Raw genomic sequence first — 72,089 nt, 5'->3', positions numbered from 1 at the left:
TTCCTGCGCAATTACTGGTTGCCTTGATGGTCTTTTAACGGCAGGGACCGACCCAGGAGTCTCGTGGTGGTCGGCATCATGCCGGGATGACCCTCCCCCTCCTCTCATTTCCCATCATTCCCTGTGGCGCACCTGACGGGGGTGGGGGTTAAATGAGGCAACACCTGAGAGATACTGTGGGTAGAGGCAGCGATAGTTGGGAGAAGCATTATCCAACAGCACAAGTTATCTTCATCTTGAGTTATTATCTATACGCTTTTACCCTATAGAAAGTAATTGTTGACCTGGGCCTATAATGGTCGCGTCTACAGGGTAGCCAAGTCAAGATAACTGCAGTCCAATACACATTGTCAGTCAATTGTAAAATTGCCCAATATTGACCTGAGGATTCTGACAGATCCTGATCTCACAACAAAAGACCTATTCTGCTTCTGTGGTCATGTGGTAAACATGAATGCTCTGTACTTACGTGCAGCTAATCTAATATGCAACTGGACAAACGTGATGCCAGTTAGCGATGGGCAGAGGTCATGGATCATTTGATCATGTCCATCAAGGGCCTCCAAGATTAATAATTCCTTCACCCAATCAGATGTTTCCTTGTAAATATGTCAGCGGCAGGCGGAATTACCCCGTGTCTGTTTATTGACAGTGATACAATCTGAAAAGCGCCACTGAGCATAATTACATACTTGTCAGAGCCATAAAAATTAGCTTTATTATCAATGGAACGGTTCGGTTACAACTTCATTTGTGCTCGGTGCCTTCCAGATGGTGCTGCTTTACTCAGTTGAAGAGTCTTTTATGAAGATCGTTGGGCTGCCCCCCTATACCCCCCCCCCACACACACACACACCATATCAGGGTGCTCGGCTCAGTGGAGGGGAATGAGTGGATGGGAACTGAAGGGCTGAAGAGCTTGGTTCAGCTAAATGCCGGGTTAGATGCGAGCCTGTGTTAAATGCCGAGTTCTTGGCCTGCCCTGAATATTGCATTAGCTCTGGGACTGCGTTGAATGCTGCACTGGTTCCCCTGGCTGCGCTGAAAGCCTGGTAGGGCTCGAGAACTGTGCCTCATGCCATGTCATGGCTACATCTGTGCTGAGAACTGTCTGAGGTTTTGTTGGCCGATAAAGTGGTGATTAATTGTGTTGCGAACTGAATATTTTCTGCAACCACACAGAATGCTTCTTTGGCTCTGAACTTGTAAAATATGTCCCGCTGGCTCTCTGCAGCGACTCAGCCTTTAGCTTGCTGTCAATTGCTGTGATGGCTTTGACGAGCTTTAGGCTGCTTCTAGTAGAGAACCTGGGCTGTAGTTGCTTTGTTTTACAGAGAAAAAAAAGGTATTTCACCTACCTCTGCTCCTCCTCACTCCCTCTTGTGGTGGCACCAGGTGCTTTCATTGTGTACATGTTGCCTAGGTGACTTGGTCGTCTGTCTGGGGAGAGGGCCACACCTGTGCCTACCCTCTGGCTCTTTCTTTAGGGCAGGAGCATTGAGGCTTATGTGTGTCTCCAGGCAAGTCTCTCTTGGGGGGTTGGGGGGCTCATGTTATTGTATTTGTTGACATTCTCCCTTTTGTATGATGTGGAGTCTTCTTTGTGATTGAATTCACCTCAGTGTTCTGTTCCCTGCTAGTGGATTTGTGAGGTTTCCTCATGGATAATTTCAAGTAGGGTGTGTGAGCTTTGAAATGAAGGGGAACTGAACGAACACACACACACACACACACACACACATCCACATGGAGCCTATGTGCAGCCTTAGGATGTTGTACTGCAACACAATTTCTAACATAATAGACTCCAGCAATTGTAATACTCCCTGTCTTGCTATGGAGGAGGAAAGAATTCATCCTGTTTTTTCTGTTTAAATGTAGGTCTCTGCACCATGCACAGCCCCATACAGATTAACAGAACATCAGCTAAATGCAAGAGATCTGAAAATATCCTCTTCAGGGGGAGTCGCATGACACATACACTCTCCATGTGTGTCAGGTCCTCTTACTGACAGTTTTAGTGCCATCATTTATTTATGCCTTAATTATTATTTGTTGCTGTTGTTCTACTTACCCTACAAACTCCATTATCATATCAATTATCATCTCTGTCGTGTCAAATTTTCACTCCAATCACATTTGCATCAAGTCGATAATGCATCACCATCTCACTGAATTATTAAGCTAACAACTTCCAGCTGAGGGGAGTTTGATTCATATTTAAAGCAGATACCTATGCCTAATGGCAGCCCTGACTTCGTCCTCCTACGGGAGGAGAGGGAGGAACGGGACAACCAAGAGTTTTCCTACAGCGTTCGGCTGAAGTGAGCTTGCTCTGTCAGAGATGCATAAATTGCAGACTCTTGGCAGTTACCGTGACATGGATAGTGTGCCCCTAACTTTGAAATGTTTAAATTTGGTCTGTGTAAGGAATGTCAAAGGCTGCAGTTGTTTAAATATGACTTGTGTATGCCACAGTATACCAAGATTTGTTGAATTTACTGCTCAGATGTGGTTTAGCGAATATGAGGCAATGGTTTAGTCAATTGTCTCTATTTCCATAACGCTAAACCTGATAATAGTTTTTCAGAGCAAAACATCAACAGTAATGCAGATTCCTACTGAAGACATTTATTGACTCTAGGTTGGTGCCAAGTGCACTTTCAAAAAACAAATCAGCAGTCATTTCAGGGTAATTAGGCCTCAACAGTGCATTGTCAAGCTATAGGAAAAATTGGGAAAAGTTTACTTGTAGGCTTGTGTTGGAACACGAACACAGCACAGCATTTAGGTGATGGATTTTATTGTCAGTAGAAATTGAAATCAGGTGAAGATGGAAACACAACAACAAGAGATCTGAGTTTTTTCAATGCTGTCTCTTGCCTGCCCTTCATTCTCTCTAGTCTGCAGGAAGATTAGGATCCTCCAATCTGCATCTATTGATTCAGGGAGAAGAGTGTGGTTATTATAGTAGTCATTTCTGGTTGTCATTCTTGGGGGTGCACCAGTGCCGGCCCGAGCCTTTTGGGGGCCCTAAGCAAAATTTGATTTGGGGGCCCCCTCCCACAACGCGGAGTCACCTGTGCTTGGCAATAATTGACAACTTCACACTATAATGTCATATTATAAATTAATACAGTGAGGTTATGTATTAATACAGTGACTGATTATGAACTACTGTCCCCCTGGACACAGATGCATAAGGACTCGGTAGGCTCATTCAGTAATCCATCCTTGCTCACATGCCAAAAATGTTTTGGGGCTCCGCTCTAGACTTCTGGCCTCATGTGCTTGGTAAACCAATGTATTAGTTGTTATTTACACCAACCCTGTCACCATTTAATCTTAGAGGGTACTAAAATCACAGATTTATTTGAAACATTCATATTCAAAGTGAAGCACTAAGGGTGGATTACTGAAGTTGAATTGACAAATAACAAAATACAGCATTTGTATTTGTTGTAAACAAGTACATCCGTTTAATGACCTGTTTTTTCAACAGATTTGCAGAACAAATCCGCAAATGTGCATTAAATGAGCAATCTTCAACTACAAAATAAAACCAAAATAGACAAACATTAATAATCAAAAATAAAATGTCCCAAAAAAATAGATACTTATTCCTACTTCGTTCCTGGCTTTCAGGTATACAAGGATACAAGGATACAAGGAAGTTTATTGTCACATGCATATAGTTACTGGAAGTGAAATGCATGAATGTCTGGTGTCAATGATTAAATAAAATGCATAAAGGGGTTTAGTAGATTAAGTGGCAAGGGCTGCATAAAAAAGGTGGGGGAGGATTGGGATTGGGTGGGGGGCACCAACAAGGAGCACCCAAGAGCAATCTATCTAAAAGTATCTGCAACTCTGCAGTGGATGAACCTGCAATGATTAAATAAATACATAAATAAATAAAACAAAAACTATGTTAAATGTGTCATGTCATATTAACAGGCTATGTAACCATTTGCCATCAAGAAAACCTCACCTTCTGTGTCATGTCAGCCATGGAGGCAGACACTTGATGTAGAGTTAGGTAGTTGTAGAGATGTGCTCCAAAGTACTTCAACAGTGTCTCTGAAAAAAAAAATATATTGCATAAGTGCATAGTTGATCGAGCAGAATGAGTTTATTTTGCTATCATTACTTACACTCATCAACAAGCAATTCCACATGTAACAATTCATATTCTGTTGGCAAATGAGGCAAAATCAAAAGTGTACTTAATTGCAGTGGTGAACGTTTAACATGGTGATCTACTGCAGCCTAAATATTAGGGTAGCACCGCTACATCACTTGCCACTATCTTAATCAAATGTAAGTTTATTTCCATCACAGAAGTCTCCCCACCCAACATGGTATATTTTCTCAAACACTACCATCTCTCTCCAAAGATCTTAGAGCAGAGCGCACGTACTGTTCCATCTTTGCCTATGAAGATGGAACGTTACCGATGCCCAGAGTCGCGCTAGTCAGTGGGTTGGGACTGGGAGCCTGGGCTTAGCCTGCTGTTGCTATCAGACTTACCACTATGTCACATATTATAGAACAGTAATAAACTATCAACACTTTCAGGTGCGAAATCAGAAACAATCCCTCTGTGGTAAATTTGCCTTCAGCTACGTTTTCATGTAGCTACTGTAGTGCTAATGTCCACTTCAGTCAGCTAGCTAACTTTAATTTACAACATAAGCCCACCAATGGCTAGGGTACATGCTTGATTGAACATCCAAAACAATCCCAATATCCTTGACATCTGAAATACACCTAGATAAATATATATTAATGGGAGACATTTCTCTGTTGATGGCGAGGATTTAGCTCTGGTGATGGCTTATATTAGATCATGACAGCTAGCTAGCTACCTCAAGCACAAAACATACTGTAAATAATCATGCAAACATACCTGTATCTTGCTCGTTTTTCTCCTCCTCTGTCATTTTCTTCTATCTGTTTTCAGCACCAGAGCGATACGTCCTTTTTTGTGACTTTTCTTAACATTACCGTCTCTTCCGATTTTTGAACTTGATAGAGTGTCTGCACGAATTGTCTATGCACCCGAGGTGTCTAGTTTATGCGCGTGACTCAAAGGCTGGCAGACACAGTAGAGGTAGGCAGGCATATTGATCATGAAATCAGAATTTCCTTGTTTTGAATTATTAATTGTTTCATTTATTCATTCATTGATGTCACAATTGTTTTAGTTATTTTTATGTAAAAAAAAAGAAACTCGATTAGGGGCCCTCAAAGGCTGGCTTATGCCTTCACAGTGGTAATGTGCTCTAGAGGTGGGGCAGGCGAACTATTGTTCGGGTCTTTAAAATCGACCTGAAAGCCTTTCCAGTTCTTGTTACCGTTTTTGAATTATCGCTGAATTGACCTACTGTAGTTCTGTGAATTATATTCATTCAATTGATGCTGTTGTCTGTATTATTTTTCTAAAGCGTTCTCATCGAATTAGCCAATGAGGGGCATTATTATAGCAACCGTTTCCATGAAAAAAAAAAAAAAGAAATGGGCTAGTGAGACTAGTGGGAGAGCATCCGATAATGGTTTACATTAACAATTCCATTTTGCATTTCAATATTGGCATTTACATTTAAATATCTGTCTAATGGTAAATGCATGCTGTCTTTGTATTTTCTGTGTCATGCCAGGTTAATAAATATCTCTTCAATCTGTCTAGTTCGTTCGTTCGTTCTCACGCCAAGACCCCCCACCTGTTTCGCTTCGGTCTGTCGTTCTCGTTAAGTCAGTCACTCGTTCTTGGTTAGAAGCAGAGTGATTAGGCCTATGGCTCTGTAGCCTAGGCAAAATGGGGACTTGAAACCTTTTCATCAATATAATCTTTCTGCCAAGCCTTTAAACATGTTTGTCGGCATAGCCTACTGGGTCTTTGTTCCTTTATGAATGAACACATTTTTAAAAAAGAAATTAGCTGATCTAGCCATAGTCTACTCTATTTACCTTCAATATGTCAATTTAATGTCAAGGTGAATGAACACATTAGCTACTGCTGTTTTGTCTAAAGTACACATAATCATGAAGTTGCAGCTATATATTTGCCGCTACTATTACAGTGTTGTGTTGACCATTTGCCCAAACGAGGAGCTGAGAACCTGCATTCCATGATTCACCGCTGAACTATGTTGTAGGCTACCGGAAATGCAACTGAACGAACAAACGAACGATTCAGAACGAATCATCTTGGCGAACTGAACAACGCAAACTGTGTCATGAGAACGAACAACAAAATCCACCTCCAATGTGCTCTTTCACCAGTGTCCACTGACGATATGTGGACAGTCATACCCAGCTTATTTTCCAGTTTTAACAAGCAAAACATAAATATACACATATTTTATCTCATCCAACAGACTATCTATGCACAGTAGTTGTTTACCGGTAGCTTCTTTTGACTGTATTAGCTAAAAAAAAACACTCATTAGTTATCCACTTTTTTAAACTGTGCCCAAACTATAGCCCAAATTGGTCCAGTCTAAACTTGAAAGCCTTTCTGTAAGGAGGACATTTTTCCTCTTCACTTTGAAAGTGACAGTGACTGTCCATATTCAATTTCGAACAATTATTTTATAAGTTCAGGCGTCCCAAGTGAGTAATTTCCTATTTGTCTGTCTATGCCTTGGCAAGAAATTATATCACTGTCAAGAAAATCCCTCTTATCAAAGCTTAGTGGCTTTAAGTATAAATAAAAATGATTATGGCTGTTTGATGTTCTTCAGGCAAACTGCTAAGCAAGTTTGAAACGCCCTCGTCAGTGGACGGCACCCTCATCAGCACAACCCCCTCTCATTAGATGACTCCGTACTGAAGGACAGAGGGAAATTAATTTTATCACTTCGTTCTTTGTCATCGAGCCTCACGCTAGCCCATCTGCATCAACACACTCCAGCATTTTGAGTTTCATTTTTCAAGAAAATTAATTGACGGAGTGTGCAGATTTATCAACGTATCACTCGATCGGGCAGCAAACCGCAACAACGAGGAAATCAATTTAGTGGGGCCCCGGCAGCTGCTTGATTCCCCCTGTACTGGGGGCTGTGTTGGTGGGGCCCCGCTGTGAGAGGGACTGGGCGACTCCTGTCTCCACCGTGATTCATTCATTTCGGAGGCAACAGAACATTAATCACAATGGGTTACAAATGACTCCTCGGAGTTTGCTGCAGGCCCCCATGAACGCACACACACACACACACACACATACACACAGAGAGAGAGAGAGAGAGAGAGAGAGACCCAGACAACATAGCACAAGCTCATGCATGGGAATTGACCCATGAAGATACACACACATACACACACATACATCCACACACACACACACACACACACACACACACACACACACACACACACACACGTACCTATGAAAAAACAAACACCAATACTAATGAGAACTTGACACAACCCAGTGGCAGGGAGGTGCAGGATAAACGCATCCAGATTGAGTTCCTGGCATGAGCAACAAAGGAAAACCTCTCAGCACGAGCTTGGTGCTTTGGCAGAAGACGAGCAATGATGACAAGGGAAGAGGTCACTTTTGGAAAGAGATAATATTGGGAAGTTATGCAGGGTAAGGATCAAAGCATCTTTACATAGGAAACATTTTGAAGACTTTTTGAAGATAATAAAAAGTTATATAACATTATAAGCAATTCTGCATTTATGTGGCACATTAAAAATGCTGTATTACCCCAATAATTCCCTCAAATGGAGGTTAAGTTCAACTTTAGGGATTAGGCGACAAAATGCAAAATAGCAAAAATAATTTGTACATCTAAACATTTGAAATTGTACATCTATACATCCAATTTCATGAATCACACTTTGACCATCATGGACCACATTTGAATTTGTGCTTGAGAGCTGTAAAAAAAAACTCAATTTACAGTGACACTTTTGTGGTATGAAAATTAGAACAGCGAGCAGATTATTGGAACACCATAGGAATGCTGAGGACCTATTGGTTCAAACCTCTCATATCATGCCCATCTGTTCATGAAACCTCATTGTATTTCTCATAGCGCAGGTTAGATCAGCACGTATTGCACTTGTATTGCACACTTAAGTTGTTGTGAAAATGTATGCATTTTGCTTAAAATATGCTACAATGTTATGCTAGAATGAAGGCATGTTGTTTTCTGAATGCCCTACAACGGGGGTTTGTTCGTAGCATAGCAGTGCACTTAGCTAAAGACATAAATAGAAAAGGAAGTATCTGTCAGTGTCATCCTCAGGGAAAAGTCAACAAAGAAGGAAATAACATCTCATTCGCTGAGGAAGCAATGGAGCCTTCCATTCATAGACAATAGTTAATTAAAGCACCAGTGTACTTCAGGATTGATAATACACTTGCTCACTCATTCTGGGTAGAAATAAAATCGTGATTTAGGTGTATAGAGTAGTCTACTACCTGAACAAAGAGGGTAAACTCCGATTTCCTTAATGCTCCGATGATTCAACTGACACATCATCAATCACTTCATCTCTCCCTACTGCCATAGTAGTACCCAACACCTTACAATTCACAGCCAGCCTGGGCCTCAACAGATTAATATGTAACCTCCAGAGAGTCTGGCCAGGTCAGAACTTCTCTCTTGACATGACCCTGAAGATTGCAGTGCCTGAGAAATGTGTAATCAGCCCTCCTCTTCCACACCCAGGCCATGATTGTGTCCCTGCCCCCAGCACACAATACGGCAGTGGCTGGATTAATGACAAATAACATTGAGTCAGCACCAAGGAGGCATGAGAGCAGAACCTGACGGAATGGAGAGCAACCTGAGCTTCTACACCTAATGGATGAAAGAACTGATTGCAGACACCAGGAGATCCAGCAGTCATGAACACTTTTCACTCATTTTGGCAATATAGTAGGACTCTCCAGAATCTCAAATGCTCCCATATCAGGAGATCATTGTTCATCCATTTTGCATAACTGCTTGTGGAAACTAGCATTTATTCCATATCAAGTGCCACCATCAAGAGTTCTGCATATGTGTGGATTTGGTGGATACATGGAAAATACTTTTGAGAGGAAACATGTATTCAATGCTACCAGCAGCACCACTGCAAGTCCACGCCACACAAAGTCTTGACTCTTGAAAACAGAATGGGGGGCAAGACAAAGAGAAGAATCACCTCCTGCTCCTTCCCTTGGACAGACCAGCAATTTCAACCATGGAGAACGACAGGAAGAGAGAGGGATTGAAGAAAAAAACAGCAGTGGAATAGTTTTGAAGATAGAGCAGTGAATTGCAAGAGCTCCGGGACTGTCACATCTGTATAAACAGGCATTGATTTTTCTGTCCAGGCTTGGCACCTTGGCCATTCATTTTCGTCTTTGTGGCCAGGCCCAAAGGGGATGGGGGGTCTAGAAATTCTGTTACCGTCCACTCACCCCCAGAGGCACATGTGAGAATAGAGCTCACCTGTAAGGGAGTCTGTGTGCTGAATGTGTGCGTGTGTTTGTGGAGTGTGTGGGGGCATCAAAGAGCTGACCTCACACAGCCAAGGTTAAACCAGTGCACTGGTGTGGGGGCGTGTGATGACTGAGGTGGCTCTAGCTGTTGGTGTTGAGATAAATAAAGTTGTTTTTTTAACAGAGGGATTCAATCTGATCCAGTTGACACAACGTCAGATTGTTTACAGTCCATAAAGGATGAGCTGCTAAAACAATCCAGCAACCTAACACAAAAATCCAAACAATGACCATATGATGGTTCAGGCATTTAAACTAAACATACAGCAAGTTTACAAATATGAGGTAATTCCATCAAATTCATTTTTAGATGGCTCTAACAAGATTAGATTGAGAGAGTACAAACTTGCAGAAAAGTTCTTCTTGTTCAACAAATGCCATTTATTGAGACTGGCATGATGATGGTTTCTTTATGTCTTTAATTAGCCAACCTATGCCTTGCCCATTATGCACACTTTATGCCAATTATGGCATAACTCAAAACAGTATTCACACTTGTTATTCAAACTTTTCCACGACACGTGCCTGAGCAAAGTTTAGCCGCTCATTGTCAAAGTAAGAATGACATATCTGTAGGACGTCGTCGAGGTCTTACGCTCCTCCTTTCTCTCTCGCTGCAACTTCTGTCCTTTTCCCCTCTCCTCTCCTCTCCTCTGCTCTCCACCTCGACCGCTCGCAAAGGAGGTGACAGCACATCACTGGTGTGCTGCTCCAAGCATGAAGATGTCCCAGGGCCTGTTGGGACTCTTGCTGTGTGTCTGATGTGAAAAGACAGTGTGTCTCTCCTCTTTGTCTCTTTCTCTCAAACTCCTCCGTTTCAATGACTTACAACTAATGCCTTTGGCCCTTTATGCATATTTCATGCAACACTGCAAAAGTGTGAATCGGAGAAGAAAAAAATAATAACTCAGAGGAAGCAGGGGTTTTAAAGTAGCGGTTCTTTATTTTTCTAATTGATTTCTGCGTATTTAAAGCCATGTTGGCACTCATTAAGTAAACTGAGCAACAAAGGGCCAGGTGATAAAAATCACATCTTCACACTACTCCACCATCCTTTTGTGCGTCACACTTCTGTCGTTGCCTTGTCAGGTTCTGTTATCCCCCTCAGACGGGATTCTCAACTCACTGCTGTTCCTTAGGCGTATGCCGAGAGGCTGCTTCTCATGACGAGGGACACAAAGAAAAATCTATCGCACAAGACATTATCTTGTATTGTAAACATCCAATATGGCAGCGTTCTTAGGTACACACGACTGTCGCTTGCAAAATTTTTAGGGACACCACCACGACTCTCTCCTTGACGTAATTCAGATTGTTGTCTGCACACAGATGAATATGCGGTGTGTTGAAAGCCTGTGGTTTCTAAAAGGTTTTAATGAGATCAGATAGTGGTCTTTGATCCTCCTGTGGAACATCTGATATCGCTTATCTGACAGGCTCAAGCATAGATAAGCATAGAGGGAGCTGAGACTCGGAGAGTGAGTACGGAAGCAAAGGAATAGAGGGAGGGAGAAAAAGAGGAAGATGTAGAGAAAGAGAGATATTTTGTCTGCTTTTACCTTCTTTCACGGTTAACACATGTTATATATAAAGTATTTTCCCTTAGACTGTTCAATATGAAATTGGCGTTGATGAAATGCATCCAACAGGCTATAACATACCACATATTTCATATAAATGTGATTCATTTTATCAAAGACAGACAGATTTTGACTGTGTTTCGTTTATGTTCATCATTTTTGTCTTTGTTTGTTAGTCCATTACAGCAGAAAGATTGCTACAAATTACTGTGACAAAAATTAAGACTGGTTTATTGTAACAATATACTGTATAGTTATAAATTACATTTTGTCTGGGGTGTTTTGTGCAGTTTAACATCACTTGCTAGTCACATATTGTAAACAAACATACTTAATTAATTAATTAGTTAGTTAGTATAATATTTCTTGTTTATAATCATGTAGGTCCCAAAGACAATATTTCCAGGGAAACTACTCGTCTCTTTGATTGTCATTTATGATTGTACCTTGAAATAAAACACAGCCCCCACGAACCTCTCCTCCAATTTTTCATCTTCCCTCTAACTCAAGGCTTTTGTGTGCCCAGAATGTTTATAATGAGAAGTCATTTATCCAAATCGCCTGGCCAGTAGAACAATATAAATCACAAATTTCACCAAATATAACAATATTTGTATTGCAGTCTTGAAATTAATGACCACAGCTGCACTAATTAAAAGCCATCTGAGATCCATTAATCTTGGCCGGTGTAAGGAGTTGTTTTTTCAGGGCGAACCCACCTTTTTGCCTTTTCCTTCCATATCCACTTTGCTTGGGCTCATTTGTCAGGTGACTCTTTTTTTAAGCCACGGTTAGTTTATAGGAGCTGCTTAAGTCACAATTAATGGGCAGGGACTGGTGTTGACTTGTTCTCCCTCCGACTCTTTTAAAAATGAACTTGGCCATCATTGTATGCCTCCACTTTAAGAGAAGGAAGTGGGTCTGAACAGTGATCATTATAGTTGTTTTCAGCCAAACGAACCGTCACGATGCATATCACAAGTCACCTTACAGTGCTACCACTGGCACTAGATTAATTATAATCATTGTCTTATTGTTACATGACTATGGCTTATCGTAAATTACTGTTCCATACATACTTTACGTAGGTCCTCAATTATTTTCTTGACTGCATCCTTGTTGGTTGCAATGAGTGTTATGGTATATAATAAAAGCTTCGTCAAGATTAGGCCATATTTTGTTTGAAGGTAAAGATCACTTTTAACCCAACCAACAGGTTTATTGCAAACAATTAAAAAAAAATTTTTTATATATTATTGCCATGATCATAAATGGACACAAGTGACCTAGGTGTGGGTACATGGACTAGTCACAGGCAAGATTGATCATCAAATCTAACTGTCATCATTGCAAACTGGGCTGAGGTCGAGTGATTCAGGAGGGGCAACACATGCTTATCATCAGCTAGATTGGTCTTGACATTGTGAGTTGTGATGAGGAGAAATGTCCACAAGTGATAGATGAAAGACCTTCCTCGTGTGCAATGCTGGTCTTTCTATTGTTTTTGAGTTGTTTTTTGCCAGTAATGTGACTGATGGATCTTGTGCTTTCATGTACTTTCAGTATAAAAATCACAAGATGGGAGTTGAGATATAGAAAAGTGCACATAGCACGAAACTTTCGACTCAAAAGATGGCTGCTGAACTAAACTAAAAATTGTAGTCGCTTTGTATGGATAGTTTTGTTATTCACCGCTAAACACAAGATCTTCACATGATGCTACTTTCTAGATTTCACCAAAGTGCCTTTTGTTTTCATTCTTTGTTCTCCTTCTCAAGCTTATGTTTTGAGAATGACATAAAACAGTGTTGAGTAACGACACAGGCTGAACAATAAAAACATTAATGTGAGTAATCAATTTTTTACAGTCAGCAATAGCTTTACACAAACAACTTTTAATTACCATTTGATTTCAGCTGCAAAGTTTCCGCAGTTATTCCCTTTGAGTCTACCCATTACATATTTAAGAAAATAACAACAAATCATCTTAATACTCTTAGGCACATGTCAAAAAAGTGAGATGTAAGAACAGAAAGCAGGGCAGACTATATGTGTAGCTTAGAAGACAAATTGTTCTTAATTCATGCCAGGGACCATGACGTTACCATTACCCAAAGTGCAACACATCACTGATCTCTGATTTTCTTTTTCCTTTCATTTTCTAAAAATCAGCATTGTTTGATATTGGTGCTAAGCCTAAGCGTTCATAAATTATTTTTAACTAACATCTTGACAAAAAAATATTTTGTACAGGGGATCTTTGCAGTATTGCAATGGCACTAGAAAAAAAAAAAAAAAAAAAAAACGTTTTTGTCCAGATTATGCGTATTTAGTCAGTGGCTATTAAATATTGGACACATGTCTGATGTGATGTACGACTTTGGTCTCAACAACAGAGAAAGTAAAGAAAATGTTGCACTATTTATTACACATGAAATGATCCCAAAGTTAATCAAAACTGTGCAGATCCTCTAAATTTGTTCTTTACTGAAAGCTTGTTTTGCTTTCTTAGAATAGAAGATAAACTGGTGAGTGTCTGAGACAGCAAGAGCCTCAAACAGACTGGTCATGTAGGGACAAATTAGCATCAACTGACTAGTATTTCCTAATTGCCTGTTATGTGAAGTATTTTAAGGTGACTCCTCCCTACATGCCCTTTGGTTTTGTCTGGAAACTATTAATTCACACTGTTTTAATAATGCATAATAACCAGAATGTTGCACTATAACACATTATACTAGTAGTTACTAGTAGTTCATTGACATAGTCAATAACATGAAAAATACATATAAAAAAAAATTAATTAGGAGTTTTCACAACGATGATCAAATAAATTTAGATATATACTAAATCTCTTGTCATGGTGAGTCATTATGTCGCCATATGCCAGCTGATGGTTAAGGTGTGTATTAGTTCAAGCTGCTTATTATTCTTTTAAGAAAATTGAATTAATGGTGCCACCATCTTCTGACAGTTACTTAAGAAAACAAGCTCTGAGTCTCGTCATGTGCTTTTGGCTTTGTTGGCTGTGCTTAAAGGCCCTGGTGTAAATTACCCCAATTATCCTCCATTGGGACAAGGCCAGTGCTGTCACTCCCCAAAGCAAACTTGTTTCTCGTTTTTTCCTCTCCCAGTATGTGTTTGTGTGTGTGAGCATGTGTGTGTGTGTCTGTGTGTGTGTGTGTGTGTGTGTGTGTGTGTGTGTGTGTGTGTGTGTGTGTGTGTGTGTGTGTTTGCGTTTGTGTATGTGTGTGTGTATGTGTGTTTTCCTTCTCTCTGCTCCTCACATTCACTCAGTGTTGCTGTCTTAAAGTAGTGCGCGTACCAGACTACTAGTCAGTTTGCTGTTGTGATATTTCCTCCTCCTGTCACCATGCCAATAACCTGTCACCTCCGATCACTGACCAATCAGCTGAGCAGGCAGTCCCTGTTCTAAAATGCACCTCTGCTAGCCAGAGGTCAATGCGTCATACCAGCTCGCCACTGTTTCTGAGAATGTTCTAGAGGCTAACTAAGAAAAAAAAGCTACAGTGGTGGATCAAAGCAGTTTATGATTCAGGGACGAGCCAAATCCTGCTCTGCCTGTTTCTCTAAAGCTATGGTAATGCTGTGAAGTGTTAAGAGATTGGTGTCACCCAGTGGAGCGGTGGCAGATTATTAAAAGAAAAACATCTCCCAAGTCTTAGGAGGCACCTCAATCTCCAGCCGAGTCAAATTATCACCAACACCTCTGTTCCACCAGGAGCTATCATTTTCTCCTTTTCAGAGGTACTTTTTTCCCCAGACAAACCATGTCAGTGTGTGAAATGATCACATGTGAGTCGCAGAGAAGAGAAGCAAGTCAGAAAAAGGGGTAGCCAGCTGTGTCATCCAGAGGTTTTTAATTCAGTATCTGCTGGGTACTCTTAGCCAGCATGCTAAATTCAGCACACGTCTATCTTGTTGTTTTGTTCACCTGGCATGTTAAGCAGGTTCAGTTGTCAATCAGTGTGACAGGTGTGCATCATACACACACAGACACAGAGAGAGAGAGAGAGGCACGCACACACACACACACACACACACACACACACACACACACACACACACACACACACACACACACACACACACACACACACACAGACAGAGAGAGACACAGACACACACACGCACATACACACTTCCGATATCCCTGAACATCTCACCAAATTTGTTCCAGTTAATAAGACCTCCCCAATGACCTTGCGCTAATTAACTGCTGCCTTGTAAGAAATACGATGTGTTAATTAATGATGAGAACGATTCTGTCTCTGAGAGTGTTAGAAAATGATGAGGCCATCTTTGCATGTTAAAATAGAACTACAGTAAAGAGGCATGGAAAGCACTTACAAATGACAGGCCTTTCAATCTGTTGAATAGATTCATTAAATTATGTATCAGTGCAGAAACGCAACCGAATGATGTGACCACATGATGTTTGAAATAGTTGTACTTTAGGTGGGCAAACCGTTACAGAAACAACCTATAAGTTCCAGTATTGCAATCTGTTCCACTCTAAATTTGTACAGTCATTGCGGCCATTGTAGAACCTGCATGCATTATGGCACGTCAGATATTTTATGAGATCCCAGTGTATTAGATTAGTGTAATACAACCTATAGGCAATACACTAGAGCATGATGTAATATCCATAAGAATATATATGAAGTATGACTTGGCAAAGGCAGGAATGGTGTAGTGATGGTAAAAAGTTCAATAGTGACACTCATTTCTCAAGGTATGCTGATTAGCGCTACAAAAGTGCATTGAAAAATCATGCACTGTTCGCCTCCCATTTAGTATACTTAGCACTCTAGTGGGAGTAAATCAAGGAAAATTCACAGACTGTGTGATACTATTATTATTATTATTATTATTATCATTTTTGCAAGCTGTTGTATTCCATTAGCCTGGCTGACACCAGACTAATTTTCAGAAGAGTGAAGTCAAATGAGAATGGGCCTGGAGACCCATGATTCACTTCTGATTTCCAAGGGACATAACCAGCAGTGAAATTAAACTTAAATTGGTACATTCAACTCTTATCCGATCTTATCGGTAGTACAGCAAACATCTTTTTTGTAAACAACGGTTTTGAATGCAGTTGCTTACTCAGTTCCAAAGAAGATACATGTCTATGTCGTGTAATACTGATGCCATCGGTGCAGCCATTGGTTGTGTTCAACAGCGCACATAACTGTATCCTCTGTCTGTCATCATATAAAGCCCGCCCCATGCCAGAAAAAACGGTTGTAATTGGTTCCTGGATTTTTGGTCATTTTGGAAATTGGACAGTCAGCAAACAGATCTGCAGAGCAAATTCAAATGCACTACAGATTTGTCACCTAGGGGAGCATTCCATCTACAGCCTATGTCTCCCTACTATCACCTTTGTATACGCAGTGTGGACACATATTGGAAGTACCAAATGATTTATGAGAAATCCTGAAGGAACTAAACTGAATTCTGACTCGTCAGACAAACACAAAGAAACCATCCAGTGAAATAAATGCTGCCATCAACCCCTTTTCTGTCAGTAATCATGTCTTGACCAGAGAGTGAGTACCGTGCCTGTGAAGCTACTCTGGCTTGAAATTGCTCACTGTTACTTTCTACTGTGACAGGCACAAAACAAAATCCTTATTTTCTTTTACTTCACTCGCAACACTTTGATCAAAGCCCAACATCAAGTAATTTCCCTTTTGTCTAACAAATGGTAATTAATAGCAGACACAACATACCGTGTTAATAATGTATGGGACATATGGTAGATGTTATTAATAATCCAAGTCAATTGTTATGTGAAGCCTGACATGGATTTGAAACTACCCATGGGGAGCGATGCATCGGAGAGGAAAATCTCAGTTGGGTCTCTTATCGTGTTTTGATTGCAGATTTTTAAGATTTCGTTCCAACTGTTTGCAGGTGTCATGAACAAGTTTAGATCATGTCTAGACTTCTTTGCAGAAGAGGCTGACAGAAGACTAAAGTTTTTTGAGAGACAGGGGTAAATGTGGGTGAATGTTCCTTTGTTTCTCTCTCCTTCTACATTGCTTTCTCCTTTTCTCTCTCTTTCACTTTCTCACTCGATACACAATAAGAGAAAGGAAGGACATTTCTTGCCTGGTTGCTACTCTGTTAAAGGGTTGAGAGAACATGTCACCAAGCTATCAGTCATGTTGTGCCATTTTCCCCACCGAGCAGCCCTGGCAGTTGTCAGTCAGCAGCGAATGAAGACTGCTGAAGATGCTGAAAAGGAATGGTGGCAAACAGGTGCCCATGGTAACCCATGTGAAGGCGGGGGTGAGAAGAGAGATGGAGGATGAGAGGAGGGGTTGGCGTAGCAGATGTCAGTCAGTGGAGAATGAGCACAGAACATGGAGAAAAGATGAAAGGTGAAGAACAACTTGGTGATAGATCAGAGGAGATCAAAGAGAAAGTGAGTTATTTATAGGCTTTTAGGAAAATAATGATTTATGGTCATCTTATTTATATCCATTTTCACCCTTTGTAAACCAATCATTATGGCATGTGAAAAATATGTAGGTGTAAGAGAGAGAGCGAGAGAGAGAGAGAAAATCACATGACACCATCCATAACAATGAGGTTTATTGGGAGGAGAGTACAACTAAATCAGTACACTGAGAGGCAGCTACAGTTGCATTTGTATGTTCATTAGCTTGCCTCCCTCTCTGCCACGATTTAGGGTACATACAAAATAGGTTGATAGATTTAGTTTCCTTCTTTAAAGGGTCTTTACTGTCAGGCACAGTAAATGTCGGAGCGCTCTTGATAGATATTTCCATATGTCTCCAAAGCAGCACATAGTGGATGCCCCCCAAAAGTTCCACTCAGGAACCCACAAAGTGGATTCATCAGTCTCCATGATGGTTTCTTTCCCACTCACGTGATCATAAACAAAGACGTCTCATTACTCTTTTTTAAACTGACAGAGACTTGCTTAAGCTCATGCTCAGAGTATTTTATTTCCCTGACAGGCACGCCATGAGAACGCTTCCACTGTCAGGAAATGACTTTATTAGGCATGAGAAGGAAAGAGACGAGAATAACACAAATGCACTATTTGCTTTTTGTTTTTTGTTTTGCTTTTTATTTTATTATTTCATTGAGGCTTCAGTGCCGTTTAATACTGAGTTATTACATCAGCAGCTTCAACATTTAGCAAAGTTTCCTCTCTGTCTCGGCCATTTAAATATGCATTAAGGCATTAAGGATTCTGCATCTACTGTTTACATCCCAACTGGTGATTACGACTGAAAATAAAACATCAAGCAAAAAAAACAACAACCACCAAAAAAATGTTTCAACATTTCAACATTTATGGTAACAGTGTTCCCCCAACTTGTCTCTAAACGCTGCGTATCCGTTTAAATTTGAAAAAAGTTTGTTCTAACCATCCCTTTGAAGTGCATGTGTTCTCTCTCTCTTTCCCTCTCTCCCTCCCTCTCTCTCTCTCTTCCCTCTCTCGTTCTCTCACTTTTCCTTTAATGTTTTTTTTTCATCTGACCGTGATGGAAACTAGTCTGACACCTTCTTTTGGTTCATCAAGTTTCTCCGGCACAATTACATGAATTTACTTTCAATAAATTACCATCTTTGCATACATCAGTCAAATCACCACACTCAGGCATTCACAAACAATATGCATTATTAATTTAATTGTCAGACTTTATTTGGTTAAATCATAACCGACTTGGACAGCCTCTGCCTTGATGAGCCATTTAAAAGCATCAACACTGAGTTTGGAAGAAAAAAAAACTGCATGACACATCTTACTTCTGTTACTCAACCGTATGTAGTCTGGATTGTGGTGGATGATCCGCCATAGCTGTCTAGAGTAATGTGACTGATGTATGTTATGATCTAATACAGCCTTTTCTGCTAAGTCTTGCTCTACTGGACTCAGTGTCAGTGGATAAAATAAGTTCTTTCTGTCTGGCCCTCTAAGAGATGTACCTCCTAGTGAAGCAAGCAACTCAGAAGTTTATATTGTCAGTATAGTGTGCAGTATCTAGGCCAGCCTATATACCCCACACACACACACACACAAAAACACACACACACACACATACCATAAGAAAATTTTAAGCAGTCACAAACTCTTCCCTAAACACTTCCAAAGGGGCTGGCCTGGGAATTTCTGTTCTTGACGGTTTTCCATTTGACACCACTTCACAAGTGATGGCAGTGCAAAATTAGTTTCCTCCAAGTCCTGAGCTAAAAAAAATACCTTTTACTGTACCAACCCATACAGTGATCCTAAGAGCACCTCCAACACTCCACTCCCAACATGCAACCCTCCCACCCCCATCCCTTAACTCCATCTCATCTCCATCTCATCTCCATCAGCCAGTAACTGTCACTAACACACCCAGACAAGCCTATAAATATTCACTGCTTTTTCACTCAACCCCCCCACCCCAACTCCCTGCCTTTGTTTGCACCCTAAAGCTCTGCTGTGGTTGGTGGTAAGCAGACAGTGACAAGAGAGGTGAGAGAGACTGAGAAAGAGAGGGAGGGGGGGAGAGAGAGAGAGAGAGAGAGAGAGAGGGAAGAGGTCTTCCACTTCACTGGAAGAGCCTGATGAGCTCAAACACGTTGAGTTATCCCAAGGCTTTGAGGGGACCTGGGGCTGTGAGTGTCACCACTGTTCACGCACACTGACAAACACACACACAACACACACACACACACACACAGATACACTCTATTCTCTGGAGCACCATTACAGAAAGGGAAGAGACATTGTGAGACAGGCAGAGAGAGAGGCTTGCAAACATTTCTGTTAATTATGTATTACAGCTGTCCTTCATAAACCTAATTATGATTCGCTGAGAGGCAAAGCTGGCCCATTTGCATATGTACATGAAAGAGACATGGCATATGCAAAAATACGATTTTAATTAGCATCCTTTGATACGACAGCGCACAAATTAAACTGGCATGTTGCATGGGCTCTTTGCTCGTGGAGTCGTATTCATTCAGACATGCAGCGAAAGTGCCCCTGCTCAGAGATAAATAAAATACAACAAACACAACAAATAAATAAATAAATAAATAAATGTAAAGTGGCTCTCGGAAATAAATAAATATGGCGGTACAAGGAGGCTTAAGAATAACGGTGAAACGGATGAAATGCCGCACATTTGCTTCCCTGCTATCTGCTCGTTTCTCCCATTCTGATGTCTTGGGCTTGGCGGCAAACTGTCACGTTATCAAAGTGGATCTCTTCTTCTGCCAACTCCGCCTAAGGGGGCGGAACAACATCATTTAGCTCCTTCTTTTAATGATTGTGTCTTGATTATTATTATAAAAGGATATTACGAGACGCCATTCACTCGATCATCCCCTCAAATAAATTTAACTAATGCGTCTCTTTCTCTCACTCTCTCTCTCCCCTTCACTCCTACATCCCCTGGAGGTTGGAATCATAATATCTCAGATTAAAAAGATGGCGGTGTGAAATTGCACATTATCTCCATCAGCTAACCACATGCTCTACCTTGTTGCATGCCTGACATAAATGAGGAACAATCCATAAATAGCGAGCCTGCAGAAAAATCTGCAGTGACACTATTGATAATTCTGCACCCCACCCCACCCCATCCCCCAGCTCCCCCTCCCTCGTCCCTGCTCAACTGAATGGCATAATGTTTAATCAAGACTCGGCTTGTGCTATGCAAATCCTCCCTTACGTGGACCGAAACAAGATGTCATTGTTATTCTAAACTGAGATGCATACAGGCCCCTTAATGAAGCCAGCACATCAGTTGAATGTATTGTGAGACTGAGTAATGCATTGCATTGGATCTTGATGATGGTCTGCAATATTGCTGCAGTTTGCGCAATATAGCCTCCAGTGTTGGGTGTACAAAGTAACATATTACTAATATCCAATTCCATTTGTCTGTAATACAGTAATGTAATGTATTTCTGTTCCAAATTCAGTAATCACATTACAGTTATACTGTACTTAAAGTAACTGTACACATTGCAGATATTGCAGTGTTCTTTGGGCTGGTTTTCACCAACTTTGTTGTCAGCTTTGTAATAGGAGTTATGCCCATATAGTGTGTATAAATAAGGTCATGCTGTACACTTTTCAATTATTTTCCAACATTCCCTGAGATACATTTGTAAAGACTGCAAGTTTTTCCATTGATGTTCTAGAATGCTCTGAAACCCCTGCAGAATAAAAGTGTGCTTTATCTTGATATAAAAATGTACATACAGTACACAATTGGCTTTAATCTGATTGGCCAACATCTTTAGGCATCTTCCAGGTGCATTGAGATTGCTGATTCCTATGGCTCCATCTTATTGATTCAGATTGCTGTGGGCGGTCCATTGTTACAGTAACAGGGGAGGGAGAAAGCATAATAAATGAAAACAGATCTGATGTAGAAACCATGTGCTTTTTCTAATTGGCCAGTGATCATTTACCATTTTCTTTCTATGCCCATTACAGGCAGGGAAGAACTCATCCACTTTGAAAACCCCTGTATGCCCCTAGTAACATTGATAGTGAACATTGAACTTTGAACATACCTTATTTCAAAGCCAGCAAGAAAAAAATGGTGTCCTGCGGTATGATTCCTTTAAGGAAAGGACATGTATTAACCTCCTGAGGCCCATAGCGTCCTCAAATGAGAACATTACAATTAGGCTTTTCTGACATTTTTGTGCCCCTTAGTAGTAAAGCTGCAAAGCATTTTTCAGTGAAAAAACAAGATGGAGTCCATATCCACCTTCTTGTTTTACCGATGGGCATGTGACAACAATCGTCACGGTACTATACCACCAAATTTATGGGACTTACACCTGTTTATTTGTTTACTCATATGATGACATTAGGATTTAGATACCAACGATGACTCTATGATGATAGAGTCCACTATTTATCAGTTTGTTTAACTGGTAACTAATGCTGCTTTCGAAGTTCATTTTATCCACTATACGGTGCATTAACCTGATTGTTCAACTTACAATAAAATCCAGTTGGGCTTCCACAAATGTCACAGTGTGTGAAACAGATTGAAACACATTCTGCTGAATTGTGTGCTCGTTTTACTTGTTTTCTACTATTTAGTTAAATGAGTGCACAATTTAGTAAAACGAGCCCACAATTTAGTAAAATCAGTGTAATGTAATGTATTGAAATAAGTAAAGAAATGTATTCGTTTTGAGTAGCGTGTAATACATTATTTGAGCAACGACTCCATCATTGATAAGCACATAAGCAGGCTTAACAGGGGTCAAAGATGACCCCCTACCAAGGCCAAGGTGGAGCCCAATGCAAATTTCTATATTCTCCTGATGGTGCTGGATTGTGTGTGGATAAGGGGAGACATTTGGCAAATGTCCAGGCTTATGGACTGGCCTGCTGATAAGGTGAAAAGTTTTTACCTCCAGACAAAAGTAATGTAAATTCAAGTCTATGTGTTGCAAGATATATGAGTTGAATCTGATTTTCCCCGCAGAGTGGGAGACAGGTAAAACTAGGCACATAAGTAGGACAAGTCACACCTGGAGCTAAGCCACACCTGCAAACAGCAGACACACATACAAACACATCTGCAGCAGGTGGAGATTTTAAAGAAGCTCTGAGCAAAAAGTTCTCACTAATGAGCAAAGTGTCGTCTGACATATTTTAGTAATCAGCAAACGCAATGCTCAAAATAACATTACACACTTTTCTGGGAAGAGGAATAAACAACCCAGAATGTCCAGCTGAAATTGGGAAAGGTATAAATGGCACATTAACTGTGTGTGTGTGACGTGTTTAGGTCTCCTTGTGCCACATGAACAAGAAGGGTGTGTTCTGGAGCTCATCATCATCATCATCATCATCATCAGCTTATTCCATCCCAACAGTGTGACATACATACACTCTTAAAACAAACTGTGTTGTCCCTATCTGGACACAGAGATGTGTTAAAAACAACGCAAGTGAGTGCACTCAAGTGTCAGAGTCAGGTATCAGACATCAGGTGGAAAGACATTAGGTCTCAGGAAAACAATGCACAATCATATCTCAGACATCAGCCTAAAAATGGTGTCAGGAACCATCTGAGGATGTCCTAATATGTACACCGTACAACAGCCATTTAAGAAAAAAAATCTGATCTGCATGTTACTCCCAGCCACCATACCCCTTCCTGTCATCCTTCCTCTGTCATACCCACCTACTGTACTGGTCCTGCCATTCATCTTGGAAGAGTGCATCTCATGGCTCTATGCCCCAGCCCTGCTGGTGCTCTCTGTGTCTCTCTTTCTCTCTCTCTCCCTCTCTCTCTCTCTCTCTCTCTGTCATTCTCCTCTGTTCCTCTCCTTCTCTCTGTGGCTCATTACCCTGATGGTCAGCATCCTTCCAGACCCCATCAAAAAGATATGTGCCCTCTCCTGTGGAACAGGAAGTCATGGGGTCACACAGGGTGGGATAAGCATCAGTATCTTAAGATGGAGGACTCTCAGTGTTAGATAGGGCCATCTCTGTCAAATAACTGTAGCAAGCTGACGAAATGCTCAGACCATGGAGAAAAGGCACATTGGGTTGTGTGTGTGTGTGTGTGTGTGTGTGTGTGTGTGTGTGTGTGTGTGTGTGTGTGTGTGTGTGTGTGTGTGTGTGAGAGAGTGTCTGTGTATGTGTGTGTGTGTTGTGTTTGGCCATTATCTCAATAGCCAAAATAACTTGGTCTATGTCAGACAAATCAGTCACTGTAAGACTTCATGGAAAAGAAAATGTACCAGTGCTTAGCATGGTGTCATCCCCATGCTGTGATTCAAGAGTGATGAGTCGCTCACATTGAGATCAGGCAGAACACATCATCCACCCTGCCAGCCAAAAAAGGAATCCCCGCTGGAGTGTTTCACACAGGTGTTTGTGGAGCCCATTCTGCGACATGATGAGCTGAAATTAGACAAGAAATTGTGATTTGAAATCACTAAGGAAAGAAAAAAAAATACACTGTACTAGTTCGGTGACAAGAAAAAAGTGATGGCAACTGGCTGGTTTGCACTGGAGACTGTCAGCGTCGGCAAGGCCTGTGGGAAAGAAGTTGACTTGACAACATGTCAATACCGTTTTGAGGGTGTCTGCGCGCAAGAGAGAAACTCAGTGGGGAAATATCAGTTGTTCTTTTCTTTCTGGGAGCCATACATGCATATAAAGGGACAGAATGAAGGGGAAGGCAGAGATGTAGAGTGAGATAATAGGGAAAAATAAAGAAAGCAGGTCTTACAGTGTAACAGCAATTCCATGCAAAATGACGAGACAACTGATACCAAGAAGTTTCAATGTGTATCTCTGTGTATCTCTGGCATCATATACTCCAAACCAGACCCCCCTTAACGGCTGTTTACTGCTGACAGCTGCCTTACTAAATGACATGAAAAACAAATGTGATTTGTTGCAGTACAGACATGATTTTCGTGAGATCTTCTTGGCGGATTTAACCTCACTTGGCCCCCATCTCTCCTGGCTGTCACTCACTGTCCTTGCTGAGTGATTGAACACAAAGACTGATTTTTACTGACATAGTCATTGGTGGCTGCTCAGCCAGCCAGAGGAAGCTCACATAGCTTTATCGGAAGGCAGAAGATGTGGAGAGGTGTTTCTTTAGTGCAAAGACTGTTCAGAATCTGGTGTGAGAATACAAACCTTCATGGTGTGACCTGTAGGCTGGAACATGATTGGTGCCATCTAAACTGGGTTGTCACTGGGATAACTGCTGCAAATGGAGATCTAGACGAGTGGATAATGCCTACTTTAATAGATTAGCTGGATAATGTTTTAAACTTTGACTGAAAATGTCACCCACACCATATATTGAAGGTCCCACTTCATTCGCATTCATGAATGTGACTGTCATAGAGGAAGAAGAGTAGTAGGATTTAGCAGGACTCCTCTGTTGTCTTGAGCTCTCAGAGTCATTGTGTAGAATTTCTCATCTGCTCTCTATGTCTTCTTGTCAAGAGCCTTATCCAGGATTCGGATACGCCTCCAGATACAATTTGTGTCCATTTTTGTAAAAAAATTCCACTGGACTTCACTGAATGAACTGTGTGTGTGTGTGTGTGTGTGTGTGTGTGTGTGTGTGTGTGTGTGTGTGTGTTTGTGTGAGAGAGAGAGACGTCAGAAATTTGTCAATTTGTCAATAATTAGTGATGGTGTAAATCAAAGGCTGTGTAACCTCTGAAGTCCTCCCAGAAAACCCAACTGACCAGCCAAGACAGCAGCTTTCTGGTGGTTCTCCCATCATTCTTACATTCATAACTATTCCATTTGATTCATTTTATTCCTGTCTGGAAAGCCACACCTGGTGACTGATCACCTGGTCTCGGCTAGAATAAATATTATGGGAGGCATATTAAGACATGAGACACCACTACATCAGTGACAGGTTGCTATTTGGTGTTGTGAGGATGAATTATTTGTAACTTGTTTTATTGATGAAGCTTTTACAGGTGCCAACTTATAGGCCCAAGTGTAGGCCCAAAAGTGTTCTTCATATCTTTAACATTAATTTAGTCATTAAACCACCAACCATCACACATTATGACACTTTTTGCTTGATGAGAAATATTCTACTAAAACTAAACAAAAAAAAAAAAAAAACATTATTCTACTAAACTACTAGAAATCCAAAAACCAAATAGGCTAGAAGATAAAAGACAATCAATGATGCATACTATGCATAATTCCATCCATATCACAAGGCACCAAAGCCGTAATGATATTCAGCTGATGTACATAGACATCTCAATCACAGACAGACTCTGATCTGCCAAATGGCAGGGACTGACAACATTTATTACCAGTTAGGCATCGTAAATATGATCAAACTGTATATATACAGTGAATGTAGATTCAGAAGTGAAGCATTTAAAGTAATGAAACTTTCTGAGCTTCACTGCAAAACATGTAACTTTCACAGCCATCTGTAATTTTATTTGTTGACGCTGTATTTTAAACCTCTGCAGTTTGTATATATTCGTCCTGTCAGCAGAGCAGACTACAAGTTAAAAGAGTCCTGGGCAGGGCTGACATATGGACCCTGGCGGCTCGCCGTTCACAAGCAGTGACTCTGGCAGCTCAGCCGAGATAACACCTCTGTCAGATGTAATGAACTGATTAAAGAGGACGTTTAAAAAAAAAAACACACACACAAACAGGTTCTCTTTCAGACTGGACTTTCAGAGTCCTCTGAGACACAACTGTAATAAATCATTTCATCAGAAAAGAAAGAAATACATGATTTATTTACCATGTTTACTGCTTACAGTTCCCTGGCGAGACCTTTGAGGGCAAATTAATATTTTAATAAATTTCTCTCCACAAAGTACAAACAGTCAGGCAAGACCCCGGAGACTGGCCTCTCCGAAACAATCAGCCGCTTTGATTTCATTCACCTTTATGAATGACAAGCTGGATTTGTGTTGTGATGGCTTATGAGCATTTCACACACTGAATGCCACAGTTTAGCCGATGCTTTTAGAGGATAATGTTGGCTGTGGAGATAGATGATTTAAGGCAGTTTGGCGATTTTTGAGATACTCAAATTGAGTTTGTTTTGTGCAGAAAACTACTTAAACACTGACTTCCACTCAAAGAAGTTTATTTCTTAACACGTCTTATTAAAAAGTACTAAACTTTTCTCAACAATACAAACAATTTTAATGCATAGTATACATTTCCCTCAAAAGATTCTAAACATTTTCGTTATGCACCCTGTCCCATGTCAACATTGCATGTTGTATCATGTGGACCATCGATCGTGGACCACATAATGAAAATGAAATACTGCAGTTTTTTACAGACTAGTTTAGGAGCGCATCAACAAACTATTCACTGAAATGTACAGATTTAAATTCATATGGTAAAATGTATTGTATGCAATAAAGAGTTTTCATCTGGATATGTCTGTCCCTACTGCAGTCCTGTCTGCCCCTGGCCTTAGAGTAACAGCCTTGCAGTCAGCATTGACTCTCCAACATCCTCGGGGAACCAATGCTACAGTAAGACAAACAGACATCACAGACTATAATGGCTGACTGTGTAATCCTATTCTAGCTCCACTCGTAGTCTGCCCAATGCAAGCTCTCCACGCACTGATAGGAGCCCAATGAGCCACCAGACGCTTCATCATCTTGGGAAAAGCATTCAGCTAGAAATAGGAACGAGCTGCATTGACCAGAGGTGGGCAGGCAGGCTGGCTGAAATGATGTGGGGGGGGGGGTTGAAACGTCCCATTTAAATTGCAAGGAGGCTCCTCAGACACAAATGTGTCTGAGCACAAATGAAATTAATAATTGGTGTGCGAGTATATGAGCGAGTATGCAAACAAGGGTGATGTTGGATTCTGTGAAGTCAACACGGCAGTGCAGGAGTTATTCATCACCTGGAAGACTGAGAGAGCAGTCGTGGGGACTAATAGGCAAAAAAAAAAAAACTGACACACATTCATTTTCTTACGGCGGAATATTCTTATGAAGCCAATCATGCAAATAAGTATGGCCTTTTCCTCTGACTTTCGCTTCCACAAATGGCATGTTCAACAGAGAAATATGCACATGCTGCCTGGCCCAGCCACTTAAACTGAAGAAAAACAAACATTGTTGTACAAAGACCTTTCCCATCAACCACACATCACAAACACTAATTACGTATATCAGATAGAGAACAAAAAGTTGTTAATTAAATTGCTCTGTTATATCAATGAGCTGGTAAGGCGGGATAACAATACTCTCTTCTGACTTTCAGTGCACAGCTTTCCACAGTTCTAAGAATTAGCTGAAAACCAGCTTCTTATAATATTGTGTACAGTACAGTATGCATATTGTGGTACTCCAATACTCCGTTGCTCTTGTCAGTATAAGTGGCACATTCTAGCTAAGGAGCTACTGTAATATACTGTCATTGATTTGAGGACTGGTTTATTTTCAGTTGATATATTTTTCTTCTATTCTGCATATGGGGTTAGCTTTGGGGCTACATAAGGGGTTAGCTTTGGACGTGGCACACTCTTGTCAGTTAAAGTGACACATTCTAGCGAAAGCACTAACAATACTGTCATTGATTTGAGAACTGGTTCATATCTTCAGTTCTTGTTTTTTCCCCCCTTCTATTCTGCATATGGGGTTAGCTTTGGATGTGCTTCACGGAGAAGCTGAGGAGGAGAGTCGATCATCTGGAAAAGATGTCATGGCGGGTGGCCTGTCCTTCTACCGGTGGCGTGTCCATATCGTCAACTCCAGCGAGGGAAGGAAGGAAGAGTGCTGGGGTCAGGTTTGGGGGATGGATGGCCAGGAAGAGAGGGAAGGAAGGAGGGAGAGAAGGAGGGAGGGAGGGAAAGGTAGATGAGGACAGAGCTTCATCTTCATACGGCTACCGAGACGACAGCTAGGCTGGAGGTGAGACAGGTGGAGGCAGTTGAAGGAGTTGAGCAGAGACAGCTGGAGGAGGAAGTCAGAGATCTTGCGCAACGCTGAAGACGGTTCGCCTAGAGCTGAGGAGTGTGGTCTGTGCACACACACACACGCACAGGCACACACACACACACACACACACACACACACACACACACTGACGCACACTCTCGGACTCAAACACACCACAAGCTAAAAGGCAAATATAGCCTGAGGATGCACAAATGCAAACAACAAAGAAGTTGATGGTTGAGGAGAGGAGAGAAAAAGAAAGGGGTGGAGAGTGACTGAAATAGAGTGTGTGTGTGGGGGGGGGGGGCAGGATTGGTCTAGATTTTCACAATAAGCACTCCCGACAAGTTGTGAGCCAAGTGCCAGTCCAACATTAATTGCCAATGAAAGGTGACCTGCTGGGAGGCATCAGTGATTGACCTGGAGTGAGACTGAAGGAGTCCCGGAGAGAGCGGATCTGCAGCCGTCAAAACCCCTCGCAACGCACCGACATGACTGGAGCACGCCGCAAAACAGACCACTGATACCCCCACCGCACACACACACACACACACACACACACACACACACACACACACACACACACACACAGACACACACACACACACACACACACACACACACACACACACACACACACACACACACACATACAAAGGGGAATACGAGGTGAATAGAAACATAAGGAATAGAAAGATTAATCTGAGCGACAAGGCCTCCATCCAAGAGACAGAGGACCAAGCTGTCCAGGAGGCTTTCTTCCAGTGGCCCCTGTGAACTGACTGCCATTTGTCTGCTTGTATTGGAGCCTGCTGTTAGCATTTTGACTGGGTGGCTGGGTGGCTTTTTCTCTGGTCAGGGAACACTGACTTATCGAAGCTGAAAGGTACAGGCGATAGTCTCGGGACATAAAACAAAAGCAAACAGGATGCATATTTTACAAAAAAAGGAAAGAATGCTTACTTGATGCAGTGAGGTAAACTGGTCTTAGATTGTGTTGTAATTACTACAATTATTATTATTGAAAACTAAAACTATTAATAGTGATGGATCCATGATAACACAGGACTGTGACAGTATCTTTTGTAAAACTTAATTAATTGAAATTAAATGGAAACTTCTTTTTGATTCCGTGATTGACTGAAATTGTTCAGAGCTTTGTTCAGAGGAACAAGACAATGATCATAATGAAAAAAGATACAAGGCATCAGCCAAGTGACCTGCAATCTTCCTGCCTATGTTTTTTTTTAATGTTGTTGTGGCACCTTATTTGATGTTTATCACAGCAGAATGTCTAAACATCTTTCTATCAATGCTGTTAAGTTAAAGATTACTTATGAAAAATCAGGAAATATTACCAAAAAACGTATTAAAACATATGAAATAATTTGAACTAAAGTCAGTTATAACTTGTGACTTCCTGAGCTAAATTCTCCTCTGCCTTAATTTGATAATTTATGCTCTCAGTAATATTTTTATTCTTGGTTAAGTGAGTGCTTTGTTGGTCTTATTTGAGCTTCGTATCTATCCAGTAGGCTATCATGATACGTATGCCCTCGTGTACAAGATGCATGAGTGTGGAGTGAGTTGGAAATAAGAGAGCAGCTCTGGATGACACGAGAGGGCAAGAGAATGAAAAAGAAAAGATGATGATAGGATAATAGTGCAAAAAATGTATGTAATCAGAGAGCCGTTGCCATGGAGACAGTGAAACTACTGGTCAATGGTCAGATGGGAGGTATAACAAAGCACGAAGAACCAAAATAATGTGCAGATTTTTTTTATCATATATAGCCCAATGTAACCCCTTTCCCCTCCTTTCCCAATCTGAATCGATGGGCCACAGACCTATAAGAGTTGACAGTTCACTAATGTGAGCTACTGGCTGGTTGGACTAGTGGCCAAAGCAGACGGATGCCCTGAAGGGACCTCGAGCTGTATGAAATGGGGGAGGGGTAGGAGGAGGCGGAGAGACTGTTGACTGTGGCGAAAAAGGCTAACTAGCGAGTGGTAAAAGTGTTTGTGTGTGCAGCTGTGTGTGTATGCACTGTCTTACACACACAAATGTACAGACACACTCACAAACACCACACACGCACACACACACACACACACACACACACACACACACACACACACACACAGCAAATTGAACGTTTTGTTTTCAAAAACCATGGCTATTAAAACATAGCTTGAAGCTCTAGCACATTCCTGTACATTCCCCAGAAAAGCTCCCTCGCACCTCCCAAATTTCCCTGCCTCTCTATGTGCTGAAAACCCCCACTGAAAAGCCCCACCCCCATCCCCTCTCCCGCCACCTCCATTGCCCTGCTCTTGAGAGGAGACTTTGTGACTTCAGAATGATGTCTTCCCTCCATATTGATTTGGCTGGGGATGTGATGATCGGGAGGCTGGATCTCTTTACACTGGAGCCACAGGACTGGAGCCAACTGTCAGGTAAACAAGGTAAACAAAGAGCCTCCCTCTATGACAAATACACCCAAACTGCTATGTCACTGCCACTGATACAGCTCACTGAAGAAGAAAAAAAATGAATGATGGTTGCAAAGATGCACACACTCTGCAGTTAGTGAGAAATGCCAAGAGAGAGTTATATGAATGATGATTATCGTGCAAATATTATTTTATTAAATATTAATATTCACATGGTAAGAATAAAAAACATATTTTCCCTAATTTTTTACTTTTGCATATTTTTTTTATAAAATGGTGTACTTCTTTTCTCTAATCTTATAGTGTGTGGGTTATGTGTGTACTACCTCTGTATTGCTACCTCTGTCTCCCAGGTCACATTTTTACAGCAAAAGCATGAATGTGTGTGTGTGTGTGTGTGTGTGTGTGTGTGTGTGTGTGTGTGTGTGGTGAGAGAGAGTCGACAGGTGTGTACAGAGTGACTAGGAGAGGAATACACATGTTTGTTATTATGTCCAGTTCTCTGGTTTCTGCACTGCTTAATTTATTTTTATATATATATATATATTTTTTTTTTTTGTAATTTACAACATATTTTTACACATCTTTGTAGAGAAGATTTATTTTATTCCATTTACCGAAAATATTAATATATTCATACATTATATGTTTTATATTTTATATAATTTATATAACTAATTTAAACAATAAAACAGATTCCATTTGAAAGTAAATAATTGATCTGTACGCAACACATCAGTATAAGACTATATTTACTATGGCCCCCACATGACTCCAACTTCCACGGCTTTGATGAACTCCAGCATCTCCGAAAATTCATTTGGTAATCAGAAGCTGTGCCATTCACCCTGCTTGTAAGAAAACAGGCGCTGTGTCAAAAGTAGTGGTAATTAAAGACAACTTAAGCCCCTCTCCTCCTCTGAACATCCTCAGACACATTAACTTAACAAAGTGTGAGGGACAGAACAGCTGTGCCCTAATACACACCCTCCCCCCATCCAAAAAAAAAAAGAAAGAAAAAAAGACAGTTATCTGCTAAATTCATAAATGCGTCCTTTTTTATTACAGTAATCATCATATTTCTTGCTGTCGTCGTCTGTCTAATTGCTCACCCTTTCACTTCGTCCCCAGCTGAAGCCATCAGAACCCTGCTGTGCCTGGAGTGGGAGCGAGGAGCGGAGCGGAGCGGAGCGCCACAGACCCTCGCCGAGCTGACGAACACGCACTCCCATCCAGGCTTGAGCACACAGCAGCACTTGACAAGCTCATTTTTTTGTCTGTGCTATTACACTATTTCGAGAACAAACAGAGTCATGTGGTTTAGCTTTTTTTTAAAAAAAAATTGGGTTGATTTTATTTATTTGTTTGTTTTGCTTTTCAAATGACGTGCTTGTTCGACTAGTGCAAAACTATGCATGTTTCATCATGTGAATGGTGAATGGAGGGGGTAGGCTGGGCTGAGAGGGGTGTATTGCATGCATGTGCCCATGCAGACGATGTCAGAGCATTTTAGGAAGTGGGATTGACCATCAGATATATGGACACATATGGCAAAGAAATTGACCATGAAGGATGAAATTGTTTTTAAGGTGTTTAATATATTATCAGATGGAAGTATAAATATGATTTGTTTTAATATCAATATACACTTATATATAGAGAGAGAGAGAGAGATAAATTACCTTTATTTTCCAATTCACATATTTTTTCCATCTTAAATATATGTTTGCCATGAAATACTCCAATTGACTACTCCAAACACAGTCTATTTTATTTTTAACAAACCAATGAATTAAGATACTCATAGTGTCAAATGTATGGCTTGTGTAAGTAAAGTTTTAAATGAAGTTGATGAAGGGCAATCTTTGTATATTACAACTACACATTTGCACATGTATTGTTGGATTTTATTGTACATGCACAGATATGCCATTTAATGAACAGTGTAGACCAAGATAAGTGTGTTGAGCAACAACAACCAGATTAAGCATTGAAATATTCATGCAACAGAAAGAGTATCCATGCATGATCCCCCACATACTGTAAATACAGAAATAGACAGAGAGGAGGAGGAGGACAGAGAGAGAATGGAAACAGTTTTAGTTTTTATAATGAGTCTCAAACTTCTAACTAACACCAGGACAAAAAAAACCATCTCCAATGGATATATCCACATGTACCACTCCACTTTAAAACAAAAATAAATCATTAATGCAGCTCATAGTAGTTCTTGCTGTCACTCAGACATATGCATACTTAAATAATAAGGGAAAAAAAACATTAAAAAAAAGAAAGTCCTCGCCTCCACAGATTGTAATATCTTGGCCCTAGCGAGCAGCTCTCTCATCATTGCCTGAGTGCTTTCCTTGGAAATATTGTTTTAAATGTCTCTGACATCCTGGTCTTCCTCTCCCTGCTTAATTAAAGGGAAGAAACCCGGCTTTAACTGGCACTGGCTTCAGCCAGACTACATAATGGGGATAATTAACTTACCCTCGTCGCTTAACTTCAAAGACTAGGTTGGAGAGGACTGAGGGTGTGCACAACATGCTTGGAAGTGGAGTTTCTCCGCGTGTAGCAGAAATGTAACAATGGAAAATGGTGCCGGGGGAATGGCGTTGGAAGTCTCTGGGTACCTGAGGGGAAGTCTATGAATATACAGCAGTAGATATATGCTCGTTCTCTCTCTCTATCTCTCTCTCTCTCATTTACACACACACACACTCTCTCTCTCTCTCACACACACCACACTCACACAAGATGTTGGAATATGTATATGTATATATATATATATATATATATATATATATATACATACATAAACGCACACACACTTAACCAACTGTTGGTCATCTGCGATTGTACATTTTTCAATCAAAATGTAGCTATAGTCTTATAGATTTAGCTTTAAGAGCCATTTAATATAGTGAAACCATAGGACTCTAAAGGAGCTCACACACACACACACACACACACACATCACATGCATGTGCGCCCACCCTGACACCCTTACCCTCATTTTCCCTCCCATCTCGCAGGGCAGGTAATTACCGCTGTTAGCTTTACCTCCCCTTTTCCTACAATTGCTCTCCTTTAAACCGAAAGGATCAAGTATTACCACACACACACTCTCACTTGCTCTCTCTCTCTCTCTCTCTCTCTCTCTCTGTCTCTCTCTGTCTCTCTCTCTCTCACACACACACACACACATACACACAAACACAGAGAGAGAGAGAGCGAGGGAGAAAGAGAAAGAGAAAGGGAAAGTGTGTAAATATGGCTTGAAACCCCACAAATACAACCATTGGTGTCCTTACACTCAGGGGTTTTTCACTAGGTTCCTGTCCAAGATGCCACAGAGACTTCTATGTTTCCATGCGTACTCTACGCTGTGGGCTGTAAGGGGAGAGGCAAGCAAAACAGAAAGAGAATCTCTCAGCTGCCCTGCCCAGGCGGAGCAGCGGCGGAGGCTCTGGGGCAGCATGCAGTGGCGGAGCATGGCTGTAATTGCCAGAGAAATAACACTGAATGAAATGTTGCTGCATGGCCAGTGTTGATTTAAGAGTGGGCTATTACAGGGTGTGTGTGTGTGTGGGGGTGCCCACCCCCGACCTCCGCAGCGCTTTCATCTGAGGCCAGTCCTGATGCATATCCACATGCCACGCAGCGGCAGTGCATCTAATACCCAGCCTCTCCCCAACACATCCGTATGAACATAGATATAGACACGCACACACACACACACACACACACACACACACACACACACACACACACACACACACACACACACACACACACTTACTTTCTCCCTCTCTGTCTCCCTATATCTCTCACACACAGACACAAGCACACAGCACACAGTTTAACAGACACAGTGCTGACCACAAGCGTTCCCAATTTTACTGGCATGTATACGTTAAAAACACTCACACAAACACACACTCGCTGATGTGAGCTAACCTCGAGCCTGCTCAGTGGTGTTTGCACTAAAAGATACACACAGGCTGATCATTGCTCGCTGTATACCAACATACAAACACACATACTACACTACCAGCTGCCTAACACCAAGTGACATATTCTTACACACACACACACACACACACACACACAAGCTCAATATTTCACCTAATGAGAGGGGACTGTCAATTTGCCACTTCTGTCAAGAGCAACACGGCCCCAACACTCTCTGAGCCAATGCCCATTTTCTGCCGAAGCTTACTGATGTCATACACTCCAGCTCTAATTTTCAGTTGTGTAGTGTGGTGTTGTGTTTAGGAGAGTGTTGTGTAGTGTGGTGTTGTGTTTAGGAGAGTGTGTTGTGTAGTGTGGTGGAGTCCTAGGCAGAGTGTTTAGTGGTGTGTAGTGTGGTATAGTCCTTAGGAGAGTGTTGCGTAGTGTTGTGTAGTGTGGTGGTGTGTTTAGGAGAGTGTGTTGTGTAGTGTGGTGTAGTCCTTAGGAGAGTGTTGCGTAGTGGTGTGTAGTGTGGGGTTGTGTTTAGGAGAGTGTTGCGTAGTGTTGTGTAGTGTGGTGTTGTGTTTAAGAGAGTGTGTTGTGTAGTGTGGTGTTGTGTTTAGGAGAGCTCAGTGTGTGTGCATCTGGGCTTCTTTTAGCTCAATGTTAGGGGCAGCCAATCATTTATTCCACTTTAATTACCACACGTGTTAATCCTGTCCTCACACATACAGACACACACACACACACACACACACACACACACAGCCGTCAACACCCTGCGCATCGCAAAAGGGCAAGATGGCATGGAGTCTTGGAACAGGCTGGACAAAGACAAGGGTGCCACACTGACCTCAAACAGAAGCACCTCAAGTCTTATCCATATCCATATGGGGAGGTCACAAGGATCTTACCATACAACTACCTCCTTACTTACACGTATGCAGCACACACACACACACACACACACACACACAAACACACACACACACACACACACAGACACACACACACACACACACACACACACAAACACAAACACACTCCCTCCCTACCCAAACACATCTACTGGATTTACACCAACCCCAAGATATGTAGTCTTTGCGCTTACTGACATTCAGCAGAATCATCATCACACACACACACACACACACACACACACACACACACACACACACACACACACTTCACCTTCCATCACAGTCTCCCTGGCAGAGAAAGGTCAGTTGGCCTGTGCTTGGCCCCGCCTCCTCGGTCTGTGACACACCTGAAGTGACAGGCAGCCTCCTCCTCCCAGTAGGGGAAGGAAGAGAGGTGGAGAGGAGGAGGAAGAGAGGGTGATAGGAGGTAGAGAAGGAAGAGAGGGGAAATAAAAGACACGCACACATCGCTCCATCATTCCAGTTTCCTGGCCACCTGCCTCTAGTGACTAGACATGCATGTTAGCATGAGGAATCTTGGACGGGTCTTGCTAGGAGCCCTAAGTCAGGCAGAAGGGAAAAAGAGAGTGAGGTAATTCAGTCAAATATCGAACATTGACATTAAAAAGATGCTTCTTTTGGACTGAATGTAGAAATGTAGCCAGAAATGGTTTGAATTAAATTACATCAGTCCTGGGGCCCTAATTTGAATGATGTAAAGTGCAAAGTCTAAAGTCTATCTAAAGTTATTTACAGCTAATTTACAAGGGCAAATATTCATGGGTCCACTAAATTCTCCCACATGCAAAACGATAGCTATAGTTCATGCATGAGAATTTTGCTTGTTGATAGACTTTGCACTTTGCCCACCTTTGAAATGAGTGCCACTGATGTTTCTATCATCATATAGTGTGAACTACATGAAGAATAATTTGTATTCTGATAAGATAATAACTTCAATGTAAGCACTTAAATACTGCATGACAAAATGTGTTTACTGTATTTTCAATAGCTGGATTGTCCATTAGCTGTTGGTATATGCTTTACCAGGCAGAGAAGGAATGTCATGGTAAAACGAAGCTCAGTATGTTTTACAGTGATCAAAATGACGTACTCTAATGCTTGCTCAAAAAGAGGCACAGATATAATTAAAATCATGATGACCTTCAACAGCCAGAAAAGCATAACCCAAGACAAGCATACAATACAATAGACCCAAACAGACAACTGTGTGCGAAAAAACACTGAAAGAGAGAGAGAGAGAGATAGTGGGAGAGAGCAGGAAAGGGAGAGTCAGCCATCAAACTGTGATACACTGTGTGCCCGGCGGTGTAACTGCTCGTGTGGCTTAAGTTGGTGAGGAGATCAAACAGGATTCAACCCTTGCAGAGGGTGGAAAAACAGCACCAGCTTCCCCCCTACTCGAGCCAAACAACAGCCAGCAGTGCTTTCAGTCGTTGATGTGGACCGACACGTCAGCTAGCCGACTGAGGGGAGAAAAAAAACAACGCACTGTCAGATTGCACCCCTTTTCCCAATGAACGACTGGACAAACATTGCTTTCTTTTTCGGTCTCTGTAACACCCCAACTTTGCTATGTGTGCATTTTCTTGGGTCTATTTCCTACATTTACCTATAGATTCCTCACTGTTATGCTGTTACTGCTACGCTTGTCGGTATGGTTATTTTGTTTCCAGGTAATTGTATGATGTCCAACTAGGTATTAGCTATGTGGATAACTGACTTTGATACTGCAATGCATGCAAACACCAATACTCTGACCTTGGTTACCTGTGGCCTGTTAAAACAATCTATATGTAGTTACTGTCATACAGCAACAAAGACTAGATTGTCAATACGTTCTGAAGAACACAAATTTCATTCAGAAAGATGCACAACCTCCTTTGTGGTAAGGACAGGGGGTCATATTTTACCCTCAAAATCACATTTTCCCAAAAAGACGTAGAAACCAAACAAGTGACATGAAGACTCAAAGAAAACTAAACTGAAGTCATAACTATTGAAAAATGTGTTACTCGGGAGACAAATGAGGAAATACATATATATTCCATTTAGATAGACATGGTGAGCAAAGCAATAAAAAAGAAGTATCAAAGACAAAAAAAGAGAGAGCGAAAAATGAGTGGAATGGAAATAAGAATAAATAGATGGAAGGAAAAAGAAAACGAAAGAGTAAAGAAAGAAAGAAAAACAGACAGACAGAAAGAAAAGAGTATCTGCGAGCCCAATTACAAGTAATTACAGCTTTTCATTTTTCCACACGATGAAATAATTTGATTCTTTCTTTTTTTTTTGTCAGAGGAGTCTGGGAAAGCTCAAAAGAAACTACCCCCGGTCCTGCTCGGTGTTAGCGCCCAGCAAACGGGAGACATTAGGGGATCTCTTTTGGAGAGGGCCAATTGAACTTGACGCCAATAAATCAGAGCAGGCCGGGGAAGCGATGGCGTGGACCGCGACAGACATTTCCACTGACCCACATTAGGGAGATGAAATAAATAAGGCACAGATGCACTGGAGTGGAACGCCAGGGTGGCAGGCGTTTCTAACGCGAGAGGGAATGGCAGTACCAACTACCCCCCTCTCCCATCCAAACACACACACACACACACACACATTCTGCTGCTCTTGTCCCTCCACTTTAATACAAGAGTCAACATGCAAACAATCTCCCTACATTCTGATAGAGATTAATTCAGTCAAACATTTGGGAAAACGCATGCATTCCTGATGATTTAGGGTGGTCCTCCGTACAAGTAAGGAAGATTAATAACATTTCTTATACTGCAGCTTTGACACCTTTTCTTCTTCACAACAAACCTTTTCAACCTTTTGGCAAGAACTTCCCCAACACTTTTTTCATGCAAACATCTCTGTATCCATGTGCATCATACAAATCAACAGAAATGAGCATCTTTCCACTGGCTGTGCTGCAGAAGCAAGAGAACGGAAGCCATCTCAAGCACGTCATATTCCCTCTGTTTTCAGTCAATCAGGACCATCCTGAAGTAATCATAGGTGAGCTGTCCTTCTGGTAAGAGTAAAAAAAAAGAGAGAGAGAGAGAGAGAGAAAGAAAGTGAGAGAAAGAAAGAAAGTTGCCAAATTCAGAGATATGCGCTGGGACAATCTGGCTTGTGTCAAGCAAAATCTTGGAACCAAACTGGTCAGAAAACTCAAGTGCAATGAGAACACTTGTTTATCGATAGAAGAAAGACCCCAAACATTGAAGCGTCCGTTGACATGATCTGGATTAGGTAATAACGCCTCACCGGAACATTCTGCCACATGTTGGCAAGCTGAAGGCATACATGTGGGGAGGACAACGAGGTGCAGAGCAGAAGACTGTTATTTTAGTTGGCTTGCAGATAACACTGTTAGAGGCTAGGGAAACAGAGACGTAACATGATATGACATGTTGGAGTATTAAAAGTGGCATTATTTTCTTAATGCACCCTGAAAATGTGGTTATATGTGTTAAATACATTTTTGTGGACATATCATCAGTGAAAATACACAGGTAAATTTCATCAGTGAAAATAACAAATTTGCTGAGAAATTCACACAAAATAAAAAGTACATAAAAGTTCTATCTTTATATGACAACTCTTGTAGAATCTGTCAGAATTTCTAATTTTTTTTTCTGTGGATGCGCCGCATTCTCTGTTGGACAATGTAACCTATAATCTTGTCCGTCCCAAACCAAAGAATCACTGGCTAAAAACAACAAAAAAGGTCAGACTCCCCTCTCAATCTTCCAAATGCCTTTTCACTCCTCCCCCCCCCACCCCTCTCTCTCTCTCTCTCTCTCTGGTCTGTTGTTCCTTAAGACCCCTTTAAATGTAGACATTACTGTACAGTTCCAATCCACCTGCCTGTTTGATGCCTCCTGCTCACACATGACAACACATTGATTTTAGTTCTGCTAGCCCTGCAGACGCGCGCGTGGAGAAATCCATTAGGCCGACACTTCTCGTTTCCATTGACTGACAGCCTGACAGCTGTAGGCTTTCCAGCATGCCGGCTGACTGGCAGCCCGACACTTAAACAAGCCCTCAAGTTGCTATAATAGTTTAAAACACTTTCAATTACCCGAGTCAAACAAATCCAACTGGCGATGCACCGGGGGTATATCTCGCCAGCCGCCGCTGCCGCCGCCGCCTCCGACAGACAGACAGCATCGGCTTGGCCACGTTCGCACTGAACGGCCTGAGAAAAAGGCCTTTTTGCAGATCAGTACGTCAATACAGAAGGAGCAAACAGTCCATGACTGTGTGGAAATACAAGAATAAATGAAGGGGATATGTAGTGGTCTATCGTTGTAGACTATGGTTGCCTTAAGGAGGGTTAAGATGCTAGATTTACTGTTGCAACATGCAGATTATATTCATCCAAGTAGCTCAGCATCACCACAAAGCCGAAATCAGTTAATCCAATAGATCCATTGATAGTACATCTATGCTCACAGTTAGACATTGGTACAAATCATATTGTGTAGACATTACCCATTGTGTAGATATTGCACTTGTCTTAACAATGCATGAGATAACATCCACTCCAAACTCCCAAGTGACTCTCACAGTTTTTAAATGATGAGAGGAGATGAAAGAATAAAAGAAAACTTTTTCAAATCACAAAAGCAAATGGTGTATTTGGAGTTGGAATTCCACTTCGGCCTTTAATGGCTCCTGCAGAAATGACACCGGCTGTGTGCTGGTCCATCGCCTCGATCTCCCATCCCTGGTGAAATGACCCATTCCCTCTGAGAGGCGGCATCAGCTACCCCCCCCCCTCCAACACACACACACACACACACACACACTCTCTCTCTCTCCCTTTTCCTCCAACCACCTAAGCACACACTCACTCCATCCTACAGAGGACGTTCGTTTGGTATCGACCACACTATAGATGTAGATGCAGCATATTAATGTCTTTTGAATATTAATTTCACTTCCGTGGCAATGTTTTGATGTTTGTGTCTGGCCTCCCTTGTCTTGAGTCTAGCCAGTGTCTGTTCCACTACCAGTAATTGTCTGGTTTCCCCAAGCGAGATCAGATACCATTCCAATATAAAAACATACTCCATATCCACTCCATCTCTCTTTATTTCATTTCCCTAATGTGGGTCAGGAGTGAAAGGGTCTGCAAACTCAAATATGTCACACACATATATTGAGAAAATAAGTCAAGACAAGTAATCGTAAAGGAACATTAGGTATCAACAATAACAGCAATATCCAGATGAAAAAGTTGTCCATTTTAAAACTCAGCCATTTGAAGTTTTCCAGAAAATGAGCAGAAAGAAAGATGAGTGGTCATTCACATGCACTCACTGTCTTACATACTCTCTCTCTCTCTCTCTCTCTCTCTCTCACTCACTCACTCACACACACACACAAACACACAGACAAACACGCACACACGCACATTTATAAAGAACAAGAAAAACTTTTGGATTGCTCTCCACAAAGGAAACTAGTTTCAGATGGGAGGAATGAAGTGAAGGGAGGTGTGAACATGAACTGATAGTTTGTAAATATCCACAGATGAGTTTTACTCAGATACCTCACATGAAATCACGATTTCCCAAAGAAAACGAAAGGCAATTAACCTGACAGACAAAAGCAATTGATGTGAATGGCAGTGCAGACCAATTAATTCAGATAAAACATACATAATGTAAAACATTAGGTCCACTCACTGACATTGATGCAAGAGGTTAAATAATCGTGTGCCTAGTCAACATCCAAAACACACCTCCAGCCCTAAAACACATAAAAGTATTTACATGTAATAAAATTTAAGACAGAAAAACTGTCCAACACATAAATAAATATCAGCATATATTACCCTATAATTAGCATTGCCACACATTTCATCCACTCCTACACTTTAAATAGTCATATGTAAATCTGTGCATAAAATTAGCATATGTCTGTATTAAACAGCCTTTATTTATTAGTGCCTTTTGAAAGCCAGAGTGAGGACCTCTGATTCATTGTTTCATCTGCTACTTGTTCTTCTATTTCCATATCTGTCTGGTTTTAATGACAGTGATAATTCATTGTAAAGACATGTATATAACCTTCACTTTACTCTAAGATTTTTTTTTCTCAATTAGTGTTTTTGTACTTGGGGGAAATGACCTAAAGTACTGATTTCTAAAGGTAGTATGCAGCTTTTGATACATTTTTATCTGGACTCTACTGGTTTTGGCAGTGTAGCAGCTGTTGACCGTGTGCAGGGTGTTACAGCCAGAGATGATTCCATGAAATGCATGGACACAGTCTAGGTCGAAATGTGTCTGGAAAAAGGGGTGGAAATTAAGCTGGCCGAACCTCTGCGCAGGAACAGGTTATTTATCCTGACATCTTTCATGACAAATTCAATTCACACACACACACACACACACACACACACACACACACACACACACACTGCTGCTCTTGCCCCTCATGCTCTCGTGCGCACACACACACACACACACACACAGGCTCGCATGCAGGGTAGAGCTCTCCCTGCCATGTCATCTTATGTCAGTGTTGTTGTCTTGTTGTCACTATATGTGTGTTCCTCTGTGCAAGGTGAATGTGAAACACATATGCACACACATGGACACACACAAACACACACACACACACACACACACACACACACACACAGAAAGGACACCAGTGTGCAGTCAGCATCACCAGCTTTGGAAAATGACCCGAGAATTGTTGCCCTCTCACATTAGAACTGGAAAGCCTTGTGCGCAAATCTCTGTCACTTTCAAATGAGGGAACCTAATTCACCCACAGTAGTCATACACACACACACACACACACACACACACACACACACACACACACACACACACACACACACACACACACACACACACACACACTTTCAGAGAACACAGCATGTGTGATGTGAATATGCAGAGTGGTTGGGCAGTGTATGTTTATGAGTTCTTAGGATTAGTCTGGGAAATACCTTATTGCACATTAAAACTATAGAAGACAAGAAGAAAAGAAATCGCTGGAGAGCAGGTAGTCAGAATCAAAAGTGGGTAAACTGGGCTTTAGAATATGCATAATTTATATTGCCCGCATACAAATTGTGCTTCTCATTTGTTGGGCTAATTTATTTTAATCACACCACCTCCCTCAGAGCGATGTGCTGGTAACCAGGGGTAATCTGAGGCAAATTAAAGCTCCTTATGTCAAATTGTCTGAACCTAAACAAAGAGGCATCTGTGAAGCATGTACAATTTGGACCATGATTGTTTTGCTATTAAAACTGGATAAAAAAAAGGACGTATGTTTTTCTCAGGGGCAATTGTTCAAATTTGTAAAACATTGAAATACAACATCAAACAAGGTGTAGCCAATAATGGTGATAATAACAATAACAATACTAACAATAACAATGATAATAGTAGTAATAATAAGAAAAAGAAGAATTATAAGTATTATTATTATTATTATTATTATTATCATTATTATTTAATTCTATTCTTCTATTATTTAATTTATTATTTAAATCTAGGGATGCTATGCCTGAGGATGGTAAAGTTATTTATTGAATGTTTACTTCCATTCCATAGATGTTGATTCAGCATGCAAAGCATTAAAAGTAAAAGCAATACTACCTTGTTGATCCTTTAGGAACTCTTGCAGAAGTTGAGTTACAAAATAATCTGAAGCAGAACAACTTTATCTGTCACAAGTCATTCTGATTTCATTCCATAATTTATGAGAATTAAAAATTAGTTCAATTTAGCTGTTTTGAAGTGAATCCCTGACAGACAATTAAATCATAAATGTGTACTCTACTATCCCGCACTATATGTGTAGAACATACACACTCACAAATATATTTACCATGCTCCTCAAAATGTGCTGTCGTTGAAAACACAAATATATTTAACCATGCTCCTCAAAATGTGCTATCGTTGAAAACACAACAAAACTTGTAGACTGTATTTCACATCTTAATCTGAGTGGTTCTCTCTCTGTCTCTGTGTGTGTGTGTGTGTGTGTGTTTGTGTGTGTGTGTGTGTGTGTGTGTGTGTGTGTGTGTGTGTGTGTGTGTGTGTGTGTGTGTGTGTGTGTGTGTGAGTGTGAATGTGTGCGCACGCAAATATGTGTCCCGTAAGATACAAAAATATAGTGGCAGTACATATAAAATCTTAAAATATAAAATTTCCTCTAATTCGTATCTAAGCTTTGCTGTGAGTGTATGTGTGTGCAGTATGGATGTGTGTATGTACAACCTCTCTTCATTAGCTTGTTGTGGGGTGTAATCAGTGTGTGCTGGCTTTGTCCTTGTTATAATTGCCCTCTCAGGCATCACCTCCCCCCCTCACCACACACACACACACACACACACACACACACACACACACACACACACACTTCTCTGGTCTCCTGGGACTCTTACCACAGCCTTTGGGCACCCTGGCAACCAGCGGTGAGTGCCAGCATGTCCCAGTTAAAGACACAGGAAAGGGGACACCAACCTCACGCCTCTCCCTCCACCCTCGATCTCCGACTCCCTGGCTTTCCCCATCGGCGGTTTCCAGTTGCATACAACTGACGAAAATGGCGAAGCTTGGTCATGCAGAGACAGTGGAATGGTAAGATACGTAAACCATGTGCATGTTTATGTTGACCTTCCCATGCTTCAGTGAATGAGATACTGTAGGTGAGATTTTTGTGCTGATATTTGTTCTGTGTTACTGATTCGTTTCACGTGTCTGTTGAATTTGAATCTCTAACCAAGACATTCCATAGGCTACCTTCAAAATTTTTGATTTGTTTAAATCAAATCATTCCATAGATTTTTAAACCACCCATTCTTTGCATAAAACCAAATCATGTTATTTAGAAAATAAATTGACACTCTGCAACAAATTACCTCAAATAATAATGAATAACATGTTAAAGTGAATATGCCGTAAAACTTTGATTAATAGCCCAGACTTTTATTTGTTTCAATGGCCAAACTCACCTGTTTATATTTGGGGCAGAAATCTATATGGCCCAGGCCTTTAATTTCTTTCACACAAAACTTTTGCTCAGCAAAAATGGGAAATATCAAATTAGATCAGATTATTTAAAAGAGTCTTAATTTGGCCTACTTGTATAGAAAGTAGGCTATCCAATAGGATATCAATTACAAATCACTCATTAAGCAGTGCCGTCTACTCTTAACTTTTGAGTGTGCAATCTAAGAAGCATAGAACTAGCTGACGAGAGTGATCTGGCGAGCTTTTAGAGGTTTTATACAACCAGAAACTTTCAGAAATACCAGACCAAGCTTCTAATTTAGACCTGCCTTTATTTGTCCAAACATGTAGCCATACCAGGCCAGTAAAAGGGACTAGTGACTAAGACTGGTTTTAATCAAGGGTTTACAGTGTTTAAAGAAATGTATCCAAGTTCAGCACAAAAAGGAAGCTTCAGATTTGAACTAGACAGTTTTCAGTTTCTGATGGTAGTGTGTTTTCAGAGATATGCCAGAGCTGTGTCTACATAAAGAAAGCTTCCCTGCAAAATAAAGAAACATGTCAATATCACACATTTCTTCACCTGCCAGTTTTAGTCTCTCGCTCTGTCAAGCCTTTCTTGCATGTGTATTCAAAGTCAAAAGCACGCAGACATAACTGGCAAACGTCTCAGGAAACGTCAGTTTACCTGGTGAGCCACCCCTTTCCCCCTATAAGCTGGTGCCATCTACTGACCATACTCAGAACTAACATCCCATTCCAATCAAGTCAGCCGTTTCACTCAAATTCCACTTCTTTATCACTGACTGCTTCCTAATTAAACTGTATTTGTAATTTATATATATATCATATATCTAACTCATATCAATTCAATATAATTGAATGCACCTGCTTAATGAAAATAATAGTGTCTAGTAAATATTGGACCAAGATGGTGTTTTATATGTTTACACGGTTTGGTTTGGCATATTCGTGAAAATGGAGTGTTAGCAAAATGGTTCCTCTGTTGGTAAATTTTAGTCTTCATGAAATGCAACTCTGTCTTTCTTTTCTGTTGACACGCACATTCTCTCTCTTTCTCTTTCTCTCTGTCTCTCTCTCTCACACACACACACACACCATTGTAGGGCCTTAATTTAAAAGGTGGGCGAAGTAAAAAGTCTCAACAAGCAAAGTTACCGCACATGAACTATAGGCTAGCTATTGTTTTGCATGTGGGAGAATTGATCAATTTCATCAATGTCAATACTATTAAAAGGTCATACCCATGGTGTTAAATTACCAAATTGATTTCACCTTGCTATTAAATAGCTTTGGATAGGACTTAAAACATTTAAGTTTTACCTATCATTCATGCAGCTACACATTATCACACACATCTTAAATTTAGTTTGTCTGTTCTGTTACATTACATACTCAGCCCTGATCAGATCCTACTTCTTGACTAAGAAAGACGGTATCATACACTCACGGCTCATATCTTATAACTGCTCAGTATTTCATGACCCCCCTCACACACACACACACACACACACTTCCTGTAACTCATCCACCAGGTGAGATTAATGCATCAACTCAGTCCCTCCATCACCCCCTCCCACCCTCCACCCCAGACACACACACACATACCCCACTCCTCACTGGCAAAACATCTGCCTTTTTCCACTTTGCTGAGCCTGAATATTTCATCCTTCCATCAAATATGCATCGCATTAATTATGTGAACTTACCTCCCTGCCGGCCAGAGACGGTCCGCCGTTGACTTGTCAGAGTGAAAATGTGCAGCGGTGAACTTCTGATGACACCGCCTCACTTAGAACATGAGTTACAGCCCTCAGTGAGAGGACCACAGGCAAGCTGTCAGGCTCGTCCGCCAAGCCAAGCCTGAAATTAAGAGCTGGTTTCTTTTTCCTACTGAATCCCCCCCAATACACACACACACACACACACACTTTTTTCCTCCTCAAAGAGCAGCACAATGGCCGCTATACACTTGTGACAAGCCCAAACTTCTGTGTTAATTATATACCTTTGCCTCATCTTTTAATTGCCGTTGTTAATCAGTCATTAACCCCCCTCCCGAGGCATTCCTAAATCTTCCCCACAACACATTTCAGCTCAATAAATTATGTCGTTCTTCGCAGCCAACATGTAATTTCTTTTATTTTTAAAACTGTCATTTTTTCCCTGTGTCTCTGTTTCCCTTTCTCTCACTCACTCGCTCTCTCTCCCTCCCCAGGAGGAGTATTTGTTGTTTGTTCTGCCGGGTTGACAGTAGGGGGATCTTAATCATAACTTGCATTTAAATTATCAGTCTCTCATCTGTCAGAAGGGGAAATAATTCCAGACAACGCAAAGCAAGAGCAATGGCTTAATTGTTCTCTGAGCAACGCTAGCATTAGCACTGACGGATTCCAAACAATGGTGATTGAGCTATAGGCCTGCTCCACTCCACCCCCACCCAACACCCCCTCTTCCTTTTACTCCCTCCTCCCCTGCCCTTGATAATTCCACCCTGTCCTCAGAAGGCAAAGGAGCTCTATATGAGTGGATGCATCACTGACAATGGGTTTATTTGCCTTGTCGATCTTTAAAAGGGAAACAGATGTTCCTTGCCAACTGACTTGGGGCACTGAGAGCAAAACCAGTAGTTTAAAAAGCATATCATTTGGTGGGAGGGAGGGGGAACTGATATAATATGACAGTTCCCTACACGCACACACACACACACACATGCACACATACACATACACACACACACACACACACACTCACACACACAGACACACACACAGACACACAAGACTCCGCACATGTACTTAGGAGTAAAACAGAAAACAACACAGATCAATGTTTATACATAGGCTAACCTGTGACAGTGTAAGAGTATGGTACATGGGGTTGAGGGTAAACGTTTTGGTGATTTGGGCATTTTAGCATGAGACTTCATTAATGGCACAGAATGCAAGACATCACTCTTGCAGGCTCTCACATATAGTATAGTCAGTCATAAAGTTATAGCATTTCACTGATGATTTTGTCCAAAGTGACTTAAAAACATGTTTTATGTGCAAATATGTATGACACTTGTGAATGATATACATTTCAAACAAATTAACAATAAGATGTTGCTACAACTTTTAAGGAAAATGCCTTCTTGTTTCACTTAATTCTTGCTCGTTTTCTCACTTTATGCTGCACTGATGTGGTATACTCTGTCGTGCACAAATGATAACTTTCACACAGCAGATAACAGCCTTGTAATATCTGAAAAGTGCTTCCAAGGTAATAAGGCATCGAGACATCAAGATGTCTCCATGTCAAGGGTAAATGTTGACACAATAAACAGCATTAAATGTCATGGTGTCTCCATGGCATTTTTATTGTTTCTAAACTCAGAATGGGTTTCTTGCATTCTTTTAGCAGTCAAAATACTATTTAGTTATTAGTCAATCAATCCAAAAACTCGGACTTAAATATTTTTCTTATTACTTTGTTGTGTGTAGTGGGACTGAATATGCATCACTGTTCAGTCACCATAAAGTCCTCCATACTCCCTGATTCCATTGTGGTCATATGACCAAGATGGAAGCCGGCTGCCCCTCTACCATGAAAGATTTAAATACTTGTGTGTAAATGTGTGTTCCATGCTTGAGGACTTAAGCTGGATTCCGATGAGGTTTCTAATACACATAATGATCGAGTGCTATTCAAATACCAACTGTGTTGTTCGAGATGTGGCAGGCAATAATTTGGCCTATTATATTCTGCCATTTAATTGCCTGCTACCGACATCCGCATGACACATCACAGGCCATGATTTACAATTATTCGGGCAGCGAAGATCACACAGTGACATTATAATCATCTACACACTACAAGTCCCCCAACCCCTCTTCACCCATAACAGCATACCAACGTAGCGACATAAAAATAGTTAGGACTGGGGTTCGAGGCAGATTTCTATTTGGGGGATTATGAAATATTACTTCAGATGGGTCACACCGAACAATGGGCCTTCGAGTGGAATGCCAACTGTGCTGGGTAAAAGCTGCGGGGCGACGTGTCAGTTTGCCGTCAGAGCAGTTCTTCATAAAAAACACACACACACACACACACACACTTGACTACCGTAACAATGAAAACTTCAAAGAGACATATTTCTCAGGGACGCATGTGGATTTAGCTTTTATCCAAAGAGATTTACTGTACTTAAACTGGAAAAGTTATCTTTAAGTTTACTCACTACAAAATTAACGCAAGTCTTGACTTTACTTGAACGTGTTGTATTTGTTGTTTAGATTCAAAATGAAGGATCTCAAAATTTTCTAGGCAAACAGTCAAGTCTAAAATTACAATGTGGGCTGAAATGAAAAAAAAGAAGAAAAAAAAGACCTCTGGCCACCGCTATGGTTTCATGAGGCCTCAGATCCATGAATTGTCAAGTTGACAGGCCACTACAGACATTCTCCTCACTACATATTAGTAAATACTTGGGGCAATGCAGCAAGGAGATGCTTTTAAACCAACACATACCGTACCTTGACCTACCTAATCTTGAATATCTCATTTGTAACTGAAATACAATAAACACAAATGCCATGAAGAAATGAAAAACCATATAACGTTGTTGTTGTTGTTTTTAGCTTTGCCCCACAGACATTAAAAAGGGATGCTATTAACTTTACGCACAGTAACGTTTGGGTTAAAACATATAGCAGGTTTAGATTACATAAAAACAAACCATAAAGCAGCACAACCAAACTGTTGCCATTCTCTCACTAAAAAGCACAGAGCTTGTTATAGGCCACATATCCACCATAAAAAGGTTTTGTTGGTAACTGCTGTACATGCTTACATTTTTATCTATGATCTACTGTAATACTTCATAGATACCTACTTACCAATTATTTTCCAGCTTTATGTTATCATTAAAAATAAACATTTTGTCCTCATCATGTATGCTGTGTATGGCTATACCTGCCTCAGACAAATGTTACACTACATTCATTGATATGGCATAAATTCTAAGAGTTCATGGAATAATATTTGAGAATCTACAGTTATTTTGATAATTCTGTAGGCAAACGCTCCTGCCTTTTAACATTTAAGGTTTCCCCACATTTAATTTCAAAGAATGACTACATATAAACATACACCATAACTGGTATGTTAGGGAAAACAGATCCTTGCATGCTACTGTCCTAAAATGATATGACTGTGACTACATACCACCACCTAGTGGACACAGAATGAAAAAATAAATGTTGTTCTGGAGAGATTTTGATATACAAAACTATAAAAACTATGGAAAAACATAACTATCCCTTCTTAGAATAAATAAGTATTAAAACAATCATGTGATGGTATTTGACATAAGCAACACCAAATGCACTCATTTGACAACACCTTAGTTGCCATCCGAAGTTCAAGGATGATGCACTTCTCTGAATGTGCTAGTCTGCATTTTCCATATCAAAACCTCCATTCCACTGAGAGCAGATGACCTTTACACCCATTAAAGTGAGTTGCTCAAAGCCTTAAACGCAGGTCAAAGAGTGTGCTTTTCAGAAGTCTGTGACTAGGTAAGACCTTGGCAGAGCCAGACTGATACTGGGACAGTTTATTGATTAATAACCTCTGCAAAACATTTGGCAGTTATCTGTCAGTAGTGGTTTATGCTTAGCGTTTAGTAAAGCTCTACAAATCTGCTCAGCTATATTGTTTTTCTCTAGTCAACTGTGAAAGAAAAATGAAAAACATACCAGAACCTGTCATGGAAGCTGTCCACCCGTATCAATCATGACTCGCATAAGATTTAGATGACAATATGAATACTTTTGTCTATAATCTCTATATCAATAAAGTTTTATGCAAGGCAACTGGAGACAAATAGGACAATAACTGTGAAAACCATTAGCACCAAACTAGTGTCACATTTAAAGAAGTCCAAACTGATTTGTATTACATGACTATGAGATTTAGACAATCCTGAGAACCGGATGAACCGGATGAACAAAACAAGTTTCCATTCTATCATAATTCCAGCTAAACCACTCTATCTGGGTGATGTGACCAAATGAATGATTTTGTCAGCCAGCTCTGTGTCCTGATTTCTCTCTCACACACAGTTATCTGAACTAAGTGGGCACATCATGGCAAACTATAGATAATATGAATACTGATTAGAACCACGAGCAGGCTGTGTGGCGCTTTCTTCCAATGACAGACCACTTTTAGAGGTTACATTTAAGAGAGTGCTGCATGTTAGAGGTCTTTTTTATCATGTGTAATAGAACTGGGGACAAATACAGCACCCAGACACCAATAAAAGAACATGTTAAGGCTCATGTAGTGATTTTGAAACATTTCCAAGGAGGCTTACAAATCATCATGATTTAACATCAACTAACACAGAGCTCCTTTAGCACTGTGTTACGAGCCCTCAGCCCTTCACATTCCCTGTGAGATCCCAGGAATAACAGCAAATGATGGAATACTACAGCTCACCTCTACCTTTCTTTCAGATATTCACATTACCTCCTTCAACATACAGTATGGATCCATATTTAATGTATTGACATTTAAGTGCAATGCATTTGTTGGATCATAGATAAAAGTGATTCTTTATCATCAACCAATCATCAATGTCTCACTTATACTTCTATACCCCTATACCCAATAAGAACCAACCTGATCATTAGCCACATAAAACCATCTTTACATCAGACCAGAAGTGCCACATACTGTACAACCACTGTTTTTGGACATTATCACCTTAGTGCAACCATAAGTCATGTAAGCATAGATTCACTTTGTCCCGCAGTTAGTACGTGCACTTGTGGCTTCCTCCTTTTAAAAGGCAGCGTATTGGCATACTTCATGTGACCCGTTTATAAGAAATGACACTGGAGTTTCATTGATTTTTGTCTCATCTGCTGGGCGTCTAAGTTTCTGACAGATGAACTCTTCTGCCCTAATCTGCTTGTCTTTCAACGCTATGGTGATCCAACTAAACTGCAAGCTAGGCACACCATGGGAGATTGTAGACTGCTTCCCATGTGATAATCAGAACAGCAGGCTAAGTGGTCCTTCAGCCATCATTCAACACAACAGCTGATTACTTGAGGTTATCAAATGCACAGTGATCAAGAGAGAACATAATGACGTCTTTTATTGAGCATGTTTTCATTTGATGTTGCCCGAGCGACACCGCTGACAGAGGCGTCGTCCTATTTGAGCTGACAGTACTCACTCTTCTGCATAGCAGAGAAGCAGAGGTCCACCCTCCAAGACAAAACAAAAACGGGCAACAACTGTTTTCAGATGGGTTACATTCTGCCAACTATTTCAAGCATGTTCTGGGTAGAGGCCATTAAAAACAATGATTCAGGTACATTGAGTACCAGAGTTAAGACAACAGGCCAGTTACTTCAGCAAAGATACTTCATGGAAGTAAGCTGCCAACAGTTTGGTTCCCTGGATGTAGTTAGACCTGAGAAAGAAAGAAAGAAAGAAAGAAAGAAAGAAAGAAAGAAAGAAAGAAAGAAAGAAAGAAAGAAAGAAAGAAAGAAAGAAAGAAAGAAAGAAAGAAAGAAAGAAAGAAAGACTCATGTAAATCATAAATCATGTAAAATATTATAGGGTTGACATTTCTTAGCAGTATTCGTTAAACACATGACTTTTAGAACAACGAGGTTAATCAAAAGGAGTAATAGTATTATATGCATTACTATTAGTTCTAAAAACAGTCAGGGTCATCACTTCACAATCATTACTTGACCATGATCCAGTAACACTTTCTTTATCAAGCAAGTCAATAAGACACAGCCATAATGCACAAAATATAGTCTCTGTAATTGTTTATATTAGGGCTGTCAAAATAACGCATTCATTTCAATTAATTAATCACAGAAAAAAAATAACATGTTAAAAAATGAACTCTTATTAATCACATTCTGTAGTGATCTTTGACCCAGTGCAGTTCTAGCCACTGTTGACAGGAACATCGTTCTCTGCAATTTTTGCATAAAGTAATTACCGTACCATAGGAGTTTGTCAAGTCTACTCAACAAACCGGTTGAGGTATGAGCTAGCATACTCCTTGATGATAATAAATAACGCTAGCAGTAAACCTTGTCAAGCTACTTCTGACCAGGCTTTCAGACGCAAAATGATTGTTTATTTAGCTTACTCTACCTATGAACGACTTAACTAACTAACCGACTAATCCCTTACTAAATGGACTACATTACTTTGGTGTTACTGCTCACATCATTGACAGTGAGTGGAAGCTTCAGTCATTTGCATTTACCATGCTAAAAACAGACTCCAGGCACTATGCTGATGCCTGCGTCCAACAGTAAAAATGAAAACTAGATATACCGCAAAGCGGTACAAAATACAACCGCCGCTCAGTCCTGCACATTCTCTCCGCAAAAATAAATCACGCTTGTCAATTTGTCTCCATCTCCTACTCCAGCCCAAACTCTTGCAACTTTTGTGTATGTAAATGAGTGCGTGCATAGTGTGTGTGTGTGCGGGGAGGGGATAATCTACCTCCACAAAGCCCACATGTAGTGCAAGGCTGATTTGTTACAGTTACCTGTTGATCTTCTCATTCTGTGAATGAGCACCATCATCTGAGGAGCCTACTGGCAGCAGCATGACGTTGCGGCCGGTGGCTTCCTGGAAGGTCAAGGTCACCGGGATACTTCCACCCTCCCTCGTCAGGTCAGGCTCGACTCCAAACACTGTTAGGAGCAGGAGCGAGAAAAGGTTAATAAAATATTATGGACTATGGAGCCACAACTTAAATTGATCAAGTCTGTTTTTTAATCAACAACCAGAGAGATAAAGTTTGAGTGGCTCCTTCCAGAACCTGAACTAGTATGATTAACTGTCTGATCTTCCCTCAGTTTTCAATAAAGTCTCACTGCATCTCAAATAGACCTCGGACGTTCGCTTACAAAAAAAAGACCCAAAAGCTACCATCTTTGCTCTTGGGTCTTTTTTGTAGCCGAACTTCAGAGGTCTATATTGACTTTACCAAGACATACCAGTTTTCATGGCTTTCCTGCCAGCCATGAAGTGGGGGTGGTTGAAGTCCGCCACCCAGGCCTTTGCTCCATGGCCCATGTAGGCCTTCAGCTTGTTGGGGCTTTCCAGTTCAGCAAATTTCTTTTCTAGGTGACCGATGACCTGAGGAAGTGATAAGAATATGGTTAAAATCATTAGATGTGTTTAACGATGCAGCTTGCACATGTGGTCATAGTGAAATGTGGTGAATAGCATAGTAAATGCATACAATGTTTTGCATTGAATACACCTCATCTGAGTACACCCTACAAGACATGCAAGTGGCATAAGCCAACTCCAATGTATAATGAAATCATACTCAATGAGACCTGAAGCCAGCCATAATGACTACTTTCAAAGTATGTCATTGATGACAAAATGTTTCATGGTAAACTTCACTCAGGGTTAAGGTTGGGTTAACTAATGTAATGAATTAAAAAAATTCACTGCATTGTAATTTCAACAACAACTACATGTTTGCGTTTAGTGAGACAAAGACAAATTTTCACTTAACTTGAAAATTAACGAGGAGAAAAACTTTACTTACTTGTTTCTCCACCACTTTTGGATCCATGTCAGGGACGAGACGGATGGAGAATTTGCCGATGACCTTCCGTGGGATGACCGTTTTGGCCCCACCTTCATAGAAAGCCCCCTCAATGCCATGTAGAGACAGAGATGGGTATCTCCACCGATGCATCAGGATTTGTTCCTGTCCACAAATTGCAATCGCAAACAAAGTCAGTGCTCCACAAACAACACAAAAATTGTGAGTGTTCATCACAATGACACAATGAAGCCATGTTCACCATAATATCATGAGTTTTGATATCAAGGGCTGGTAAAAAAAAAAGTCTTCCTGTCAGTTGGAAACCCCTTTATAACTTTACATTACAGTACTGTACACAATATTCCAGTGGACAATCCCAGGAGATTAGATTCAGTGTCAAACACATGAGCATACCTTGGTGTCGTGCAGTAGTTTGCATGCCCCGACATCCTTGCAATACTCATCCATGTCAAAGTCGATCTTCTCATAGAGCTTTTTCTCCTCCTCTGTGAGAGGGGCCACAGAATCGTACATCCCTGGCACCAGGATCTTTCCCTTCTTGTCCACCAGTGAGCCTAATTTCAAAATAACCAGCAAACAATCAAACAGAATAACAACAGAAAACACTTAACTCTGAAACTAAGAAAAGCTTATCAGTTTTGTATAGTATTTGGCATCGTCTTCTATTGATACCAATAATGATAGCCATCCTAGTTATGTTTCTGGTATTCTCAACAATCCAAATATTCATCAATTAAGAACCTGTGATGTGCATTTGTGATGACTAGCCAATGCACTCACCCATAAGGGAAATCAGGTCTGTCATGGCTTCATGCACTGAACCGCCAAACACGCCAGAGTGCAAGTCTTGATCACAGCACGCCAACTGTGGGACAAACAGCGCAATATTGACAACGGCAGGGAACAGGTTCAACAGGCACTTAATTACTGAAACAGATCCCAAGAGCTACTAAACCGTTGGCGTTCATTACACCTGAGATTCAGAGCCATTGAAAACCTTCAAGTATAACTGCCATCGTCAACACAATAAGTGGGACTCAAAACTGGACTGATCTCTGTAATGGAATGTTTATTGATTTTTCAACATAGGGAAGTATACACAACATTGTCAATAATGGTCAAATTTTCCTTTAACCTGCCCGCCTCCCCACCAAATCCCTTACCAACACATGGATCAGCATTATTCATTATTCAACGGAAAACTGGACTGTTCTTTATGAAATACGAGTTTCACGAAGGTCAAGAAAAAGATACACCTCTAACACACACACACACACAACAGACTAAATCAGCATGGAAAGGCTCATTACCCAGTAGCATGTACTTATGGAAATCAGTAGTGTGCATAGAGAGGCAGCGTTAATTACCTCAATGAAGAAGTAGCAGATGCCACGCAGCCCGTAGGTGATGCAGGGCTTCGTTTTTCCCAGCCAATAGTTGTCCGAGATACAAACATAATCGACATCCTTGAAGAAAGAGTCCTTCCGGGAGAAAACCAGATCATCTAGACCCTCAGAGCCAGACTCCTCCATCCCCTCAAAACAGAACTTAATGTTGATGGGAAGCTCCTGTTGGGGTAACAAGGAGACTGGATAAAGGTCTGGTTTAAAATGTGAAGACTTAAAAGGAAAGTAATTTACGAACAGTAACATATGAAGAAAAAAGTAAGGTAAAGTGGTGTACAGTTCTCAAGTATATTCACTGTATTCATGGTTGTGAAACTGAATATTGTCTGAGAAACAGTAACCAATCCATAGCCTAGCTATGATCAGTAGGTCAAGGTCACTTGCTTGCTGATGAAAATACTCCTCATAATAACAATAGACAGAATTTGTACTTTTTAAGGATATTTACATTTTCAAACTCATTTTAAAACCTTAGACACATGATATGGTCTTGAGAGGAGAAAGGAATGTTGCCACTGATATGGACCTTTGAGCATGCAGAGTTGCATTATGCAGATAGTAACATTAATTTGCAGAAGTTGCAAAATGTATGTTGCACACGCATTTATTGTTTTTTTGGATGACTCTAATCTAAATGCTACAGAACTTCATGGCTGATTATATTTGCTTTATTCTGATTATAACTTGCACAACTGATTAGATTTATGCAAGCTAATTAGATTAGCTTCAGTTTTATGGACAGTACGTTATCAGACCCCAAGCATTACAAATGCTGGAATCGTTTAATTAAGTGGTGCATGGGTGTATTAAGTGGTTTTACATGGAACATTTTTCACACTTTCTTAAAAATAAACTGATCTATCATCAAATCATCTGACTCTAAGATGCTCAACATGAAACATTGCCATATGATCATGACATGCAAAGTGCTTGCGTTTGGTTTGGTGTCATTTGATTCATTGGTGTAATTCAGTACTTGCTTGGTCTTCTGGTAGGCCTCAATGCAGTTGAACCAGGCCAGGACAGGTCCCTTGTCATCTGTGGAGCCTCTTCCATACAGCTTCCCTATTGTAATTACAGACAGGAGTGAAAAGCTGCAGGGGGCACACTTCAGTAACCAATTAAATCAGGGTAGTAAATGTTCCAACTTTATGTAAACAAAGCTTGCTTGAAAACTGAGAAAGATGTTGGCTAATCCAGGGTGCATCTATCATGCAATGTCAATGGTGGAGTTCTATTCATGTCGCACAGTATTTAAATTCCATTACCCTAATAATTGATAATTGAAAGCATCTTCAGAATTTCCTTGTGTCTATAGACTTTTGCAACCTATCAAACTAAAAGCACAAACAGGAAGACAAGAGGCTGGAATTTATAAAATCATTGGCTTAGCACTGATATCCACATTAGGAATTTTGAGCAAATTTCCAGTTCCTATCCACATGAGGAACTGAAAGCAAGAGTGTCTGCAGTAAGTACAACATGTGTAGATCAAATGACAAATCATGTGACTGAAAAATGTCTTTAGTCATGCAAAATAAATGCGTCACTGAAGCCTTTTAACCACAACTGCACACTTGGCATTGTCCTTTTAATTGCATTGTAAGCTTGGTGATCGAGTGAATCCACCTACCATCCTTCTCCACCAGCTTGAAAGGCTCGGTGTCCCAGCCATCGTCAATGTTTGCAGGCTGGACGTCGAGGTGACCATAGATGCACACAGTCTTCTTGCCAGGGTCTGAGCCGAGGCGACCCAGAATAATGGGAGGAAGTGGGATCTCCTGACCGTCCGCCAACTATACAAAAATGCAATGTCTGTATTATGCATACAAATTAAACCGCAATTACATATAAGCTCCTTAATTTCTTTTACATTTTTTTTTGGGGGCTTTAATGCCTTTAATGCGACAGGATAGTGGAGAGTGACAGGAAGTGAGTGGGAGAGAGAGTCGGGGAGGGATCCGGAAAGGACCACGGGGCGGGAATTGAACCCGGGTCGCCAGCGTATGGTGCAGGTGTCCCAGCCAGTCAACTGGCTGGGGCCATAAGCTCCTTAATTAAATGGGCTTGCAAACAACTGGACATCAAATCAGAATAGCATCTAGACATTTAGGCCTACCTCCTGTTTGCCAATGTCAACCAGCTCCACCGTTCCGCCAAGTTTCTCAATATCCTTTGCTGCCATCTCCATCATCTTTTTAATCTCTCCACGTTTCTCTGGCCATGCAGAAACACTCTGAACTGATACCCATTCTGCCAAATGCTTCAGAGAAAGACAAGCACTTAACAATACAACACCTTTGGTCGATTTGGCATTACATCTGTACTGTAGACTATACAAAATAGTATTCTACCCATTAAACAAATGCATGTGGTCTCTAGATCGATGTACCAACAAAAAATCCATTATTTACCTGAATGTACAGTTCTTGGTTTTCGTCCACGTACTTAAAAAGTTCTGGAAGAGAAGTCATCTTTCCAAACGTTCACCCTTAGACCAGAGGAACTGAGCTCGAAGTGGACTTTTACCTGTGAAATGTAGTCTTTAACCAGATTGTTATCACAAGAGAGGCTCCACCTATCCTATTAATCTTGACGTCATATTGATTGTGGTGACAGGACTACGATAACAGACAATAAGACGTTTTTCAAATTAACTGGTGAACTCAGTCAATCAACTGATATTGCATTACTTATTTTAATTGATCTTTACACGATGCGTCCAATTAACTCCGCGGGACACAACGCTAACAACAAAATGCACACTTAACAAGCATATAATGTTACGTAGCATGATCGAACTTCGATACTTAACAGGGAAGTAACATTAAAATCTGGAGTTTGTGGTGACAAAGGTGCCGTTAATATTACCTAAGATTATATTTTATGCAACAAATGCAAGGCACATGTATCTTTATATAAAATATTACCTTGATAATATCACACCAAAATGATCAGCAACAGTGTCGTTATTTCTGCAGAGTCAGACCTCACTGCCCGATTTGTGTTTTCAGAAGGCAGCATGTGATACTTTTTCCGGTTTGTCGCCATCTCGTGCGTGACGTTGGTTCCTAAAACCAATCAGATTCTTCTGTAGAGCGTCTTCTTCAGCTGTACAACAGTAAACGGTTTAGTGAGCTCAGCTGTCACATTTCTATAATTTCAATGTAATTAAATGTAATGCATTTCCCTCACATGCTGGCCAGGGTGGTTATAATCTATCAAGCCTGTTGAAAATTAATAGCTTTGCCAGGTTTCCTCTTTTAATCATAGCCTGCTTCAGCCTCTCCTTCACAGGTGTTCTCAATGAACGAAAACTTAAGTGGACCACGCGCCGTCTTCATTGAATGAAGAGCCTCTATATAGGCTATTGCAAAATAACACAACTGCATAACGTGCAGTTTAGTCACTGACGATTGACTGCAGCCATTAGCTGACATGTTTGTGCTATTTTGGTTAGTTGTGGGGTTAGCCCTTACACAAACTCTAGATCTTAACAGTCATCTGGAAGATATGTCAGAAGGAGAATATGGCTCCTTTTCTTTTGTCCAGAACGAGGATGACTATACTGTAGGCAAAGCTGTCATCCAGTTATCAGAAACGGCTGATGACCACGATTATTCTAGCTCTGAGAAAGGGTTCAAGGTGTTGGCTCCAAGTTCCCAGGAATTGCCAGTGGAGTGCACCAACAGTACAATCAAGGTGGAACTTCCCGCTGGTCCACTCGAGGGGATTAGGATACTAGGTAGGCGCCTTTTACCCAAGGCTACAGATAGACCTGTGTCATGTTTAGTTGATCTGTGTCTTATTTTCTTTCTTAAAAGGCTCAACAGCTACAGAGCCTCTACTCCAGACTGTCAAGTCATGTGGCTATACACTAACAAAGACGCAGGAGAAGAACACACTCACTGTCAGTTTCAATGGCTGTAACGTAACCTTGGAGGTCAGTTAGACCTACAGTTTCCCCCTTCCCCTCCCATTTTGGTTGCAGCAGTGGAACAAATCCTGTTCTAACGAACTTGTTTTCCTCTCAACAGCGCGATCATTATAAAATTCGCCTGCTTTATGTCACCAATGACGGCAGAGTAGAAGTCAACACCGTTTCCTGCCCAGTTCATCAATATTCAAACTCGATGATGTCTGATAGCCCTGTCAGGAAGTCTGGCAAGAAGTGCGATGCCACTACTACTGTTGTTCCCGTGACCAGATCGACTCTAAAGCCTGTGCCAATGCCTGGTGGTTTGTATGACTAGAGTTCTGCTCTGCTCCTTCATGAAGTATACTTTGGAACTACGAACAAGATGGCTACAGACCTTTCTATAAATACTCAATATTGGTTTATCATTACCAAGTCCAGTGCAAGTAGCCTACTTTATTATATTTGTGTAAGGATTCATTTTATGTTTCCCTAGGCTGTGGTGTTCCACAAGAGAAGCAGATTGACTGTTCTGGAGTATCTGCCTCTGAATGTCTGGTAAAGGGGTGCTGTGTGGACCCCACAAGTCAAAAATGCTACTATCCTGTTAATGGTGATCTTAGGCCCAGCCATTTTGATTTTCTTTATTATTTTTTTAAACAAAGTTGGGCCCTAATAGTTTTTTTTCTTCTCCCCAGTTTGCACGTTGGACCAACACTTTGTTTTTGTCATCACACGTGATCTGGTCAGTGTACCAGTGAGTCCTACTTCTCTGGTAATTGCTGGCAACTGTAGTTGCAAACCAGTGGTTGTCAACAGCAAGTTTGCCCTTTTCAAGTTTTCAGTTACAGACTGTGGAACTCGAGTGTATGTAAGTGTTTTCAAGCTGTGGACTACAGCATCTTTGACTGACTGCAGCCGTTAACAAATATTGTTCAGAATATTTATCTTGCCTGGAAAACAAAGTATTTTTTTTTTTTCCCAACTAGGAAGTTGGAGACAGTCTTGTGTACCTGGCTGAAGTGCAAACCGTTAGAAGGCTCCACAAAATGAAATATGCAATTATAAGCAGAGACAATCCCATCAGGTTGCTATAGTGTGCTGTATATTGTGTGTGTGTGTGTGTATATACTCTGGCCTCACAGGCTATTAGGCATGATCTCTGGGTATATGACTCATCAATCTTGTGCCTATTTCCGCAGGTTCATGGTGGAGTGTCGTTATCCTAAGAATCCTCAGCTTGATATGGTCAAGCTTGCCAGTGCTGGGTTTCTGGTGATGAGCCCCATTTTACCATCTATAGTCACTTCAGAGGGATTGTATGGTGTACAACTGCGAATTGCTGAAGGCTTGTTTTTTTTTTTATTATTATTTATTTTTATTCCTTTAATTCATCTGCCTTTATTCATTTCTATCCTTTGTGTAAAATTACTCCCTTCTATCTACCTTAGATAAGACATTTTCCAAGTTTTTGCCCCACTACCACCAACCCTTGCGTCTTTTACTGGGAAACCCGGTGTACCTTGAAGTGCGCATCTTCTCCCCTAAGGCAGAAGCCGCTGTGCTTCTGGTCCATTATTGTGTGGCATACCCTCGTTCTGCTAGAAGTGCTCTTGTTCTTGTTTATGAAGGGTGAGCAGTATTTAAAGCTAATGATCATGGCCTTAATGGTGCTGTCAATTTTCCAAGAATTCAGAGTGTCATTCGTGTGTGTCTTTCAGGTGTCCTGATGCCTTGGATTCTCCCTCCACTGCAATTCTTCACATGGGTAATCTGCCGCAAAATCGTCATAGACGTCGTTTCATGGTCAAGGCATTCCAGTTCATGGATCAAACGACCAATAAGTTCCTAAATGAGGAGGTGCGTGTGTGTGTGGTGTGTGTGTGTGTGTGTGTGTGTGTGTGTGCGCATTTTGAAGGAAATTCACTCAATGTCTCTTCACAGATCTATTTCATGTGCTCAGCTGAAGTGTGTCTTCCTTCACAAACGACTTGCAAAGAAACTTGCTTTGATAAAAAGGTATGTCTTCAAATTTTACCTTTTTTTTTTTTTTTTTTTGGTATTTCCACAGTTCTGTCAATCATTATTTCTATTTTCTTATAGGTTTCTCCATAACAAAAGCGACTGCTCCAGTTTCATTATGTTCTGAATACATTTTATTGATTTAATGTGTTGGTCATTGCTGATGGTTCAAGTATCAGTGTTTGATTCTTAATAAACATAAGATGCAGCTCTCATTAATTGGTGAGTGGTCAATTTTTTTTTTTTTTTTTTCCCCCCTCAGTAGTGCAGTACCAGGTGCCAGAATGAGGTTCAAAGTGCAGGAGCCAGATTGGTCTGAGTTGAGATTGAAGGTACATATTTGGTACCATTGAAGCTGTAATTTTAAGTAGATTAAGAATATCAGGTGCCTACAACTCCTTCACAAAAAAAAATCCAGAGCTTTCAATGAACCACATTAAAGGAGAATTCCGGTGTGATATTGACCTAAAGTGTATTGAAACATGATACCGAGTGTGAACGTATGTCTCATAGCCCATCTCGGCTTCTCCCCTGCACTCCAAAATCTGGCGCTAGTTAGCCGATGCTACCAACAGCTTTTTCAATAGTGGTGCTTCGGCATCGGGCTAGCCATGCAAATAAATCACTGTTTTACACCCATGGATCCACAAATGCATGGATTCCAGTTGCTGCTACTGGAAGAAACTGGAATCCATGCATTTCCACTGAATTATTTTTGGAATCTGATCCCTTTATCATACCTGTTCATTCTTACTGTTTTTCGACTTATCGTGACTAAATTCAAGATGGCTGCAAACACTAAACTTTGTGAAGATACTGTCTGTATAAATCGTCTTGTAAGTAAACTACCAGTGCTTTTTTCAAAGTTCTCAATGTCTCGCTTTTTAAATGTCAGGGCCCTCGAAGTCTACCAATGAAGTGTGGAGATACATTGAGTCTCGTAAATGGGTGTAAAACAGTGATTTATTTGCATATATAGCCCGATGCGGAAGCACCACTATTGAAAAGCTGTTGGTAGCATCGGCTAACTAGCCAGATTTTGGAGTGCAGGGGACAAGCCGAGATGGACTATGAGACATACGTTCACACTCGGTATCATGTTTCAATACACTTTAGGTCGATATCACACCGGAATTCTCCTTTAAAATCAATAGGCCAAAATCAAATTACATATTGCATCAGGCATGCATCGATGCCAAAGTTGAACAAATTGTTCCATCTCTTGAGTGTCAAATCCATAGACGTGAATGTTGTCGCCAGTGGCTGTTAGCCTTAGAGAAGCCCTATGCAACAATTTTAGCAAAAGTTACCTTAATTATGCAGGTTGAGTCGTTCTGATGGTTTTACAACAGTTAACATGCTAACATGCATAGTTAGCATACTTAGCATTTTAACCTTGTTAGCATGCTAGTTAGCATAGTAACTTGGTTTACATTATTATCTTTTAACATAGTTAGCATAACTGCTAGCAAACATTAGAGCCATTCCAAGTGTCGTTATCGTCAACTATCTACCTAAATAATTTAACCATTTAAACTATCCACTTATTTAACCGTTCAATCATTCCAACTAATATTAAACCTTATCTACCAAGTAAATCATTTACCTATATAAACTATCCACCTATTTAACTGTTCAGTCATGCCAACTATATTAAACCTCATTTACCTAGCAACCAATATAGTTTGTTTTTATTACAGTGCATGAAAATGCACTGTACTGTTATGCCAAGGCTTCTTCTTCTTCTTCTTCTTCTTCTTCTTCAACCGTGTAACGTAGAAACTTCATTCAAACTATGTTACGTAGGTCTTACTTAGGACATGTGGGCTTTGTATTTTTCAACTTTGTAACTTTTATACTTTTTAAACTATTAATTAAAAACTAGTCAAAATTTCCCCATAGACTTAACATGGGCTGATGACATCACAATAGAGCCGTTAAGCAATTAGAATCCTATGGCAGGTGTTCGGGCCACCTGGACCAACTGCCAGTCTCAGGCTTTAAGCATACAAACTGGCCCTATTAAGACTACACATCCTGTTCAACTGCTTCCTCTGTCAAAAACTGTATCAAAATAAAAGTCCTCACTATAATACTTTACTGTTAAAACAATTTAACCCTTTAAACTACTGAACGTTTTAACTGTTCAGCCATTGTAACTGTTACTTGTCATCAACTATGACTCCTACCCACTGTAGCTAGTTAGCTAAGTCACATGGTTAGCATAGTTAGCATGCTAGTTAGCATTTTTAGCAAAACTGCTTAAAATGATTAGCTAAGTTAGCTAAGTCACATGGTTAGCATAGTTAGCATGCTAACATTTTAACATGCTAGTTAGCATTTTTAGCAAAACTGCTTAAAATGATTAGCTAAGTCACATAGTTAGCATGTTAGCCTGCTAGTTAGCATTTTTAGCAAAACTGTTAAAAATGATTAGCTAAGTAACATGGTTAGCATAGTTAGCATTTTTAGCAAAACTGTTCAAAATGATTAGCTAAGTAACATGGTTAGCATAGTTAGCATGTTAGTTAGCATAACTGCTAAAAATGATTAGCTAAGTTAGCTAAGTAACATGGTTAACAGTTTACATGTTAGCATGCTAGTTAGAATAGTTAGCATACCTACTAAAAATGATTAGCTAAGTTAGCTAAGTCACATGGTTAGCATACTTAACATGTTAGTTAGCATAACTACTAAATATGAAAACATTAGCTAAGTTCTCATTATAACTGCTAGCAAACATTAGAGGCATTCCAACTGTCAGTTATCGTGAATTATCTACCTAAATAATTTAACCATTTCAATTATCCACCTATTTAACCGTTCAATCATTCCAACTATATTAAACCTCATCTACCTAGCAACCAATATAGTTTGTTTTTACTCTGTATGATATTTTACATCATATTTTTTGCATTTTCATGCACTGTATTTCCTTCAGGAAATGCTTTTCTAGTTACAGTGCATGAAAATGCACTGTACTGTTCTTCCAAGGCTTTTTCTTCTTCTTCTTCTTCTAACGCATTTAATGCAGGTTCAACCGTTTAACGTAGAAACTTCATTCAAACATTGACGTGTAGGTCTTAATTAGGACATGTGGGCTTTGTATTTTTCATCTTTGTAACTTTTATACTTTTTAAACTATTAATTAAAAACTATCAAAATTTCCCCATTGACTTAACATTGCCCTTTATGACATCACAGCAATTAGAATCCTATGGCAGGTGTTCAGGCCAGCTGGACCAACTGCCAGTCTCAGGCTTTAAGCATACAAACTGGCCCTATTAAAGACTACACATCCTGTTCAACTGCTTCCTCTGTCAAAAACTGTATCAAAATAAAAGTCCTCACTATAATACTTTACTGTTAAAACAATTTAACCCTTTAAACTACTGAACGTTTTAACTGTTCAGCCATTGTAACTGTTACTTGTCATCAACTATGACTCCTACCCACTGTAGCTAGTTAGCTAAGTAACATGGTTAGCATAGTTAGCATGCTAACATACTAGTTAGCATTTTTAGCAAAACTGCTAAAAATGATTAGCTAAGTTAGCTAAGTCACATTGTTAGCATGCTAGTTAGCATTTTTAAGAAAACTGCTTAAAATGATTAGCTAAAATGATTAGCTAAGTCACATGGTTAGCATAGTTAGCATTCTAGTTAGCATTTTAACCCTTTGCAGACTGTAATAACATTCCATTTTTCATACTTTCGATGGCCTTATGGCACAAAAAGGCTTATTGTATGATTATGCTACATGACAAAGATACAATATACCCACCACTCTAATCAGGAGAAATAGCCCTTTCAAATGGTATAAAATATAATTAATAAGTTTGAGGAGAACATACATAATTTTTAAAAATATCTTTAAAATTCAACCCCCAAAAACACGAAAATATCAGTTTGTCAAGATAAATCTAATTTTTCTCCCAATTTCTATTGTAGATAGAGAAAAACAGAGTGTATGGGAGATTCACAATTTTGTCCTCTACTCAGTGATAAAAACAGAATCAATGTGTCACCTTTTGTTCAAAAGTTATGATAAATTTATTAGACCTTTGCAGGCGGCCGCAAAACATTCCGTTTTTTCATACTTGATGCCCTTGTGAGACAAAAGGCTTATTGTGTGGCCATGCTACATGACAGAGATAAGATATACCCACCATTGTAATCAGGAGAACTAGCCCTTTAAAATGCTACATATCATAGTTAATAAGTTTGAGGGTAACACATTGTTTTTTAAACAAAACCTTCAAAATTCAATATCAAAAAGCATTGAAAATATCAATTTCTCAAGATGAATCTTTCTTTTCACCTGATGTCTGTTGTAGATATAGTGTGCAAAGGATAGCCAGTGTTGTGTTCTCCTCAGTGAAAAAAAACAGAATCAATTTATCACCTTTGGTTCAGAAGTTATGATTAATTTACTCATAACAGTAAAAGAGTAGAATTTTTAAAGAGTAGAATGTTTTCATTTCCCGGTTTGGCATCTGACCTAAAAATACAGATATAATGGTCATGTAAAAAAATAAGCTGTTTTACCATCAAAACAAGCTCAATATGGGATGTCTTACTGTACTCTGAAGAGGCTAAATCAATTGTGGGGAGGACAGATAAAGGCTGAAAGACAGACTAGCTGATTGTAACTGCTTCTCCGTGTGCTTCATTCTACTATGAAAACAAGAATATAGAGACACTGGCACATGTGTTAGGTTTACGAAAGGGGAAATAAATCATTTTATTTAGAAAAGTCTTAAACAATGTGATTAAATAACCAGGAACAACAACTTCAGGTAAATAACATAAACTTATGTTTACAAACATGCAGTAACTATTAGAACTACAAGAATGACAAGACAACAGTATAACAAAGATCAACAAATCTTACATGGTGAACAAAACATCAATTCATACTAACATTTACACACATATATATATAAACAATTAAAACGTTAGAAGAAATTCAATACATTTAACAACCATACAGCATATAATTTGATACAATATATAATTATCCATATCATTTTGCCCCACACATAAGGTGATACACTAGCGCCACATTCACACCAGATCCGTGGTGTGTGCATTGTCACAGCTGTGGCATGGTTGTGTGTGTGTGTGTGTTTGTGTGTGTTATTATTGTGCGTGTGTGTGTGTGCATGCGTGTGTGTGTGTGTCCATCTAAGCCTAGCAGGACGATGGGGTGTAAATGCTATTGGAGTTGGTGTCTCTGTCTGTGTTGGAAGGATAGGCAAAGTGTATGCTTTCTACCTGACATGGGACTTGACCAAACTCAAAATAAAGAAATTGTCAGATAAGAAATATAGAAATTGAATTATAAATCTAACCAAACTATTATCACTATAATCCCTCTCATTATTGTTATAAGCAACACTCTTATCACAACCAGAAATGTGCTTGCGCCCAGATGGACGCATACACACACACACAAACATGCTTACCCAGCTGAGGATGATGCAAGATTATCTCCTCCTGTAGCACATCATTGTCTTCTTCTTCATCCAGAAGCTACCCATCCATGTCCCATGTCCATGCCATCATGGTCCTTGGGGTCATATTTGCCATCAGCAGTCGGCTGCTTTCACCCCAGTTGCACGTACTTCTCTCCCTCCATCTAAAATAACAAATCACAGGTCTGATAGTGAATAGGTTGTTTAGTTTTATTTTACATTACTTCCACATAATCTTAATCACCACCAACCATGACTCTTTTCACTAAAAGTATTATTGTCACTGGAGAACTCCAATATTGCTTGGAGAGGTAACATTAGTCTCAGAGCTCACTACAGTAAGTGTTATTGCCTTGGCTAAACCATACATAGTATACCAGCTTACAAGCAAAATTGATTTATTAACATGAGTCAGGAGATGACAGAAAACATCTAAACAGCATATGCATACACATACACACCGTGCATAGGCTACTGCAGTTGCGTAAAGACAAAACACCCCCTTAGAAAATAATGTGTTGACGAGTAGGCTTGGGTGTATGAGCTCCCATCATAGTTAGCCACCCAAAAACCTCATAATCGTAGCAGCCAACCTTACAGCCTAAAAGCTAAACAATACTAAAACACATTTATAACAAATCTTCAGTCATGTATTCATGAAAACAGCAGTCAATGAATAAAATCCTTACGTTACACCATCGGTGATCAACACAGTCTTCACGTCGGTAACGTAACATTAACGTTGTCATTCATGTCAGATGTTTCTATCTAAGTACTTGGCTACAAACAACTGTAAATTGTGCTATACATATTACGAAGGAATGAAAGGTTTATTTGACAATAAAATACCGATTAGGTCTACTTGACATAAAGTTGGCAGTCATGAAGCACGGGAGTGAACTTTATCTCGACCTACTTAGCGTCAAGGACATGTTGCAGCCTCTCCTGATGCTAATGTTACCTAACTTAGATAGTTTTCTATCAGATGACAAGCAAGCAACATCGTTCAAAATAGAACAAATCGTTAAAGTTTCAGTCTTAGTAGGTCTGTAATCGTGGTTGACATATAGTAGCCCCCCAAAAATGACTGAAAATGATGAGTTTACTAAAGATTACGGTGTGCTAAAATACCAGCTGTCATCAGCTGAAGTGAACACACACGCATTATGTTACGGCCATGCATACAAGGTGTAATTACCAGCAAAAATAACTTTTAAAAACGATTTTGAAGTAATAACATGGATAACAAGTAATAATAACATAAAAAAAGACTTGTTTTACCTCAGATGATCCAGTAGTTTCTCCTTTAGACGACGTCAAGATCAGCGATGCATAGTGCTTCCTGCTGTTTTTCCTCTAGTGGAGGGAGGCGTCAACTCTTGATTTTTCCTTCCGTAGTAAAAGAAATTCGCGCCACAAATCCTTTAACCAATCATATCGCCAGAAAGCCTATGATGTGATAAAAATTGTTTGAGGAAGTTTTCAGTGATAAAATTGGTTGGGGTATGGCTGAGTTATTAGACTGAACGTCATCGGTACAGGGGTACCGAAATTAGAATGGGCCATCTGCAAAGGGTTAAGCAAAACTGCTTAAAATGATTAGCTAAGTTAGCTAAGTCACATGGTCAGCATAGTTAGCATGCTAGTTAACATTTTTAGCAAAACTGATAAAAATGATTAGCTAAGTTAGTTAAGTAACGTGGGTTAGCATAGTTAGCATGTTAGTGTGTTAGCATGTTAGTTAGCATAGTAACTTGGTTAACATTATTATCTTTGTTAACATAGTTAGCATAACTGCTAGCAAACATTAGAGCCATTCCAACTGTCAGTTATCGTCAACTATCTACCTAAATAATTTAACCATTTAAACTATCCACCTATTTAACTGTTCAGTCATTCCAACTATATTAAACCTCATCTACTTAGCAACCAATATAGTTTGTTTTTACTCTGTATGATATTTTACATCATATTTTTGCATTTTCATGCACTGTATTTCCTTCAGGAAATGCTTTTCTAGTTCTTAATATTATTATTCTTCAAACGCTTTTTGTGCGTTTAATACAGCTTCAACCGTTTAACTTAGAAACTTCATTCAAACTGCGTTGCGTAGGTCTTACTTATGTGATTTCAGCTATGTATTTTTCAACTTTGTAACTTTTATACTTTTTAAACTATTAATTAAAAACTACTCAAAATTTCCCCATAGACTTAACATGGGCTGATGACATCACAATAGAGCCGTTAAGCAATTAGAATCCTAGTGTTCGGGCCACCTGCATCAACTGCCAGTCTCAGGCTTTAAGCATACAAACTGGCCCTATTAAGACTACACACCCTATTCAACTGCTTCCTCTGCCAAAAACTGTTTCAAAATAAAAGTCCTCACTACAATATTTCACTGTTAAACAATTTAACCCTTTAAACTACTGAACTTTTCAACTGTTCAGCCATTGTAACTGTTTGTCTGCTTGTCATCAACTATGACTCCTACCCACTGTAGCTACGTTAGCTAAGTAACATGGTTAGCATAGTTACATGCTAGCATGCTAGTTAGCATTTTTAGCAAAACTGCTAAAAATGATTAGCTAAGTAACATGGTTAGCACAGTTAGCATGCTAGTTAGCATAACTGTTAAAAATGATTAGCTAAGTTTGCTAACCATGTTACTTAGCTTAGTTAGCATGCTAGCATGCTAGTTGGCATTTTTAGCAAAACTGCTAAAAATGATTAGCTAAGTTAGCAAAGTAATATGGTTAGCATAGTTAGCATGCTAGCATGTTACCATGCTAGTTAGCATTTTTAGCAAAACTATTAAAAACAATTAGTTAAGTTAGCTAAGTAACATGGTTAGCATGCTAACATGTTAGTTAGCATAGTTAGCATAACTGTTAAAAATGATTAGCTAAGTTAGCTAAGTAACATGGTTAGCATAATTAGCATGCTAGCTTGCTAGTTAGCATAACTGTTAAAAATGAAAACATTAGCTAAGTTAAGTAACTTAGTTAACAATATTATCTTTGATAACATAGTTAACATAACTGCTAGCAAACATTAGAGCCATTCCAACTGTCAGTTATCGTCAATTATCTACCTAAATAATTTAACCATTTAAATTATCCACCTATTTAACTGATCAATCATTCCAATTATATTAAACCTTATCTACCAAGCAAATCATTTAACTATATAAACTATCCACCTATTTAACTGTTCAGTCATTCCAACTATATTAAACCTCATCTACCTAGTTCAGTCATTTGAACTATATTAAATCTCATCATGTTGGTTGCCAATTAGCACATCATCTGTTTTAACAATATACCATAGTTTTCATGTTAGTGATGTTAGCATGCTAATTAAAATAGTTAGCATGACTACTAAAAATGATTAGCTAGGTTAGCTAAGTCACATGGTTAGCATAGTTAATATTTTAATATTGTTAGCATGCTAGTTAGCATAGTAACTTGGTTTACATTATTATCTTTGTTAACATAGTTAGCATAACTGCTAGCAAATATTAGAGCCATTCCAAGTGTCGGTTATCGTCAACTATCTACCTAAATAATTTAACCATTTAAACTATCCACTTATTTAACTGTTCAGTCATTCCAACTATATTAAACCTCATCTATTTAGCAACCAATATAGTTTGTTTTTACTCTGTATGATATTTTACATCATATTTTTGCATTTTCATGCACTGTATTTCCTTCAGGAAATGGTTTTCTAGTTCTTATTCTTATTCTTCCGCTAACGCGTTTAATGCAGCTTCAACCGTTTAACGTAGAAACTTCATTCAAACTTTGTTACGTAGGTCTTACTTAGGATAAGAGTGCTATGTATTTTTCATCTTTGTAACTTTTATACTTTTTAAACTATTAATTAAAAACGATTCAAAATTTCCCCAATGACTTAACATTGGGCCTTTATGACATCACAGCAATTAGAATCCTATGGCAGGTGTTCAGGCCACCTGGACCAACTGCCAGTCTCAGGCTTTAAGCATACAAACTGGCTCTATTAAGACTACACATCCTGTTCAACTGCTTCCTCTGCCAAAATCTGTTTCAAAATAAGTCCTCACTATAATATTTCACTGTTAAACAATTTAACCCTTTAAACTACTGAACCTTTTAACTGTTCAGCCATTGTAACTGTTACTTATCATCAACTATGACTCCTACCCACTGTAGCTAGTTAGCATTGCTAGCATTGCTAACATTGTTAGCATTTTTAGCAAAACTGTTAAAAATGATTAGCTAAGTTAGCTAAGTAACATGGTTAGCATAGTTAACATGCTAGTTAGCATAATTTTTAAAAATGATTAGCTAAGTAACATGTTAGCATGCTAGTTAGAATAGTTAGCATACCTACTAAAAATGATTAGCTAAGTTAACTTAGCTAATGTTTTCATTTTTAGTAGTTATGCTAACTAGCACTATGTTAACCATGTGACTTAGCTGACCTAGCTAATCATTTTTAGTAGGTATGCTAACTAGCATGCTAACATGTTAACTAAGTTAAGTAACTTGGTTAACATTATTATCTTTGATAACATAGTTAGCATAACTGCTAGCAAACATTAGAGCCATTCCAACTGTCAGTTATCGTCAATTAGCTACCTAAATAATTTAACCATTTAAATTATCCACCTATTTAACCGTTCAATCATTCCAACTATATTAAACCTTATCTACCAAGCAAAT

The 72,089-nt window shown here is 40.0% G+C and overlaps 2 protein-coding genes across 2 annotated transcripts; one reads left to right on the top strand and one right to left on the bottom strand.

The window, feature by feature from the left end:
• Positions 1–52,067: 52,067 nt before the first annotated feature.
• On the bottom strand, positions 52,068–59,031 carry cndp2 (carnosine dipeptidase 2). Its single transcript, XM_048230308.1, has 12 exons — positions 58,897–59,031; positions 58,381–58,495; positions 58,086–58,229; positions 57,600–57,762; positions 56,943–57,031; positions 55,928–56,128; positions 55,341–55,425; positions 54,954–55,114; positions 54,537–54,701; positions 53,971–54,112; positions 53,517–53,664; positions 52,068–52,406 (listed from the first exon to the last, which is right to left on the bottom strand). Exons 2-12 carry the CDS (start codon positions 58,438–58,440, stop codon positions 52,340–52,342), a joined length of 1,425 nt encoding a protein of 474 aa, XP_048086265.1. The 5' UTR covers positions 58,441–58,495; positions 58,897–59,031; the 3' UTR covers positions 52,068–52,339.
• Positions 59,032–59,324: 293 nt separating this feature from the next.
• On the top strand, positions 59,325–62,123 carry LOC125285737 (zona pellucida sperm-binding protein 1-like). Its single transcript, XM_048230306.1, has 11 exons — positions 59,325–59,711; positions 59,791–59,909; positions 60,004–60,205; positions 60,379–60,495; positions 60,581–60,753; positions 60,872–60,969; positions 61,085–61,230; positions 61,334–61,514; positions 61,604–61,742; positions 61,827–61,901; positions 61,986–62,123. The coding sequence occupies exons 1-11, from the start codon at positions 59,405–59,407 to the stop codon at positions 61,995–61,997; spliced, it is 1,569 nt and encodes a 522-aa protein (XP_048086263.1). The 5' UTR covers positions 59,325–59,404; the 3' UTR covers positions 61,998–62,123.
• The last annotated feature ends 9,966 nt before the right edge of the window (positions 62,124–72,089 follow it).

Source organism: Alosa alosa, chromosome 20 (assembly GCF_017589495.1).
Source record: "Alosa alosa isolate M-15738 ecotype Scorff River chromosome 20, AALO_Geno_1.1, whole genome shotgun sequence".
NCBI lineage: Eukaryota > Metazoa > Chordata > Actinopteri > Clupeiformes > Clupeidae > Alosa > Alosa alosa.
Note: the sequence above shows the minus strand (reverse complement) of the source record. Positions and strands in the feature narration are given on the sequence as shown.

Excerpts from the sequence above, each read along its gene's own strand:
- cndp2 (XM_048230308.1), bottom strand. The coding sequence starts at position 58,440 with ATGACTTCTCTTCCAGAACTTTTTAAGTACGTGGACGAAAACCAAGAA. Across the intron at positions 58,230-58,380 it reads ACCAAGAACTGTACATTCAG|CATTTGGCAGAATGGGTATC; the intron begins GTAAATAATGGA and ends CTTTCTCTGAAG. Across the intron at positions 54,113-54,536 it reads CAAAAGTGGTGGAGAAACAA|GTCATCGGTCACCTAGAAAA; the intron begins GTAAGTAAAGTT and ends TCACTTCCTCAG.
- LOC125285737 (XM_048230306.1), top strand. The coding sequence starts at position 59,405 with ATGTTTGTGCTATTTTGGTTAGTTGTGGGGTTAGCCCTTACACAAACT. Across the intron at positions 60,970-61,084 it reads AGCAGAGACAATCCCATCAG|GTTCATGGTGGAGTGTCGTT; the intron begins GTTGCTATAGTG and ends CTATTTCCGCAG. Across the intron at positions 61,743-61,826 it reads ATAAGTTCCTAAATGAGGAG|ATCTATTTCATGTGCTCAGC; the intron begins GTGCGTGTGTGT and ends GTCTCTTCACAG.